General features: G+C 31.3%; 3 protein-coding genes across 7 annotated transcripts; all 3 read right to left on the bottom strand.

The window, feature by feature from the left end:
- Positions 1 to 6,257: 6,257 nt before the first annotated feature.
- LOC114188099 (FHA domain-containing protein DDL) lies at positions 6,258 to 12,266 on the bottom strand. The gene is made up of 10 exons (XM_028076621.1): positions 11,536 to 12,266; positions 10,243 to 10,271; positions 9,490 to 9,556; positions 8,871 to 8,928; positions 8,700 to 8,792; positions 7,902 to 8,016; positions 7,749 to 7,796; positions 7,618 to 7,663; positions 7,438 to 7,508; positions 6,258 to 6,534 (listed from the first exon to the last, which is right to left on the bottom strand). The coding sequence occupies exons 1-10, from the start codon at positions 12,046 to 12,048 to the stop codon at positions 6,495 to 6,497; spliced, it is 1,080 nt and encodes a 359-aa protein (XP_027932422.1). The 5' UTR covers positions 12,049 to 12,266; the 3' UTR covers positions 6,258 to 6,494.
- A 17,825-nt stretch (positions 12,267 to 30,091) lies between these two features.
- LOC114186781 lies at positions 30,092 to 36,530 on the bottom strand. Its single transcript, XM_028074794.1, has 6 exons — positions 36,436 to 36,530; positions 34,350 to 34,490; positions 33,224 to 33,352; positions 32,646 to 32,798; positions 30,614 to 30,658; positions 30,092 to 30,342 (listed from the first exon to the last, which is right to left on the bottom strand). The coding sequence occupies exons 1-6, from the start codon at positions 36,481 to 36,483 to the stop codon at positions 30,235 to 30,237; spliced, it is 624 nt and encodes a 207-aa protein (XP_027930595.1). The 5' UTR covers positions 36,484 to 36,530; the 3' UTR covers positions 30,092 to 30,234.
- Positions 36,531 to 43,024: 6,494 nt separating this feature from the next.
- LOC114188080 lies at positions 43,025 to 50,877 on the bottom strand. 5 transcript variants are annotated; one of them, XM_028076592.1, is made up of 10 exons: positions 50,443 to 50,877; positions 47,085 to 47,235; positions 46,784 to 46,896; positions 46,240 to 46,321; positions 45,933 to 45,961; positions 45,146 to 45,239; positions 44,825 to 44,914; positions 44,543 to 44,732; positions 43,795 to 43,833; positions 43,025 to 43,704 (listed from the first exon to the last, which is right to left on the bottom strand). In XM_028076592.1, the coding sequence occupies exons 2-10, from the start codon at positions 47,226 to 47,228 to the stop codon at positions 43,415 to 43,417; spliced, it is 1,071 nt and encodes a 356-aa protein (XP_027932393.1). In that variant the 5' UTR covers positions 47,229 to 47,235; positions 50,443 to 50,877; the 3' UTR covers positions 43,025 to 43,414. The 5 variants fall into 5 exon arrangements, with proteins under 5 accessions (XP_027932393.1, XP_027932392.1, XP_027932394.1 ...); XM_028076591.1 differs by lacking the exon at positions 50,443 to 50,877 and adding an exon at positions 48,518 to 49,029; XM_028076593.1 differs by lacking the exon at positions 50,443 to 50,877 and adding an exon at positions 48,518 to 49,028 and having other exon boundaries at positions 43,801 to 43,833.
- Between the last annotated feature and the right edge of the window lie 10,071 nt (positions 50,878 to 60,948).

Raw genomic sequence — 60,948 nt, 5'->3', positions numbered from 1 at the left:
AAAAAGAAATTGGATTATTATCAATACTTAAGTCATTTTCTGACTCTTGTAGATAAACCACATAATCATTCGAAATAGCAGACTTTCTATCTCTGTGAGATCTTCTTAATACTATTTCTTGTGGTTGTTCTACTATTGGTTCATTGTTAACCTCGGGATCATTAATTTGTTGTTCTTCTTGATTGTTGTGAGTTTCTACAACATGTGGAACAACAACTCTTGATAAAGAAGTACTAGTTATAGGAACTTGTACTCTAACTTCTTTAATCTCCACATTTCGTGAAGCTTCACTCCCACTGGTTTCGCCATTTTCAATGAACCGAGCATTTCCAGTTTCAACGATTCTAGTACTATGGGTAGGACAGTAAAACATGTACCCCTTTGATTTTTCTGGATAACCAATGAAAAATCTACTGATTGTTCTTTCATCCAGTTTCTTTTCTTGCGGATTGTATATTCTTACTTCTGCCTGATAACCCCAAACATGCAGGTGTCTCAAACTGGGTTTCCTATTCGTCCATAACTCAAAAGGAGTCTTTTGAACAACTTTACTAGGAACTCTGTTCAACAAATACATGGCAGTCTTTAAAGCATACATCCACAATGATACGGGTAAACATGAATTACTTAACATACTCCTAACCATATCCATTAAGGTTCGATTACGCCTTTCTGATACACCATTTTGTTGTGGTGTGCCTGGCATTGTGTATTGAGCACAAATACCACGTTTCTCAAGGAACTTAGCGAACGGACCAGGGTGTTGTCCACTTTCATCATATCTTCCATAATACTCACCACCTCTATCAGACCTTACGATTTTCACCTTTCTGTCTAATTGCCTTTCCACTTCATTTATATAAACTTCCAAGGCATTTACTGACTGAGATTTCTCATGCAGTAGATAGACATGTCCATAACGCGAAAAATCATCAATAAAGGTGATGAAATACTTCTCTTTATTGAAAGAATTTACATCAAACGGACCACATATATCGGTGTGTATGATTTCAAGAAGCTGAGTGCTTCTCGTGGCTCCTTTCTTTGTGTGTTTAGTTTGTTTGCCTTTAATACAATCCACACACACATTCAGATCAGTAAAATCTAAATCCGGAAGGATTTCATTCTTTACTAATCTTTGCATTCTTTCTTTGGAAATATGTCCCAAACGTTTATGCCACAAGTAAGCAGATTGTTCATCCACTAAACTACGTTTAGTGCCAACATTGTGATGCAAAGTCATAAGAGTTTCAGCATATAAATTATCCAAATTCAATTTATATAAACCATCATAAAGTGTACCAGATCCAATCATAAAAGTACGCTTAAACAAACTGAAACAACCATTCTCAAACTTAAAAGAATATCCAGCAATATCAAGCTTAGACAAAGAAATTAAATTCCTAGTGATACTAGGTACATAAAAAGTATCCATAAGGTCTAAGTGATATCCAGTGTCGAGGATTAGACGATAAGTCCCGACCGCTTCCACTGGAACTTTCTCTTTATTGCCCATGAAGACAAACTTCTCATTTGGGTTTATGGTTCGGGTTGTAAGAAATCCCTGCATCACATTAGAAACATGAGTCGTACATCCAGAATCAATCCACCACGTATTATGGGGAACTTCAGTTAAGTTTGATTCAAAACATACATAAGCATTATGCTCACCTTTCTTTTCGAACCAAGCCTTACGCTTTATGCAGTCCTTCTGGAAATGTCCAGACTTCCCGCAGAAATGACATTTGTCATTTTTCTTCTGGATTTTGGTTGAGGACTCGTCAATCTTCAGTGGTCCTTTACCCTTTCCATGTTTCTTAGCAACTTTCTTTCCAACAGCTCCTTGATTCTTCACATATTGAATAGAGTGGCTTCCTAAGTTCTTCAGTCGGGTCTCCTCCTGAACTAGCATACTGTGCAATTCATGCACATTCCACTTGTCTTTCATGGTAACATAAACCAATAAAATAATTAATATAAATAAAATAATTAATATTATTTATTTTATTGGTAACATAAACCAATAAAAATATTACACTTTAATCTTAATAAATAAATAAACATAATTTAACAAAACCACTAATTACACGGTTCACATATTATGAAATTTATGAAATTGGAAAACTTCCAATTTTCACACGTTCACTCACGTAACAATTTTCACTCCAAATTTGAAGGCTCGTGCATTCACACATTATTCACGTTCATGCAATAGTTTTTTCATCAGTTTTTTCAATGCCACGTAACTGTCCATTATATTTTCATTCCAAATTAAACAACTTTCAAACTTCACAATAACAATAACGGCACAGCTTGTTTGTGGCAGCAGCAGAATGGGGTGTCAGTGGCAGCGTTCATACATAATTTAAAAAAAAAACTCATAAAGCATTTAAATTATAAACCCTTGAGTAATAATTAGAGTTCATGATGATTTGGGATAAAATTAAATTAGGGTTTATAGCATTAGGGAAAAACATCATAAGGGAGAACCATCACATAATAGGAGAATCATAAATCTTACAATCTTGCTCTGATACCACATGTAAAACTTAATTAAGGATCTTTAAGATTTATGATTCTCACTCGATAAAACATAATAGAGCACTAACCTTGATCCATGAGAGATCCTGTGAATATGCGTTCTTCAAATTTATAATCTTGTGTGCTCTTCAACCACCGTTTCCCAATCTATCTCTTTGCCTTTCTTTCTCTTCTCACACGTACTTGATGGGTTACAGTGAAAAGAACCTTATGGCCAGAGACAGAACCCCAATTCCTTTTTATACCAACGTCCATCAAGTTGGGTTTTATTTTATCTTTATCTTTATTTTATTTTATTATCACTTCCCATAATAATAACTAATAAGTCTCTATATTTATTAAATCACAATTGGGCCCATCATAATATTTCAAATGAGTCACTAATAGAATTAATTCGTCAATTAATTCTAACAAGATTAAGTTTTTGAAAGAGGTTACCATAAAAACATATTTTTATTTGAGAATTTTAAGCGTGACTTTAAAGTATTTGGGAGAAATAAAAAAGTTGAGTGATATATAAAAAACCAAGACCTATAAACATAAAGTCTTAAAATTTTATGTTGAAAATAATGTTAAGTCTCCTATATTAGCAATTTATACCTAAGAGACAATCAATCTCCTCAATTTATTTGAGAAAGAAAAAAAATCAACATTTTATTTAATTCATGTTTCAAAATCTTTATCTAAATTTGAAATATTTGTTCAATGGATGAAGGTTTTTTCTGATATGACATAATTTTCTATGTTGGTAAGATGTAAATTGTTTAATTTTTCACCATTTATTTTATTTTATTGGTAAATAAATTATTCCAAACCAACCATGTGGTGTTGAATTTGACGTGTAAGTGAGAAAAAGGTTAATAATTAGTGAGGCATGGCAATGGCATTGTATTCACATTTCATATAAAATTGAAACTTACCATGTTATCTCCATAGTCAATAAATGCCGCTATGCTTATTTTACGTTCAAAACTCTCGTTTTACAGTGGGTTTTCTCAGCTGGTTACGTTTTCAAATACTTACTCATTAACAGAGTAATATTAAATTTAATTTGTTTAATCTATGTTTTGAATCTAAGTAATATTATATTTAAAATAGGTCATAATTAACCTTGGATTGATTAATTGAAAAAATCAATTTTTTTATAATGGTATATTTTATGAGGATTATTATATTTTGAGAAACTTTTTTTTACAAAGTTTATTTTTCAACAAACATTTCTCTTCTCTTTCTAAATCACATCAAACCTTTCATTAATCTATTGAAATGTTGTCACATATATTCTAAAAAAATATCAACAAAACTTTATTAAAAATAATTTCTTTATTAATATAGAATCATGCTAGTTAAATCGAGATACAAATTATTAAGGTTTAAATATATATTTGGTTCCTATGTTTGTTATTTTTATTGAATTTGATCCTCATTTTTGTGTTGTGTTCAATTATGTCCTCATTTTTGTCAAATTTTGTTTAATTTGGTCCTTTTTACAAAAGATGTTTTAATAGTTAACGTTTTTGAACAATATATACCACATGTCAGCTCCTGGATTTTTTGATTTAAAAAAAAATTATTTTTTTTATAATTTTTTTAAAAAAAATTATTTTTTTTATAATTTTTTAATTTTAAAAAAATTGTCCACGTGTTAAGTCATAATTGTTCCACGTGTCAATGCTAGTGCGACGTGTCACTTTGTGGTTGTGTTATTTTTTTTGTTTAATTTAGTCTTTGGATTCATTAATTTTGTTCAATTTAATCCCAAATTTTGTTAAAATAAATCAATTTTGTCCCTTTCAAATTGACATAAAATTTAATATCTTTTATAAAAATTATATTAATATTTTTTTCTAAAATTGACATTTTTATTAATTATTTTTTAAATTAAATTATAAATTATTAAATTTAATTATAAATTGAATAAAGATTTTATATTTAATTGCTAAATAGAATATAATTATTTAAAATATTACAAGAATATAATTATTAATTTCTTTTTATAATATTTATATTCTAAAATGCTTTTAAAATTGATGTTTAAAACTATTTTAAATATACAAAAAATTTTAGAAAAGTAAACTAATATTTATAAAATTAACATTTAAATATAAAATATTTTAGATTTTAATATCTAAAATTCAATAAAAATATTAAATATTTTAGATTTAAATGTCAATTTTGTTAATATATATTTTTAAATTTGTAATAATTATATTTCAATAATATTTTAAATAATTATATTCTATTTGACAATTAAATCTAAGAATTATATTCAATTTATAATTAAATATAATAATTTATAATTGAATTTCAAAAATAACTAAATAATAATATCAATTTTAAAAATTAAATTGTTCTATTTTAACAAAAAATTAGACTAAATCAAACAAAAATAACGAATATAAGACTGAATTGAACAAAAATAATGAATATAAGACTGAATTGAACAAAAATAACGAATATTGAGACTAAATTGAACAAAAAAATAATAATACAACCATAAACTGATACGTAATACTAGCATTTACACAATTATGAATTGACACGTGAACAATTTTTTTGAAATTAAAAAAAAATTTAAAAATTTTAATTTTTTTAAAAACTTAAAAGGAAATTAAAAAAATAATAAATAAATAAAAAAACCAGAAGTTGACACATGACATATACTCTAACAAATGCTAACTATTTAAACACTATTAGTTAAAAAGACCAAATTGATTAAAATTCGACAAAAATGTAAACTTAATTAAAAACAAAACAAAAATTAAATAAAATCAAATTAAATAAAAATAACGAAAATAAAAATCAAATGTATATTTAAGCTAGGTAGAACTTATTTTGTAAAGAGAACACCGAAGGAATTGAATCGTGATATTGGATATCAAATTATGTGTGTGAAGATTCCTCAAGGAGTTACGAATTTTGAGCTGATCACTGCCTCAGTTTCATGGAGTGGCCGGTGAAGATCTTCTTCTTGCCCCTCCATAACTTCATCCTCGACCCCTATACATTTTAAAATTTCATTTTTACTCCTGTATTCTGGATTATAAATTCCATATCATTTTCCGTGGGCACTACCACTACCTCTTTCTTTTTTTGCAAGGTTAGAATTATGTGTGGATAGGAGTTCGTGAGACCAACTATCAATTCGAACAAATAGGAACTACTATCATAATCAGTTTGTAACTTCCGTCTATTCTCTTCCATTATTCCTTCAATAAAGAATTGGAATCTATCTATTCCTTCAATAAAGGTTCCTTCATTTTATCTATGATTTTCGTGTTATTAAGGCACCTAAAATTACATTTATACCAGAATCGGATAAACAATAAATGATATACATCTCTTAATAAAACGAAGTAGATTAGGATTCTTTTAAACTGGGTCATGCAATTCTAATATCTTTCTCTTCCCAAGTATGAAATATATTCGACCTTTCAAAATTAATGTAAAACTCATTTATTTCTTGTCAGGTAAAACTCAGAAGAGCAAACATGGATGACAATTGTACTGGATCCTAAAACTACAGTACTTGATGAGATAGTAAATTTATCACATAATATAATTTTTTTTACAATTTTAAGCATAGAAATTAATCAATTTTGTTGAGACACTCGAATAAAAATTAGATTTTCTTATGACCTAGGAAGGAATGAGGGAGGAAGACAAATATTTGAACCTATCCTAAACTAACAAGCAAATGTTTCAATCAAGCAGAGTTGACAGGGCAAATTTATCAGCTTATAAAGGTCAATTTTGCTCAAGTAGGGAACTGAAGATTGAATTTAGCCAATGTGTCTTGCAGTATTAACAAGAAACTTGTACATAACCTGAACTAGAAACTTCTGAAAGGAGAGATACACAAAAGTTGAACTCTGATTACAAGAACTTCTGATGGAACGCTTTGATCAGTTCTGATGGGCAGACTGGAACCAAGCTAGAAAGTTTGAAGTTCATTACCCCATGGAATTTTCATGTAATAATACATATTCTCGACTGCAGTAGAAGAAAAAGTGTCAATAATAATCATTATATAGAATAGGTACAAAATCCATTACTAAGAAATTAAAGAGGTGAAGAGGCATGAGAACTACATAGACATACTTTGAGTGGTGGTCATAGACTTGGATTTAGACCAACAAAAAAGAAAACACAAAAATATTCACTGCATTAACATGCCTCCGAAAAACTAGTCCTCAACCCCTCAACCAGTACAATTTCCAGTCAAATACTTTAAATCATCCTGGAAAATATGTCCCAATATCCTAAAAAAAATTCCCCCTTCATGAAAAGTAAACAAATTGTTTTTCAGCCTCTTGTAAACTGGCGTCAGACTTGTGTCAGAACAGAAATGGCTGAACTTGGCACTACTAACAACAATTTAACACTACCTCGTAGCTCAACTGGAGGTCACAATACACAAGACTTAACTCCATATATTCAAATATTTGTCCCTCCCTTTCCAGTCAAAGGTCTCAATTTCCCTCTAATACATACATGAAATCTTTTTTCATTACAGATTCTTTCTTCAATTAAAAACCTTGTTACAAAAAACAATTTAGGTTCAAAGAAATTAATGATAAATATTACATATTAAATAAGCTACAAAATATAAAATATATGTCATCGGAAGGTGGGAAAGTTACTAAGTGTATGTTGGATTCCCGCTTTAGGGACTTAAAACGTCAGTCTGCACATTCCAATGCAAAAAATGGAGAAGCAAAAGCTGTAATGGATTGGGAAAAACATCCGTAACCTTTAACTGCAGTCACCCAAAACACTATACATATATTCACAGATGAAAGCAGAGATACAACTTTTGCCCAAAATTTCTCCACTCGGACAAAAGAAACATGTATTTTGATCATGACAAACAATGAATATCCACATCTCACTTACCTACTATTACCAAATTTAATGGTGTCCTTTTCTCTAAGTTCGTAATATCGTTGAGGTTCAATGGGACTATCCTGCAAAAGCAGAAAGTATCACACGTACTCATTATACATCTAACTTCAGCCCATTCATTTACCGGAACAAATAAACATAAAGAAACTATCAAAGGCATTCAACACTCACATTTATTAAAGTTTTGTTTGTGCTTCCCAGGTCCATAATGTAAGGCCTAGTGTGCAGAAAATAGCATATTAGGTTAACATATGCAGAAACTTTTAGCTATACATGAGTGCATAGTAAGAATCAGACATTACCTTATTTGTTTCAATAATGTACCATCAGGTTGCTCTTTTTCAACTTGCCTAATAAGATAAGGAATTTTAGAGAGTTCATAAAATCCAATCACCATAATTAAAATACTCATAACCAAAGGAACCCCTGCGGAGTTGCTTAAATTGATGAAATACCGGAATTGAATAACAGCATGTTGCTTGCTGCAAGAGGGATGATCTGTAGGGATGTCAGCAACCCTTCTTTCCCTTCCAAAAAGATAACAACTTTGGCGATGTATATAAAGGGGCTCTGTCAATCAATCATATACAGCTTTTTAAGCACAGATAGGTAGAAAGCAAAAAAAAAAAGTGATCTCTGGAAGTCCAGAAAATTACATTACAGAAGATTTATAATTAAACAACTAAACTGCAAAATTGATTTTTTTTAAAATTAACTGATGAAAATTTATGAGAAAAGGAAGGAAATTGCAGACACGAGCATAACATTAAACAGGAATATAACCAAATGTGGAAATAGAAAGGAATTCAGTCATAGAGCTCATCTAACTGTGGGAGGCTCACCCAAATGCATAAGGTCTCGGAAACTTATCAAATAAATTGCAAGGAAAAAATCAACGGCATTCATGATGAATAGAGTAAAACAAAATGAGAGCACCGAGCAACCGGAGCTTTCATTTATCGGTTAAGAACACTTCTTATGTACCCAACAGACAGAAGTGTCCAGGGCTCAGGGGGATGATTTTAACACAAGTAGCAAAAAAGAGAAGTGAACAATATAAGCCAGAAAAATTCACAGGCATAATGCATGGAAAAGGACAAAACAATTTGTAATTGAAAACACCAGAAAGTACAGAAAAAGACCTAAGGTCTATCATGTGTGAGAAAAGCTTTCATAAAATATTGGCATGGGGCATACACGTTTGCAGTTTGTTATTATAACATATTATATATGCAGAAGCCATAAAGACTAACCATTTAGCACTTCACCACCCTTGAAAACATAAAGCCGCCATTTAATATCTGGTTTTCGAGCCTCTGGTGGTTCATTGAATAACAAAGTAACACCTGAAAAGAAACACTGTTCAGCATACAATTAAAAGTGAATGATATAAAAACAATATGCTTAACAATAGTTAGTTCCACCTCTGACTCGATTTGTTTCAGCTGCGAGATTTCCAGATAGCTCAAATGAAGGTTTTTGCTGCAAAAGTGCAAATAACAGGATTTCAGAAAAGCCACGAGGAGTAAATCACTCAGAAATATCCTTATTTATACACAAAATATCAGCTTTTAATTTTTAAACCATATTATTTTCACTAATTTTCCATGGATTGCAACTAAATTTGAGTTAATAGATATAAATGAAGCACTGGATACACAACTAACTTCAAATTCAATTAACATAAACATAAATGCTGTCGCAGATATAAACAATACTTAAATATTTATTCTGTATGCCATAGAGCAGCAGTAACCTGGGTTAGATATGATTCTTTCACAAACATCTACTGAACAACACAAGTGGGCAATTAAACATTGCCGTTGCATGTACAGTATCCAACCCAACCAATTACCAATAGAAGCCTCCAAAAGATTAAAGCAAGATGGAACAAAATGAAGCTTAGCAATAAAGTATAAGGAGTAAACAAGTTAATTACTTGAAAGGGGAATCAACTCCTACCCTACCAGTATAAAAAGAACACGGACAACTACATAATATTCTGACACAAGATTCTAACGAAAAAACCCATTATTATTATACCTTCTGTTTTTCTTCCAAAGCCTCCTCAGCAGCCTTCATTTTCCTGATGGAATCATTCTCCTCATCCCTGCCAAAGCAGCAATCAGACTGTCATCACCAACAGCAATACCAACTACTTCTAATTATTCATAAACATATAATCCAAAAGTTCAAACATTTTTAAGGATAAAGGAGAAGGAAATACAAGAAACGAGCTAATAATCCAGTTACATTACCACTATTTTGACAATGCAACTTTATTAAAATGAGGATGCTGGGACCCTTATATTCCATAACTGAGGTTAGACCATTAATGTCCTCTTAAAATAGAGACATCATCTCTTTTCATGTATAGGCGTAAAATTGTAACCTACTACATTCAATTCATAGAAAATAATATGTAGCTCTATACAATATTCCAAATGTTCATATTCAACCTGATGTTCACCACAAAAATTCCATAATATGTTCAAGCTCAAGGCTGCCTAAAAACATTATTTTACAAAAAAATAATTTATCATTTTGATGATCACAAATCTAACCACAACTGAGATCACACCAAGGCCTAGTAATATTACATGCATGAGATCATGCCATTATTCATCCAATCAAGATGAACAAAGATGGGGGGAGAGAGTCAAAGAATGTTATAAATTGAACTGTATAAGAACAAAAAGATGCAGCATTCCTATTAATAGATATGGCTTAAATCAAACAAAAACCAACAAACAAACAATATGGTAAATAAAATTCAGAGTTCAAACAGAAACTTACATTTCTTCAGCTCCGCTTGAGTTTATCATCTTCAAAAGTTAAACAGCAATCCAGATAAGCATTAATTCTAGAAAATAGTTAAACCTTAAAATAGAAAGAAGTTCAAAACAGGAATAAAGAGAACACAGAGATGGGAGAAAACAAGGGAAAATGGAAATTAAATGCCAAAAATAAAGAATAAAGAATAATAAACAAATCAACATTTTGGAATCAAGAGATTACCATTACCAGTCCACAAATCACTAATCAGTCATGCATCATGCTTATAATGCTTATCATCCTCACACTCACTTATGACTTGTCAAATGAAACTGCTAATTAGTACTAAAACTAAAAGCGTGCCATGACAAAGGCACCATTTTAGTCTATAAAAACCTCCACAAGTTCCAAAGGTGATCTCACTCTTTCCCTAACTTATTCTTCAAAACCACAATATCTAAAAGAGCTTATGAGACAACATCAGTAAGCGACATGAAATAAACATGTACTCAAAAAGAAAAACCAATACAGGATGAGGCAATTTTCTTTAATTAAAGAAAAATATCAATGTCAAATACAAAGTACCAGTATAATTTCTGTCAACGCTTCCTTTTTCTTGATGTAAATTGTAAATAGAAAAAATACCCTTCAACTGGAAACTAACTTATAATAGGTTGTCAACCCACAAGCCAACAGAATCAGAGCTCTCAAAACTTCTACAGTTGGAGCCTCTATCTTAATCACATAACTAGAGTATAAACCATAATTCCAATAACAATCGCATGTTTGTCCTTTTTTGTTTCACATATTTCCATAGTACTTACTAACATTCAACTTAAATCCACCTTAAGAAAATCATCAGAGAGATCCTCAAAGCCAACCTAAGGAAAAATCCAACCTAAGCCTAACCTCATTCTTAAAATCTCCCAATCACACAAACATTTCTTTTGCCAAACTCTCTGATCCACTCGTATACACGAAGAAGCTTCACATTTTCTAAAATTACCTCCAGAAATCTACATTCCACAAATTCAATGGACATCCAGAAATGCCTAAATTCTCACACCCTACTCATGCAAGAATACCACAGTCCAGCAAAAAGTCACAACAAATGTTCAACAGGGTTCCAACCATACAACATTCTCCCAAACCACACCCTCAACCTTTCATTCCAACATCGGAATTAAAAAAATACTTCAGATTCTACCATTCAGCAAAACAACACACGTACCATGAGAAAAAACAACTTAAATTACAAAAGTAAAAAAGAACTCGAAGAATTGATATGAACAAGGGTTGGATATCACCGGACACCTCATCACGAGGCTTTGCATTCCCGGAGGAGGCGTGACGATGCGGCGGAGACTGAGACCTATGTCGGCTCCTTCCATTGCGCTCGCGCTCCGGCGACCTCTCGTGCCTCGACCGCGACGATTTGTTACTTCTTCCGCCAGTGTCTTCGTTCTCCGTCCTCTTCTCCGATTTGCTACTCCTTCCACTACCGCCGCCGCCTCCGTCGTTCTCCGTCCTCCTCTTCTCCCTCCGCTCAGCCGCTTCCCTCTCCGAACCTCTCCCTCTGCTACTACCACGGCTCCTCTCACTCTCACGAGGCTCACGCTCCGTCTGAGCTCTCTTCAACCGCTTCGTTCGCGGTGACGGAGAGCGCGAGCGAGCGGGAGAATCCGGCGAACCGGAATCGGACCGAACCGGCCTAGTCACGCCGCGGCCTGAACGCTCATGCTGTTCTCGCAGCGGCGGAGAGATGCTGCGGTGACTACGGTGACGGCGGGATGAGGGAGAGTGGTTGCCAGAAGAGTGACGGCCCATGGTTATTTCTGTTGCCGTGAGTGACACAAAATCCAAAGTTCTACAACAATGCTAAGAATTGTTGCATTGTTTGTTAGTTATTTCTGCGATGGCGATTCAGATTCTCTGTTGTGTGGTGAGTTCAGGGTTCCCTAGTTTAGGGTTTATCAAATTTCATTTCAGTGAGAGAACAATTTGATCTCGGTGAATTTTCTTTTCTCAATACTCATATTTTCATTTTGCCGGTACAAACTAACATTTTTACGTAGAATTAATATTTATCGGATAAATAAGTTCTAATAGATAATAAATTGCATATTACAATATAATTCCTTTTATATTATAAATAAATAAACTATAACACACATTTTCTCAATTACAAATTTAAAATATAGTTTATATTTAAGTGTACTTGTCTATTTTGAATTTAAAATGTATAATCAATAATTATCTTTGAACACTCGCATTATATTTTACTGGTGCGCATGTGTTTTATTTTTTTATATAATAAAATTATAATTATAAAAGAAAATATAAATTAAATTTTATTGTAATAATTTTATTTATTTTATGATTAATATTTTATTAAAAGTATTTAAGTTAAAAAAATTAAATTAAAAAAATAGTTAAATTAAAAAACAATAATTTAAAGAGTAAAATAAGTAAACAATTATTTATTAAATAATATATATATATAAACACACAAAAGATTAGAATCCTCTTCCATAGTATAGATAAAACATGTTAAGTTTTATGTTTTCTTCAAAGATTATTGAACAAAAATCTTATGTTTAGCTCAATTGGTAATTAAAGTTTGTAACATCCCATTTAAATAATAAGATAATAAAAGGAAATCTTACACAGGGTACTATAAAGAGTCAAGTTGCGGAGTATAAAGTCATTCCTTACAGTTATCCAAGGTACTTAAAAGGAAATACTAAAGCTCACTACAAAGCCTACAACCCAAAAGGAGTAAGAGATAGCCTGTATTCGAAATAAAGCCTTAGGGATAATACAACACACGAGCCTTAACCCTAAAGAAAAGCCCAAATAAAATATGAAGTCCAGCCCAGGTAGACTATGCAGCGGAATCATCTCTTCCCTGTTGATCTCGAGTACCTCTCGCATCTGCTCCCATCAATAAATTGATGATCATCGCAAAGGTAGAAGGACAACATACAAGGCAATCAAACAAGCAAGGGTAAGCTAGAGCCAAAATTAGTTTTATCATGCAATCAGATATACTTTCACAGTCCAATATACATATATCATCCAAGCATGTTATGACCTTCCAATCAATACACTAAGACTCGACTCGACTCATCCGGATACATATAATTTGGTCGGATTCAGCGGATGCTTGCACTTGTGGTGGATACCTCTGCTCACCCCCGAGCTGCTCACCCCCGAGCTATGTGTTACAAGTGTTACCATGAATCAATCCCCCACACACAAGGTTAGCCCTTAATGAGTTTCAGGCCTCCTGCTACTCTCACCACAAGAGTCAATCCGCTCTAAGTGAGACTAACTGACTCCTTAGAGTCTCAGGATGCAATCTTTATCTTGAATCCTTACCAAATTATATAGATGGGGCACTGGACACCCACTAACAGGGGCCATGGAATTACGTCCCGACCACTGAAGCACGACCCTGAAATCTCACCTAGAGATTCCAAGGAATTACGTACTGACCACATACTATACATATTCAAACAAACAGTAATATTTATCATGCTTATAAATCTCATGCCAACCTTTATAATCCATCCTCATACATGTTCCATGTTGAATCCATTCCAAATCATCCTTCCCAATTCATGAATATAGAAGTGTAATTCATACCGACACCATGCCACTTTGATTACCAACCATCTCATACAAGTCACATGCCAAGGTCATGTTAAACTTATCAATCACAGACCATAAACCATTCTACTCATACCCATTCGCCCAATTCATGTTTTTAAAAGTAATTGAATCAATCCACAAGTTCAAGTTAAAGTAAGGAATTAAAATTCTACAACAATTCTCACTTAAACTAGACTGATCTCGCTTAAGCTAGACTGGTCTCGCTTAAGCTAGACTGGTCTCGCTTAAGCTAGAAATTCTCGCTTAAGCTAGACTGATCTCGCTTAAGCTAGAAATTCTCGCTTAAGCGAGACTGATCTCGCTTAAGCTAAAATCCCTCGCTTAAGCTAAACTGACAGCTTTTTAATGGTTTCAACATGTAAAAACACGAAATCCCAAACAGCAAAAATTTAAGAAAACACAAGCACATTGTATAAAATGTTGGCATCATATTTCATGCTTTAAAAGGGTAAACAAATCAATCATGGGAGCATACAAGCATTTAACAACTGTCAATCTCGCTCAAGCTAAGGAGCTCTCGCTCAGGCAACAGTGTCTCTCGCTCAAGCGAAAAACTTTCGCTTAAGCGAGATTGAAAACAAAGAGTACTTCGAGTTCTCGCTCAAGCTAGCCCATTTCGCTCAAGCGAGAGGCCTTCGCTCAGGCGAGCACTCGAAACTAAAAAGGGCGAGTTACTGCCATTCTCGCTTAGGCGAGAGCTCCTCGCTTAGGCGAGAGCTTCCCGTTTGGGCGAGAAACAGCTCGCTTAGGCGAGCATAGCAGATCTCACCTGCTCTCACGCATGCAAAGCCAAAAACCCATCCAGAAACAATGCACCGATTATTTTCACACCATCAAAAGCACATCAAATAGCACCCAACAGAAACAAAAAGACACATTATTTATAAAAGCATGAAAAATCCTAGTTTCCCTCACCTGGACAGATGCTAGTGGAAAGCACAAGCACCTACGGCAACGAACCCAACAACTTCAGGAGCATAGAATGAGGTTGAGCTGACTTGAATCTGAATGAGCTTCGAGCCCTAACAGAGCACTGTTTGAGGGGAAAAGAGGAGTAAGATGGCTGATTTTGCAAAGTGGGCAGAACATGAGAGGGTTAGGCTGTTTTAAGGGTTTTGGGATGCCTTATGGGCCAGCCTTAGGCCCAACTGACTAAGAGAGGCCCTTAAATTTTAGGACAAAATTAAAGTGGGTCTTACAAAGTTAACTTATGTTAAGTTGGTATTTTTAGTTTATTATGTTATTATAACTTAACATGGACAATGTTGTGATAATTTTCTTGCACAAGATATTTAATCTGTAGTTAAAGTTATTTAAGCAATATCATCTCTATGAAAAGCAATGTGAATACTCTAAATTTAGAATTTTAAATAACTACTGATATTTATTAGAGAACAAGTTATATGTATATATAAATAAATAAATATGTAAATACTCGAAATTTAGAATTTTAAGTAACTACGGATAAATTGATGACAACAAGTTATATATATATATATATATATATATATATATATATATATATATATATATATATATATATATATATATATATATATATATATATATATATATATATATATATATATATATATATATATATATATATGATGCTTATGATGCTTATTATGTGTGTTTTATTTAGGGATGATAATATGGGTCTAGTCCATCGGGCCAGAAAAAACACGAGGCAAGCCAGGATAGTGAGCCCGCAGTGGCCCGATCCGCATAAGTCTGCGGCTCGCGTGGGTCGGCCGCAAGCCCGTATAAAAGAAAAGCTTGCACTTGTGTATATTATTAATTCCTTTTTTTATAGACTCTTGCATTAACGTTTCAAATTCTTCTATAATTGGAAAAGACAAGTATAATGTATTTTTTAATGTACTAAAATTTAAAGAATACATTGTGTATGTCAAAATATGAACATGAAAATGTTGAATTATCAATTTATCATTCAACTCCCCAAAGTCTTTACTTAATTTTATGAGTTTCTTAAAGTTTTCCAATTTTTAAATATTGAAAGTTTCATCATAAGAATTAAAAATAATAATAATAAAAAGCGGGCCAGCCCGCGAGCTCGCGATCCAAGTGATGTGTGGGGCGGACCAATGATTGCAACCCGCATAAATTGTGCAGGGCAGGACGGGCCAGCCCGCAATGTGCGAGCCTTATGTGGGTCGGGCCTAAACGAGTCAGGTTGGCCCGCATTGCCATCTCTAGTTTTATTGGGCCGAATTATATATTATTTTATTTATTTCTATTTAAAATATTTTCAATTGTTATATTATTTATCTTATTTATATATTTTCAATTATGTATTGATCCTTTATATTAATTAATATTTGTGTGGGCTGAATTATATAATATTTACGTGGGCTGAATTATAAATTATTTTATTTATTTCTATTTAAATTATTTTAAACTATTGTACTATTTATCTTATTTATTTCTAATTATGCATTGATCCTTTATATTAATTAATATTTGTGTACGCGTGTGCACGCGTGTGTGTTGTGGGTTATGGGTGGCTAGCAAACTCAATTGAGTGTGCCGGCAAACTGGAGGAGGCGATTGATCGGCTAAAGAAGGAGACCAACCAGAGGAAAGAGGTAGAAGTGAAAGAGAAAGCAACTACCAACGAGGCACGAAAGTTACAGCGTCGATTCGATGATATGTCTCTTGCTCGACTTGCGGACCAGAAGGCCTTAGAGGGATGTGCCACAAGGTGCAAGGAATTAGAAGACAAGCTTGCTAAGGCTGATGAACAAGTTTTCACTTAACACAAGCTCGATTTCTAGAAGGCGCTACAATGTATGATGAAGTCAACACCTATTGCATTTCCATCTTTAAAAACCATTATACCATCTTCATGAACACTGTCAACCTGCATAGATTAACAAACATAGCCTTCAGGTAACCATTCTAAAGAGCAATTGTGGTTATTCATAAGAAAGTAATCCCATTATCATCATAGAATGAAGCCACATGTTTTCATGGCCAAACACCTTTCCTAGCTCATCTTATTTAAGAGACCTAACTACAATGTGGAATTCTTTACACAAGGTAGCATATATGATCCACCTTGAGGAGAATTAGTTCAACAACATTGTGGAAAACAAGCTCAAACCTAAGGTTTCAACGACTCAACCCATTTCCATCACCTTGTCGAAGATTGAGAATTTGAACTCTCAAACTTGTTGGAACCAATAATTTCAAACCATACTTTTCTTCAATGCCTTGTGGCGCTCAACTCTAGTTCGCCACCGCTCAGCCTTGTGGCACTCAACTAGGGATATCAAAAATATCCGTATCCGTGGGTATCCGCGGATAAAATCCGCAATGGGTAGGAAATGAGTATTAAAAATGGATACCCGCTACCCGTGGGTACGGGTATTTTTATACCCGCATGTTAATGGGGCGGGTACTTGTATCATAGTATTCGTACCTGTGGATACTCGTACCTTCTAAACTTTAATTCACAAAAATACCCTTATATATATATATATATATATATATATTAGTAAAAAACATTTTATCCTAATTTTTTATAAGCTGCACATCTTGTCTTCTGTCTTCATTATTCCAATTTCAAGTATTGGTATGTTGTCTTTTTCCAAGTACATCCCTTGACATTCTTCTCTTTTCCTTCTTTGAAATTGGGCATGTACATCAAACCCTATATAGACAATGAAGTTTATGGTATGCTTGTCAAATGATGGAATCAAAAATAAGAATACTTGGCACGTGACAGTTGAGGTTTATTATTTGATTATTTTTCAGGAATCAGTCGGAGAAAGTAGGCTTGTTGATCAAAACACTAATTAAAGAATTTCCATTGTGTTGAACGTCATTTTATATTTATTTTTATAATTATTTGGACTTGTATAGACTTGAGTTAGTTTGAAATTTATTTAAAATTTATGACAGTGATGCATTTTATTTTATTTTATGATTAAATATTTATTTTTTAAATAATTTTGTAAATACCCGCGGGTACTCGTGGATATCCGCGGATATGAAAAAAATAGACGAGTACCCACATAACGGATACCCGACGGATATAGGTACGGGTACGGGGCAAATATTTATCCAGCGGGTAGGGTACAGGGGAGCTACTACTTGTACCCTACCCGCCCCGTTGACATCCCTACACTCAACCCTAGTTTTCCACCGTTCAGCCTTGGGTAGTTTGACAACATTTTGTATTTGAAGCACTGAGCATGATTTCAAAGGCGCCTAACGCGAGTATTTACTTCAAAATTAATCTTTTCTTGTTCAATCATGCTCCATTGAGTTCTTTCTTGTTTTCCTCCACCACAAATGCTTCATATTAACTTATTTAACACACTTAAAAGATATATTAGAGGAAAACAAGCATAAAACAACTAAAACACAAAACAATACAAAACACACTAAACTTGAAGATATAACAAAATAAAAGCTAGGAAAGAGTTGATTTATTCATGATAATAAACAAAAAAAAAAAGTAAAAATGGACACTATCACTATCTATACTTGCAAGTACCAGTTACCCGCAAAAAATTAAAATTAAAATTTAATTTATGTTTTTTAAGTTAAATTTAATCAAAATTAAAATTTCATTTATATTTTATTAGATTAAATTTAATTAAAACTAAAATTTAATTTATATTTAATTTAATTTATAATTTTTGTAATTTTATTTTAAAAATTTATAAAATATTTTCATTTTAAAATATTCACAGGTATCCATGAGTACTTGTAAGGGTGAATTTTTTGTTACGGGTTGGGTTGCGGATAGGCATTATTCGTGCCCGACCGGACATCCCTACTTGAGATATCATGATGAGTGGCTCTTCAGCATAGCCTTCCTTTTCTAGGTCAATCAAGATAAAATCTAGATTATTGTTCTTAATCTATTTAAGTACGTACTTTGAAACATGTGTAATCCATCATCCAAATATCTTCAATTACACCAAAGTACCTTGGCTTTTAGTTAGAGCTAAGAAACAACCAAATATGCAATCTAATTTGTGAACTTAACCATACCACTAAACCACAACACAAATAATTAATCACATGAAATTGATTGTTTACACCTCATTTCCAAATATTTAAATTGAAAGAAATAAAAGTGAGTGAGAGGAGGCTAAGTGTTGTGTTTACTATACAATCTTTTGAGGCCAAACAAGTTCTCCTATGTCCATTATCAATAGAGCTATCTATGTTGTTAACAAGTTAAAATCCATAAGACTTGAAAAGATGAATATCTCATTGGGCACTTCACAATGGTCACTACATTTTTTACTTTAGACCATACCGAACTAGCCCCATGTATAATGTAACATCATGGTCAGATATTACTAATTTAAATGAAATAAATAATAAAATAAATAAAATAAATATGCAATTAATAAAAATCACTTTTCCAAATATGCAGAAAATTTAAAACTTCATTAATGTGCATAGTTCCAAAATTCTAAATTTAAACTGAAATATTACAAGTTCCAAAGGTAAACATCCTTCATAAAGGAAATACAAGAAAACCATGCTTGATTAAAATCACCCCATGCTAGCTCTCACTTCGGCTCTATGTATCATTAGCTCCATCTGAAACATCATATGCTCCCATACAACAAGTTACACGATCATCGTCAAGCACACACAGAAAGAGTGAGCTGAAGATAATTAAACATGCATAAACAATATAAAACCCTCACCCAATGCATAATAATTTATCCCAAACCCTTTTCTGAGAAGCTTTCATTATGCACTAGAAATCATGGCCTTCCACCTTGTTCAACCAGCTTCTACACACTTTGACAATGACCTTGAGACAACACTTGCTGACACGAGCCACAACTCGTGGTTCCACCTCTACAAGCCACAACCCGTAGATACACGTGTGAGACTATCCTTTTACGAACCACCATCCTTAACACCAGGTGGAGTTCTCAATACGATTTACAATTCGTACTCTCGACACAAGATTAACTACGTCACTAGCTACAACCTGTGATTGCCTAATCAAGTGGAGAAAATTCATACGAGCCACAACTTGCATACTCACCCTAGTTACCAATATCACTAGGCCACAACCCGAGATCGCCACGTGTTTACCCTCCATTCTGAGTCACAACTCAAGGAATGTCATTTCGAGCCACAACTAAAGGAATGCCTCAACAAGTCTCATACTCAAAGTCATCATTCCAAGTCAGGTAAAACTCCCATTCTCATAAACCGGACCTATACAAGATCAATACCCACTCAACCTGCTCTTAGGGATTCCAATGTTTCCACGAACCTGCCCTCTTGTGGTCCAACTCTACAAACCTCCCCGCTCATAGTCCAACTCTATGGACCTTCCCGCCCGTAGTCCAACACGCGTGATCCAACCATCTATGAACCTCCCTACTCGTAACAACTCTCAAGTGTGAGCACGAAACATACGAACCTCTCCGATCGTATCCTTATGTAACATCCCGTCAGGATATTATGGATTTATAAATAAATAAAAGCAATAATTTAAGATACGCAACATTTAATAATACCTCATTTTCCCAAAACGCGGGAAAATTCGAAATTTATTAATTAATCAGCAAAAGTTTAAGTCCAAAATCACTAAATACATGTTTATAATAATCCCGTGAGGGTTTACATTTTATTTCAAAGCTAAAGGAAAATAAACAAAAGTTTTTCCGTAGTCTATCCCCTCTCTGCAGCTAAGCTTCACCTGAACCACCTACATCAACAACATTTGCTCCCGTGTACCGCGTACACGATCATCGCCAAACACAAGCAGATAAGGTGAGCTTAACAGATAAAACATATATAATTTTACATATATATATATATATATATATATATATATATATATATACACACACACACACATCACTAGGAATAACACAAACATCCCACATTGTTCCATCTTTTAATTCATGCCACCTGACCCCAAACAGATTATTCGTGTTCTACATCTTCTAGTGAATACTTCAAGATGACTTGCTGCCATACCTATCGGCCACAACCGATGGAGCACGTGCGGGAAACCATGTTACGGATCATACACCATAACGCCAGGTGGAGTTCCTAAATATGAACATAGTTCGCATCGTCCCAAGACTACCAAACTCGCCAGCTAACTACTGAGGAGGGCAATCTATCTGGACCCATTCGTACTGACAACAACCAGCACACTCACACCGGCAACACTCGCCAACCCGAGCCACAACTCAAGGGTTCCTCATGTTCATCCGCCATCCCGAGCCACAACTCAAGAGATGCTATTACGAGCCACAACTTAAGGAATTCCACGTGCTTAACCCTTATCCCGAGCCACAACTCAAGGGATACGTTCCGAGCCACAACTCAAGGAACACCAACAATCCCACCTTTAAAGCATCACTAGAAGCCTTGTAGATCACACATATGAAATCAAAGTTTCCAAGTTGCAGCAGTACAAATCGCTTGGCAGGGGACACGTGCCGCCAGGCGCTGCCAGCTCCCATACCGCCTGGCGGGTGTCGTGTACCGCCAGGCGCTAAGCGCCTCAAAACACGTAACCACAGTCACCACCGCCTGGCGGTTCAATCACCACCGCCCGACGCCACATTCCAGAACCCCACTGTTTCTGCTCCGTTCGCCTGACGGGATCTTCCTCTCCGCCAGGCGCCACTCGCTCCAGAGGCCCTCTGTATATTGGCTATCGCTTGGCGGTCTCAACTCTGCCGCCAGGCGCCATATCAGTAACCTGCACAGAATTGGCTTCCAAATGGTCCGACCAAATTACACTATGATTCAATTCACCAAACCTCTCCATATAATTTCTCCCCAATCCTCTTCCACACACTCCCAATAATTAAATTAAAATGCTACCAAGGTTAATATATCTCACCATTACAACTTACCACCTTTGCTCTCAAACTCCAATTTGACAGTACCAATTAACCTTAAGGTTTCACAATTCAACCTTTCTCACACAAAACAGAACTCTGGTTTATTTAACTTACCTAACTATAAAAGTTTATCCCGCTATCTTATATTCCTTTATCCACCAATCTCAAGTATTCATTACTGTATTCCTCATAGACCACTCAAAATCACGTATTACCCTCACACTATTTTATGACTCATACCAGAATCTCAATTACCTTTATTCCCTATTATTCTCATGTATTCATTTACACATAACCTATCTACCATTTTTGGTAGTTTCGTTTCATAGACTCACCATCCCATGACTCCAGGCTCCATCTTAGTGAATCCATTCTCATAAAACTTCCTCAGACCCTCAACTCCCTCTCAAACCAGAAAATGCCACCTCTGCACTGTCGCCTGGCGGCAAGCTCCGCACCGCTAGGCGGTGCATCAGTTATGGAAATTCCTAGGTTCTGTCACATCCTTTAACAACGTCCCTCATTCTCTTGCTACGTTTCCTACCCAATTTTCCCTTAGTTCATACTCTCACTCACTCGTATATAGCCCAATATGTAATTCTCTACTCAACCCTTACCATTTTCCCACTCAAAAGTTCAACATCATTTGGTCTAATAGCAAGGTCTCAATTCTTTCCAACCTTAACACTGTTCCATCAATTATATTGGTCATTCATATTGGAATTCAACAAAATACCACCTCAATTATCTCGTAACCACTAACCTTCGAATTCCCCCCGATTGGATTTCCCCCAGGATGCACAGAATCATGAAACATGAAATCGAGTCAATAGACTCGTGTCGCCTAGCGGAAATTCATCACCGCCAAGCAGTTCATTAAAGAAACCCAGAATTAGATTATCAACTTGCGTCGCCTGGCGGTACAGGGCTTCATCGCCAGGCGCTACCTCCAGAAACACCACAAATACGTAAAATTGGCATGAGCCACCTGGCGACTATATATAGCCCGCCAGGCGGTTTCTGGAAAATTTTCAGAAATCAAAATTTCGCAGATAAAATAGGAATCATGCATTCAAGTTATCATATTTTTCACGTAATTAATAAAATGACAAAGAAAACGGAGTCCAGGTCCCATAACCTGGTTTCCTTTGCTAAACTTGGAAATTTCAAGCTCTTCCTTTGATCACCAATGGCCACCATTGATTCTCCTCAACCCAGCCTCAATAATTCACTCACTACACTCCCCTCACTCTTAATTTTCGTCTCTGTTTTCTAGGTATATTTTCAGCCTTGCAAAACCTTTCCTAAACCCTCACTTTTGCCTTTTAAACTAGTGCTTTAAGCTAGTCCAAAGATAAAAACGAAAATGCACCTAATTATGTGTTAATGGCCATTCATTTCTCATTATGAATTGTGGTTACAGCCACTCTGTTGATTCAAGTTAGGGTTTCCTTTACCCTTCCAATTCCATCCAAAGTTAACATTACCAAAAGAAAAATAAAGTTTAATTTGGTGTTTTCCAAGACTTGAACCCCCAACTATGCAATTGCCAAATCAATGTCAAACCATCATACCAATTCATGTTTCATGCTAACAATTATAATCCCATTATCATATTATCTCACAGCATGATTAACATATATTAAAATAATAACGAATAATAACTCAAAATTGACATACATAGGACTTGAACCTAAGTCCTCTCACACAATCAAAGTGATCTCAACTATTTAAGCTAGTACTATTCCACATCATACCCATCATAATTTAATGTCATAAATGATTTTTCCCACCCGCATTTATTAATTAATTAATTATTTAATTAATTAAATTCCACGGGTCTTACACCTTACACGAGAGTATCATTAATATGAACCTCCTCTCATATTAATCACGCGTTCCAAAGAGGGACTCCAAAATCAACAACCCAAATACTACATACAACTGTAACATCTCTAATGAATATTACTAATATTTAATATATAAAAATAAGAAATAAAAATAAATGCCTCATTTCATATAATATCATTTCCCAAAAACATAGAAAATTTAAAACTTTAATACAATGTAATAAAAACAGGAGTCCATAATTATAAAACAGAAGTAATATTCAAATGGCTCCCAAAAGGGTTACAAAGTTATCTAAAAAACAAAATAATAAATATATATACAAAATTCCATGTTATCTCTCGCTCTGAGTCTATGCATCTCCTGACCCGCCTGTCACATCATTTGCTCCCGGATAACGAGTTATCCGATCATCGCCATAAATACACAAAAAGGGTGAGCTATGCACAATAGATAAAAACACACATGAAATAAATATGTCACCCATCCCAAAATAGCATAATTAAATATCTCATTGTTTTCAAATTACCCATCCATGATCTCATAGTCCTTCATGAGTCATATACATGAACTAGGTCTTAGGACTTCACTGTGCTTCCACGAAACTAACCCATTCGTGGTCCAACCCTATGAGTCTATCCCGCTCATAGTCCTGCCCTACAGACTCCTCGTCTGTAGTAAAACATCCAAGCCTTCTCAACTTGGACCCTGGCACGCACGCAATCACCATACTATGGACTCCTTGCCCAATAGTAGCCAATGGGAACATAACAGTTCCTTGCCCATCGTGCGCCCGACACATGTAATCACCATACCAAGGAATCCTTGCCCATTAGTAGCCGACGGGAACTCAACCAGTTCCATGCCCATCATGTGTCCAACCATCAAGCAAACACCACACTACATGCATATACTTCCTATACTTAGGAAAAAGTAGCCAAATCACACACACAAGCACACACAAACCTGGAAATTCGCATAAACTCGCTTAAGTTAGGGACTTTCGCCCAAGCTAAGCCCTCAACCTCGCTTAGGCTAGTTCACCTCGCCTGAGCGAGCTTAAAACACTCAGGTCACGTCGCGACCTCGCTTAGGCGAGTGGCTCTTGCCTGAGCGAGAGACCAAGTCGCTCAAAAACCAAGTCAGTCGCTTGGGCGAGATGCTCGACCCCTAAACCAGTAGTGAAACTCTGCAACTCTTGCTTAGGCGAGAACGATCTGCTTTGCTTGGGCGAGAATTACAGTATTCCTCATTCTCAGCCAATTCTTAACCAGCCTCAATTTCGTGCTCCTCTCTATAGGTGAACTAACCAAACTACAGAAACCCTATTCCCCTCTTCACATTCAAACCACAACTAATATTTAGCAAAAATAAAGCTTACTCTATGTCCATCAAGGTGTGAACCCGTGACCTTCCACTCATAAGAACAAAGCATAACCACTATGCCAAATCACATTTTGTGATAACCATTATAATCTTATGATTATACTATCACTCACCATTCACAATTACATTACCAAAACAAAATAATAATAAACCAAACAACACATAATTGGCATACATAGGACTCGAACCCAAGTCCTCTCATACAAATAAAGTACTCTCAACCATTTGAGCTAGTACTCCTCCACATCACATCAAACAATAATTAATGCCATAAAGGCTCTTTCTACTCGCATTAATTAATTAATTATTTAATTAATTAATTTCACGGGTCTTACAACAACCCTTGCACAATCATAACTTACCTCACCAACCCTTGCAATAGTCCCTTTTTAGTTCAATTATCACTTACCAAATCAAGTTAACATCATCGTATATCCATATCCCACACATTAGACTCGCAACAGAAACCATAGATTGCTTTTACATCAAAAAAATTATGCATTCAAAGGAAAATTTCAACCACAACCCAATTTGCACCAACATATCATAGAAATTATGCCCTACTGGACACTGGGCATCGACTGTCGGTGCATAACTACTGCCAGGCGATGCTTCAGGATTCATGGCAGAATCCAGATTTCTCCTTTAGGCGAACCCCAAAACCCCAAATCAAACCATACATTCAATTGCATGAGAATTACATTAATTCTTATCTCCAACATTCATACATGGTCCGTTAGATCAGGCAGCAGAAGAACACAAAAATTATAACATGGCCTTCATGCTTTCCATTCATGCCCAAACCCCAAATTTCCCCCGTATGGTAGTGCAATCATCAATTCATCAAGGTCATGTTATACATAACAATTATCATCTAGTTATAACATCATCCCACATTCAAACTTATATATATATATATATATATATATATATATATATATATATATATATATATATATATATATATATATTCACACAAAAACTCACAAGTGCACAAAATTCAACAGAAACACAGAAAATGAACAACTCAGTATGTGTCGCCTAGCGGACCATAATTGCCGCCAGGTGGTTTTTGGCAAAACCCAGAAATTAAACCTGCATTGTATGAGTTGCCTGGCAGGCCATGAACACCGCTAAGCGGTTCCTGAGCAGAAACCAAAAAAATGCAAAAACAGGAAAAAAATGACAGAGAAGAGGCACCACATGCATTCAACATACCACAAAAACATAATCAATGATATAAGCACATAAAGCAACTCCCCTTACCTGGATTTCCTGCTCTAATTGCGCTCATAAGCTCCTTCTTGATCCAAAATCGATCTCACCCTTGCCTATCACTAAGAACCCTCACTAACACTCTTTACACTCTTTGGGTTACAAAATTTTTGGTCTCTTAAAACCCTCTCTGCTTGCCACAACTATGCCCCTCCTTTTTCCTTTCACTAAACTCTTTCTTCACTCCTTTTTTTCAACCCAAATAAAATAAATAAAATAAAAAAGAACTACTTTAATGGTCATTAACTTGTATTTACATGAGTTCCTGCACCATAACTGCCATAAGCTACCCTTCTAGCTACTCTGAGACGACTAGGGTTTCTGAATTCTCTACCACGTAGCAAAATAATTCCAACGTAAAAGGAACTACTTAGCACTAGCCAAGGTTCAAACTCTCATCCCTTCAATCACGAAGCATATGCACAACCATCATGCCACTACATATTTCATGACATTTGATGTACATAAATAAATACAAAGTACATATCATATGTTCATGCATACCTAAAAAAACATAATAATTAAATGTCACACTAATGGCATACACAGGACTTGAACCAAGACACTTAGCATGCTTAACTACTTAGGCTACCGTTGCTTCTTGTTATAACTTTCCTCATTAACTAATTTATAAATTTCTTCAATCACATTTATTAAATAAATATTTATTTATTTATTTAATTTTTTCTGGGTCTTACATATAAAAGTGTTGCCTAAATATAGAAATGATCACAAATATATAAGTGTGGCTTAAAACTACTAAAGGCCATATTTTATAAATCGTTGATTATTTATACAACATTTTTTTAAAAGTTGCCCATAGAAAATGTGGGCAAAACAATAAAATTGTGGCCTCTTGTGTTTTTCCTTATACTATACATTATGAATCGTTTTCATACTTGTAGATTAGGAAACGCTAGCATGACAACAACTAGAAGACCATTGCGTAAAATATGAATAAGCCACAATATTTTTTACTGTTGCTTATATAGTGAGTTTTACTTGCCTTAAACCTAGAGAGTATACACAAAAATGTATATTTATTTTAAGCAATATAGTAGAAAATGTTGATAGTTATAGACAACAATTGTTAAAATGTGGATAGTTTAGACCACATTTTTAAAATTGTCATAATTTAACATTAAATATATTTAAATTACCATCATGTGACCTAATTAAATTATTGTAAGATGGCTCAATTGTCTTGTGGTGGAGGGTAACTAGGCTATGTCATAATCAAATCATGACACTTTGGTTGTTACAATCTTAAGAAGAAAGAGTTGCACTTTAACTATTAGTTATAGCTTTTGACTTAATGGTGAGTGCTCAATCTAACAATTGGTATTAGAACCACGTTTTTTTTTTACTTTAGGCAACATTTTAAGTTGTGTGTTTAAACTACAAAATGGTGCAGTGGGTTGAGAATCTAATATCTTTTAGAAATTCTCTAAGAAGATGAGGTTTTAGATTCCTAACATACGTTGTGGAATATTTATTCAATAAGTGTTGGAGTATGTGAAAATGGAATGAAAAAGACAATAAAATACAACCGTAACCTAATCTTTTGAGAATGAGATCACTCTCGCAAGAGTTAGAATATATCTTCTAAAGAGACTTAACAATACATATAATTTCTCAACAAAAATAAATTTTAAATAATTAGTAGAATTAGGATACTAATAGTGAATTGGAAAGCCAATTTTCCAAATCATAATAAAAGTGTATTGTAAACAATAAAATTCACTGTTATATAACACTACTGGCATAAAAATAATCACAATAACACTCTACTGGTCTAGAAATAAAAACGATAACACTCTACTACCTTTTCATGTTTAATGAAGTATTTTTTTTTCATTGTGTGGTTTTAATCATTCAGATAAAGTTAATTATAATTTTAATATATTATCATTAAATTTTTTTTATTTATTCACTTTAAACTTTTGTCTACTTGATGAAAAAGTCGCCTAAGATAATATTACTACCCAAGATCCATGAATGACAAGAGATATTGCATAAAAGATACCTTTAACTAGGCATACATTTTGTATTCAATTTATTGGTATAACGTTCATGTAAGTATTTTGAATTTTAGGATATTTTTTCTTTTCACATTTTAATCCATAATCATGTCTCTAAAATTGTTATTGAATATTTCTCATTAAAAAAGTGTTGTCAATTGTCGCGAGATAAAAAAGACTCATTGCTTGTAGATGAGAATAAAAAAGAGAGAAAATAGCATGAAAAATATATGATTAATACTTTGCAATGTCCTCCGAAGAGGTGATAAAGAATTAAGCGTGACAAACAGGTGAAGAAAAACATATTATGAGAATATAAATTAGGAGAATATTGAAATGATTTTTATGTTTGAAGAAAGACTAATTAGACCAATAACATAATACAAAATGAATCCAATATTTCACTTAAAGTTTAAACATAATTGTATTTGACAACATTTCATTTAAAAGTTTATTTGATATACTTTTTTTTTATCAGTAAACAATATTTTAATCTTTTATAAAACATTTTGGATGTTAAAATCCTATTACACTTATATACAATCTTTATTTCCTTAATGAACCCTAAATGAACTATACATACATAATTACTGTCTAAAAACTTTCCTACCTATCGCAGTGGCGTATCCCATTCCAAAAACAATTATTTGACATACATTTAAATTTATAAATTTAGTACAATTTAGTTTTGAATTTAATTTATTGTAATAGTATAAAATTAGTTAACCTAATTTTCATTGAGAAATAATTGTTTTTTTTTTCAACAAGATATGTCTATATATTTATAGAGATGCTAACAATGTTTCAATCCTTATACAAAATCTGAATGTCCTATTTTTGTACTTAACCATAGACAAAAGTCATCCCTTCTTGTAATGATAGTTATATTTTTAAATCTATTAGAAAATTATATTAATTAGATATATTTTTGAGAAAAGAAGTAAAAGTAAAAAGTGAGGGTTAAAAATGAAAAAAAATATATAAAAATTAGATTAATGTTTCTAAATAAGTTTCTCTTACATGATAAATATATAAAAACCGAAGTTAAGATATAAATGAAGTATCACACTAAAAGAAACCATATTTTTATAATAATGATCAAGATGTGTCCAAGTATCACACTAAAAGAAACCAATATAGAAATAGATGAAGTATATTCATGAGAAGAAAACAAATAACAATAAAAATAACTCATGTATAAATGCATTTAATTTTCAAGAATGTTTACAAATAAGGATAAAACAAGATCTTTACCTCCAAGAATGTTTTAAATAAGCGTTGTCTATAAAACGTTATCTATTGACTATTTTAGTGTAGTGCAAACAAATATTATATTTAAAACACTAGCTTGATTTGGCATAAATTACAATAAAATAATTTATATTTCATTCTGAATTTATTTGATAATTTCTATAAACAATAATTCATTTGAAAGTTCTAGATTTGACAGTAATTACAACTAGTATATACTCATATTGTTGCAGATAAAAACAGCAAGAAAATGCTAAGTTTAGGGCCAGTTAGAAAAATTATGGTTGAAATCCAAGAGCTAATTTTTTCCATATAAAGATTAAGACCATTTTTTTTTTCTGATTATTCTGTGCCTTCTTATGCAAAACTTTTGTTAGCATGAAACACAGTTACTATAAATATTTTAAAGCAGTTATTACCAAAATTAGGAATACAGAGGAAAAAGGGTTAGATGCCAAAAAAAAATTGGAAACATTGATAACATAACAAGGAAGAGGATTTGAAAGAAAATTGTTCACAGTTCATGCACATGTTATATCAAATAGAAGAAAGTTAAGACCTAACTTGAATGAAAGTTATCAACATAGCAAGTCAAGATAAAATGTATCAGAATCATGGAAATGATGATAATAAGTTATCATTTAGTTTGAAATTAAAGTCCTTTTTTTCCCACATGTGGATCAAGGGTTGAACATGTGAAGCTGATTGTAATGAGCTTCTGCAAGAAACTCTTCAACAATGTCTTTCATACTTTCTGCTTCTTCTCTTCTTCGAGCAATAATCGCTTCCTGGAAAATTCAAAGCAAAGCATGAAAATATGTTTAATTCCATTTTCTACCTTTTTTCTTTTCTGTTTCTGTCATGAGCAATAAACTTTGACAGTAAAAGTTAAATTTCCATGGTGAATGGATAAAGTACACTAAATTTGAAAAAAGAATTTAAATTCTGGTTCTTTGTTCTTTTCAACAGCAAATATGTCTCCTTGTTTCTGCAATATTTAAGAGGAAAAAAACATTTTGCAAAGATATGAAAAACCAAAATCAAAACGATCACACTCACCTCAGTTTCTGCTACTTGGTTGTTCTCGTTACCCAGGACCATTTCCTACATATTTTAGCAATATTTTAAAACAACACTTTTATCAAATATAGGAACCATTAAATATATGTGCTTACCTCATATTGTGCTTCCTTATTTTGAAAAACACTTTTAGCAGTAAAGGAACACCACTTTCTTCTTCATAGTTATCCATAATTTTTTTTTTTAATTTAAGCAATATTTTAAAATAGCATTAACTGAATATGAATCAAAAAGATAACAAACTCCCAAATAAGCACACTCAGTACTACAGTTACATATCAATTTCCAAAATGCCCTAAACTATGGCATATGAAAAACCTCAATGAGAAATATCATATAGAAAATGTAACACCCTATATCATTATTCCTTACCCATGTGTTTGGTATACTTCCATATATGTTAGAAAGAATAATGCGTTTGTGATTACGTTGTACCAATCATTCAATTAGTATTACGTATCTTGTTCAACATTTATTCATATATAATGTTTTAAGATATTTTATCAATAGTTATAAGTAAAATATCTAATTTATAATTTAAAATGTCCGTAATGTTTATGATTATAATAATTTATAATCTTTTTATTTAGATAATATTTAATATATGTGAATTTCCACTATAACAATTATATAATTATCATGATTTTAAGAAATGTGGTGTGCGCGATTGAGGAATCTAAGGACATGTCAACGCTCTCGGCCGAAGAGTTTGTCTGATCCTTGAGGCTCAGGGGCAACAAAAGAAGAAATGGAAGTCACTTGAAAAAGAATTACTCCAAATAAGAGAGGCTCAGAATACTCAAGGCACAAGGAGATGCCGAGGAGGTATAGGAATCAATTATGGTGGTAGAAGTTGAGGACAAAAAGAAGAAAAAGAACAACCGATCCAAAAATTGGCACGAAAGATGATAAGGTCCATGGAGAGGAGGTCGGTCAACCAACTCAAACATTGAGGGCTTCAAGTGTGGCAAGTTTGGCCACTGTGCAAAGGACTGTTACTCAAACAATGATTTAGTTGTGGTAAGGTCAGACATTTTGCAATAGAGTGTTGATTTAGAGTGGAAAGAAAGAAACGATCAACCTTGCAGAAGAAGCTATGTTGTTGATGATGGAACATAACTCAGGGGTGAGCACAGGAAATTGGAGAACTCGGCAAAACAATCGAGTAGTGTGGTGAACTCAGCAAAACAACTGAGAAACGTGGATAGGCCAACTAGACAACTGAGTAGCTCGGAGAGGGACAAGGAAAGCTCAGATAGTCCAATGAGGGGCATGGAAAGCTCAAATAGCCAAGAGAGTTTCCTTAACAACTTGTATAACTCAATAGAGCATGTGGATAACTCGGTGGAGCAAGTGGACAACTCAAAAGGAGATTGGTATATTGATATGAACTCAGGTAAGAACAAGTGAGATGATAAGATAACAAAGAACCTGGTTAAAAACAAAATTGTCGTTGAGAATGTGAAGTACAAGTTAGCTACAATGAGAGCGAATTACACATCAGTCAAAAAGAAGAATAAGTAGGCCAAAGAGAATAACAAGTCAACTACAAAAATAGTGAAGAATCCGACAATTCATGAAATGAGTAAGCCTGGTGCTGACTACACCTGGCAAAACCGGGATGAAGGATAGAAGACCTAACATAAAGAAGATTTTTAATTTAAGGAGAAGTTTTGTCAGATAAACTTAAATGGAATAAGATTAAATGAGTTGTTTTATGAATAGTTAATTTGTTTAAGAGTTTTTTTTTTTGTGTTTTAGAGTGGAAGGGTCATGGATTTATTGTATTGATTAATAGGTAATAATTATGTCTTGATGACAAAGTTTAAGGATCAGAGACGAAAAGCCGAAATAAATTCTATAAATTGTAATATTTTGTTTACATGAAAAATATAAGGAAGTAAATAAGTTTATTCAAGGTTTATTTGCTAAGATGTCATGCATCATGTCTGTGAGTGTGTTGCTATTATAGCTCATAGTATTTTGAAAATAAGCATATATATATACTTACTTCCGTTTCAGTTTTAGATTTGTTGCTACTTTCTTCTTTTTCTTTTTCTTGTTTTTTCACTCTGCGAGGCTGAGGACGAATACCATGCATCTCATATCTCTCACACTCTAGCAAAGATCGACACAGAAACCCTTTCTCCTTATGACGATAAGTCTGCAAAACCAAAATTTTGCAGTAAAATGAGTGATCACAACACAAAGCAAAGATGAAATAACGCCTTTGAAATAAACCATGTACAGAAACAAGACATAAATCTCTATGACTAAATATATATAGTACCAATCTATCATATCAAATATACATTTAAACAATTTAAACATGTATGTTAATGTTTTCTCTAGAATTTTTCTATAATATATAAAGATGTGGATTTAGAATTAGCCTTCCTATTTTGAGTCTGACAATGAAGGAAGTAAGTTATATATAATTAATTTTTCATATTAAAAATAAAGCTTTGAGATAGACATAACTAAAGGGGTTTCTTCTAATGTTTTGCCATGTCCATCAACAGTGTAAATTTTCTTTAATGTTGATATGTTATAACATAGAAAAAATTACTCGAAGAAGATTACATATACCTTATCAAATCTGTTACCATTTGGTCGCTTTTTGCTTTCAACATCCCAGTTTTCAATCCATTCAGGTGCTTGTTTAGGGCGTCTTCCTCTCCTTGAACTTGAATTTTGAGTTGAAGATGGAGTTTCAGGCTAATAATACGCAGCATATATAAGGTTATTGATGAAAAAAAAAAGATAAAAATAATATGCACTGTCCTTTTATAACTCTGCAAGTAACATATCATTGTTTCATCAGTGGGGACTTTTAGATTTTCTTTTTCCTGATTCAAAAAGTGTGTATATTTATCAGTAGCTGATAATAAGTCTTAGGTATATATGCTGGCAAATTTCTTTTTATCAGAAAAAAATAAATTATAAATATAAAAGTATTTAGAATACTCCAATTTGTTTACTACGGACAAATATTAAATCTGTAAATTATAAAAAGGACAAAGAAAGCTAATAGAAATACAATGAATATAGACTATAAAACAATTTACATTACTGTTGTTCGATAATAATCTGTATCTCAGTCCAGTCCAAACAAAACACTAGTACTTCCTAAGAAATGAGCAGAAAAATTCCTGACATATAACTGATTCATTCATGGTTAAGCTTATGAGAATACATATAATATATATGCATTTCCTGTTAGTTTTGTTTTAGATATCTTTTTCATAAAAAATACTTATAAATTTTATTACGAAAAATAATTTATAAGAAATCACTATCAATTTTTTTTACAAAATATTTGATATAAAATACTTTTCACTTGTAAGAAATAAATAGTTACAAATTTAGGAATTTGTAGAAAATAATTATTTATAAAAAAATTATCTATCAATTAAAATTATTAATAAAATGATATAAAAAATCTTTTCTAATTTTTTTTATAAGAAAAATATCATAAAATATGAAAAATTCAAACAGTGATTACTTAAAGAACACTCATATGTTTGAGATTATATAACTAACAGTTTTCTTTAATGAACTACATGATGTGTATGAAAGGAAAACGAACAAAAGTGCATCCTAATGCTCACAATTTTGACCTAAATATGTCCATAAGCTAGTAAAAATAAATTAAAGGTAAGATGATTTGACATATGTAAAATGCACATTTAACTCAAAGATTAAATATATATACCTTATTTGTTGGCATGCCAACCATATCATGGCAATGGATAAGAGAGTCCTCAGAAATGTAAAATGATATTGGGTTTGCAGCAATAGGTTCTTCATTTATTCTTGAATCAGAAACCTTTGATGGAGGTGTTTGGAATTCCTCCTATATTAAGTTCAAGGAGATAGTTAAAGTATACTTAGTCAATATTTAACATGTATTCAACAGCATTAAACAACAAAACAAAAGAACATGTATTTGTATTGTAAATTTTAAAATTACAACACAAGATTTTGGTCATTTTGAAACTTGAAATTCTATTACAGTTTTGTTGTATCAAAAAATTAAAGAAAGATATATTTAAATTCTCCTACTTTTTTTTTTCAAAATTCTATTTTCTTCTCTTTCTTTCTTACTTGCATGTTATATATCTTTCTCTCTCAATGTTCTCACTCTCTACTTTCCTTCTACATCCATTTCTCTAAAGCTTGTATCTTTTAAAATATTATTATACCTTGCTGACTTGAAAACTAAGAATTATTTATACCCGATTAGTTTTTTAATGACAAAAAAAAAAACTGTGTATTTGACTGATTCTCCTGCTTAGGTTAGAAAGTAGTTACTAAATTTTTGCATATTAAAAGTAAAGTAAATTTATTGATTATTTTGTAAGAAATAATGTTACAAATTGGAGTAAGAATGCTATTTTAAGTTAAAAATTGTGAAATTATGAGTTATGAAGTTATAGATTACTACTATATATTTTTGGAATGTTGGTATGGTAAAAAATTATGCATGTTAGTATATGGAGTTGAGGCATGCGTTAAATTGACTTTGAATTGCATAAGCAAAGCTAGTTTTTTCCAAAGTAAAATATGTATTGATTTAAGAACTCAATGTCAATGAATGTTGTATTGAGCAATAATGATTCAAATTGAGTTGGAATAAGTGAAGTATAATAATGGCACAATTCATAGTTGTATTTGGCTATTTTAAGTTTCTTTAAAATGGTGCATATGTTAGTTTTTCATTTGCTGCATGATATTTTCATTCAAGCAAAATTTTCCTTACTCAAGAGAAATTTTATAACCAAAATAAAGCAAAAAATGACCTTTGCTCTCAATTTGATTTTTGTTTAAGTGAACAAATTCTTGCTCTGGTTAAAATTCCTAAATCATATTGTATAGAAAATGTACTTGAGAATGATAAGGATGTATTCCAAATTTCTGAGACCTAAACTTATCAGAATTGAAGTATACATAAATGGTAAATGTATTAATGTGTCTCTCACTCTATTTCTTTGTATACATGAACTACAATTCACATTATTATTGTTGTGTCTTTGAATCTAGAAATGAAAAACTAGGCAAATTGAAACAAATGAAATTTGACTTCACAATCATATAATCCCTGTAATAATTTTATCCCAAAATGTTAGTGCCACCAAAATTTAACTAAATATTATTAATAGCCTCTCTCTTGTTTCGTGCAAAAATTGTCATTCTGGAATTCTTTATATTTGATTTTTTTAAAAAATATTTCGTATGTATAAATCAATTCACATTCCTAGTTTAAACTGAACCATTTAAGTTAGTCCATATTGAAAATTCACTTTTAGATAATTATTCAAAAATTTAAATTTAACATTTAACCTTTTCAAAATAACTCTCTTGGTAAGATAGGGTGAGTGAAGAGAGTTCAGAAACACTGAGAAAAAGAGAGATAAGTATTCATTTTTCTTAAAGAACTTTTATATATCCAAATAATATATTTTATTGTAAAATATTTAATTTCTACTAAAAACAATCATCCTTTCATTCATCATTCAAACATATTTCTAGGGTTTTTCATACAAATAGATTTGAATCATACATAAATCACATCCAAGCAAACAATGTTATAACAAAAATCCACATACAACACAGAAATTAGAGTACCTTCAAGAAAAAAAAATTATAAATCACGAAACATTTGAAGTGTTCCGACCAACATATACAAGAATCTAAAACATATACAAAAAAAAAGTACGTATAAAAAATATTTCATAATCTTTTCTCCTACCAAAACATATAACTTAAGAGAAAAAAAAGGGAATATTTGAAGTTGTTACCTCCTTTGGGGAAATGAGAAGATTTGAATTGTTGTTGGTGGCATCCATGGAATTGTGGTGCTACACAAAGTTGAAACGATGATGAATGAGAGGTTTTTGAGTAAAAGCAAGACACTTCACAGAGTGGGTTGGTGCCTTTTAACAAGGGTTGAAGTAACTCTCTTAAATTAAACATATTAATTACATAACATAGTTTATTGTATATACATTTAATATGGATAATTATCTTATTAAATGGTTTCAAAAATAAAGTATTAATTGTAATAAATGTGTTGACTTTTAAATACATTGTAAAGGATTAAATATTTAAATAACCATTTTAAGTGACTATATTGTAATATATTGTGAAAATATGTTACCTTTAAGATCTTAAAATAAATGTTATTTATTTATCTCGAAATGAATATTGTGAACTAAAAAATGGATTCAAATTTGAAGAAATGAAAATAAAATAACATATTTTATAATTCATAATTTTACAATAATAAAACGATGAAAAACAAATAAATTCTTTTATGTTGGCTGTAGAAACTAATAACATATTTAAGAAAAATGCATGGTAAACCTTTTGTCAATACAAATAAAGTAATTAATGTCTCTATACTTTATAAAATAATAATAATAATAATAATAATAATAATAATAATAATAATTAAACATTTAGACATTAACATTGAAGAACATTTCCTTAACTGATATTACTGACAGCACATATATTGTCTGTTGTCATGACCTTCTCTCTTTTTTCTTTAATGCATTAAATATTTTCTTTAATATATGCATTTAATTGGTATTCCGTTACTTCTAAGTGTTATTTAATATTTTTTTGATAATTCAATGTAATTAGTTTTTTAACTTCAATAAAATATATGTAAAACTTTCTATTTTACTCTTTTCATTTAAACCTCATAATATATATAAATTAATTTAAGATTATGTGAAAAATAAATATATAAATAATAAAATGATAATTTATATTATATTAACCTTTATCAAAAACAATTCAATATAATTTTATTTTTCAAAAATGCGACAAGTATAACAATTACGATAAATGCGTAACAATTTATAAATACAGAAAAGTTTATTTATAAAAAGGGTCTCATATTAAATATGGTTAATTATTTAAACCATTTAATTTTTAACAAATTATTTAAATGTATTTATTACAACAATATATATCCCTCTGAATTTTTGTAATAAATCTTACCAAGTCTTTTAATATATTTTGTGAAAAGTAAAGCATAATATTAATAATTGTTTTAACAATTTCTTTTATATATAAGGTCATAGTGATCAATTAATACAAATAATGTTATGAAATGTATAGAGGTTGGAATTAGCCAACTTGGCCACAGAGTATATGATTGCATATAGAAAAGTAACCTATATAATTAATTAAATTAAATATGTATACATATGAATTTTATTAACTATGCATTTGATAAATTCGTTTTTCTCTATAACTATTAAAACTTGAATGCGTTTTTTTTTTTTTTTTTTTTTTTGCTTATCTGAAACAACACAATGGTTGAAAAGAAGTTGTAAAGTTCATTTAGGAAAGATTATGGGGGAGAAATCCAAGTGGTAGATCTAATAAATTATTATTTGTTAGCCTTTTTTTTTTGGGAGAAAATGCTTTAAATGTTTATTAGTTCTTTGTATATGGACAATGTAATTATTTAGATGTAAATTAATAAATGTGTTTTTTTTACGAAATAGTGGTAAAATGTTTTTAAAAATTTATAACAATTTTTTTTAAATAGGATATATGATGAAAAAAGAAGAAGACTATTTTGATATTTATTTTGGGCATCGATTAATATTCAATAAATATTTTAGGAGTTATAAATCTCTATAAAAATATAAAAGTTTTTAGAATGTGAAATATATAAAATATACTAAAACTAAAAAATTAAGTTATATATTAATCTATATATAAAAGAAATTTGAGAAACCAATGTCGTCCTCATTTCTAAATGAGGCTCACCGTGTCAAAATAGATGAGACTAATACTCAGAGACAATAGGGGGTGAATTAATTGTGATAAAAATTTACTTCTTTTGGTTCAAGTACGTCTAGTCTTCTTCTAGCAATCCGAGTAACGTTTCTACTATATCAAAGAGTTTTACAAGAATTATAGGTACTCCTCAATAATTCTAAACCCTAAGATATCAAGATCTTGATAACCCTATCAATAATTACTTCCTAATGCAATGCTACACACAATTGCATCAAGAACATCATCACCTACATAGTGATACAGAAATGTAAATCAATAACAGAATCTAAGGAATGAATACACTTGTAAATCAAGCCGAATTTACATGATCATCCTAAGCCAAGCAAGAACACCATCACACCAATCAATCTTTGAACAAATCTTGATGAAGTAGTTGGAATTGATTAGTGCTCACTCAAGAACGCTCCAAGAACTCTCTGATCTCTCTTTTCTGTCATAATTAATTGATTACACCATTTTAATAAAATTGATTAATTCAATACTGAATTTAATGTCCATTGAACAGACTTATACAATTGATTACATTAGTAGCTCTAATTGATTAATATAATACTTTTATCGGAGTTTAACATTACTTCTAATCAATTTTGTTGTGATTAATATGGTATTAAGATATCTAGCTTGGCTCACAAGAGCTTGATTACTTACTCTTTTTATTTGCTTTATCGTTCATTTTATCTCTATATCTATGAAATTATTTGAATGAAAAAAAAAATAGTTACTAAAATTAGTAAAATGATAAAAGTTACAAATAATTTTATTTACTGGATCTTATTTCAATTACTTGTCTTTATTTGTTTTGTTGTTGATGTACATCTTTATATATATAATTCTAAATTATTATCGTTAACATTAGTCTTAGTATTAATATTGACATTAATATTTATGGCATAAACATTATTATTATTATCATTAGTTTTTCTATTATTGGTATCACTATTATTTTTACTATTATTATTATCATTAGTTTTTTTATTATTAGTATCATTATTATTTTTACTATTCAAAGTGGTGTTATTATTAGAAGTATTTTTTTAATTATAAAAAACGTTATTATACTAAATACTTTTGCTAAATATATTTTAATCTTTTAAAAATTTATAATTTATATTAATATTATTAGTAGTATTTTTAATAGTTAAATAAATATAATAATAATTATATTATTATTCTAAAAATATTTGGAAAAAAAATTGTGCACGTATGGGTCACATATTATTATAATTATGTTAGAAAATCAATTAATTGCATAATATTGTGATATCAATTTTATTTATTATATCTAAAACTGTAATTATCATCATATCACTTAGATTTACTAAGTCATTACTTTAATGATAACATTTACAACAATATAACATAATTTTCATGATATCATTATTTTATTTTTATATTATTATTATTATTCAAATCTAACTAGGGATGACAAAAATACTCACATCCGTGGGTATCCACGAATAAAATCCGTTGCGGTAGTTACTACCAATAAATATCCACGTGTAGAAGGTAGCAGGTATTTTGATGTCAGTATATAAACAGGTCGAGTGTGGGTATCATACTAGGTATCCATTATCCGCAAAAAATTAAAATTAAAATTTAATTTAAATTTTATTAAGTTAAATTTAATTAAAATTGAAATTGAAATTATATTTTATTAGCTTAAATTTAATTAAAATTAAAATTTAATTTAATTAATATTTTATTTTATTTTATTTTTTATAATTTTTATGAAATATATATATTTTTTAAATATTCTTGGGTATGTGGGTATTCATAGGTACTTAGGGTTTTAAGAAATTTTGGGATACTTTTTAAGTGAGTACCTAACGAGTAGATTTTCTTTTGCGGGGTGAGATTGTGAGTAAGTACTACTTATACACGATCCGGTCCGTTGTCATCCCTAACTCTAAGTAAAATTATTATTATTATTAACTATAATTATTATTATCATTATTTTTATCAACTATAATTATTATGATCATTATTACTATCAACTATAAGTATTATTATCGTTATTATTAAGTATAATTATTTCTATTATTATATTATTATTATTATTATTATTATTATTAAGAACTATATTATAATAGCTATTATTATTATTTTATTATTATGGTTACATCTTAATTTGTACGATCATGTTTCAATTTTGCCCTTCTTATTTATTTTGTTGTTCATTTGTCTTTACATTTGAACAATTATTTTAATTCAAAAATATAGTTATTAAAATTAGTAATATAATAAAACTAAATAATTTTTTTATTATAAATAATTATTTAAATTTAAAATATAATAATTAAGAGGATAAAATTGAAAAAACAAAAAAGGACACAAAAGATGTCTATATCTTTATATATGTAGTTGTATTATTATTATTATTAGTATTTTTATTACTACGCTATATTATAGTGATATTATTATTATTATTATTATTGTTATTATTATTATAGTTTGACACACATTTTACTTTTATTTACTACGGGATCATATATTCATTCCTTATACTTTTATTTGTTTTGTTGTTCATTTTATCCATATAACTGTGTAATTATTTGAATTAAAAAAATAGTTACTAAAATTAGTAAAATGATAAAATTGGCAAATGATTTGTTATTATGAAGAATTATTTTAATTTAACAAATAATAATTAAGATTATAAAATTAAAAAAAAAAGATGAAACAAAAAATGTGTATCTCTTTAAATGTTAATTGTTTTATTATTATTATTATTATTTTTATGACTACGATTATTATTATTATTATGATATTATTACTATTATAGTTAGATACACATTTTAATGTTATTTACTACAGGTCATATTTCAAGTATTTGTCATTTTTATTCGTTTTGTTGTTGATGTATATCTTTGTATATAATTATAGATTATTATCGTTAACATTAGTCTTATTATTAACATTGACATCAATATTTATGACATAAATATTATTGTTATTATTATCATTAGTTTGTTATTATTGGTATCATTATTATTTTTATTGTTATTATTACTATTCATAGTGGATTTATTATTTCAAGTTTTTTTTTAAAATATAAAAAATGTTATTATACTAAATATTTTTGTTAAATAGATTTTTAATCTTTTAAAATTTATATTATTATTATTATTATTAGTATTTTTAAAGGTTAAATAAATATAATAACAATTATATTATTGTTTTAAAAAGATTTAAAATAAAAACAAAACCAAAAAAAAATCATGCTTACTTTTGTAAAATTAATTAACTACACTATATTCTAATAATAGACATGTCAAAGTGAGCCAACTCGGCTTACACAGGTTGACTCACTACGAACCGGGTTGAAAATAAGTGAACCCAACCTGACTCACTTTATTGTGAGCCAGAAATTTTGCAACCCGGTCAACCCATCACGGGTTGGTGGGTTAAGTGGGTTGGCGGGTTAAGTGGGTTGGCTCACCAACCTACATAAAAAAATTATTTATGTATATATTTTTTAGTATTCAAATATTTAAATAATTTTTTAAGCAACCCATGAGATGACAATCACAGTAAAATCAAGAACCAATGTTTTCGTCATGCTCACCACCAATATATGATGAATTATTTTCAAGAAAGTGTCCATATATTACACATTTTTCGTCATGCTATTCAACAAAAATATAAATAAAAAAACTACACATTTTTGTCATGCTAATTTAGAAAAAATTGTTTATAAAACGGTTGCTTGAGTAAATTACTATAAAGATTATAGTTAAAGATTAAAGTATCAACGTATATAACTTAACAGTCAAATTAATTAAACATTCAAAGTATTCAAATATTATTGAGCAACATTCTAGTATTTAAAAATACGAAATTGTGAACATATATAATTAGTAGTAGTAAATAATTATTAATAAAAATTGTAAAAAAATGTTGGTGGGTTAAGTGGGTCAACCCACCCTCAACCCGGCTCGAACCAGTTTAACCTGTGGATTAAGTGAGCCGGGTTAAATTCAGCCCACTTTTAAAAAAAACTAAATTTTTCTCAACCCAACCCGACTCAAACCTATGGTGAGCCAAGTTGGCTCACGGGTTGAAACCTATTTTGACATCTCTATCTAATATCAATTTTATTTATTATATTTACAACTAAAATTATTATCGATTCACTATAATTTACTACTTCATTACTTTAATAATAACATTTACAACAATATAATCTAATTTTCATAATATTTCATTACATAATATTTTCATTACTTTATTATTTTAATATATAAAATTAAAAAAAATACAACCCGTCTTATGAACTGGTCTGGTGTACTATTTTACATTTTAAAAAAAAAAAATTCTTATTGTGTTTTAACACATACAGGGACCTTAATTAACATTCACTTTTTTCGAAATTTTATTTCATTTCCCGTAGTCTTTAACAATATCATAGTAATAGAGTCAATTCTTAGTTTTCTTCTTAAAATGTAAGGTGTAGGTACTTTTAAATAGAAAGGTACTTCAAGAAAATCGTGTGTTAAATAATAAATTAGTAAACTAATTTAGTTAAATATAAAATATACTTAAGTAAAAAGTGAAACCAAACCCAAGTTTTCCCTAATCCATCAAATGACAATTCGTTTTAAAATATGATTAATGCTTCTCGACCCAAAAAAATATGATTCCTACCTACCAAGGAGTGTTCAAAAGCTAAGAAATCAAAAGAATAAAACTACCCTGTTATGTTTAAAATTAGTCTTTGCATTTACATCAGTAAATAAAGATCATTAGTCATGACCCTATCTCCCATGCATCATCCCTTGTTTGGCCACCGCAATCTCCCATGAAGTTGAAAAATATCTTAACATCAATAGCTCATGACTCACTTTTGGCCAAATTTTCACGCCATCCAGCAAAAAATATTATGCAGAAGCCATGAATTGTTGCTTCAGCCGAAACATGGTCTAAGTGCTGTAACGTGCAACAACAACCAAACAGACACTAAGATGTGGATCGAGTTGACGTAAGATTCTTGACGGAGACAAATGCCACCTTCTTTGGCATAGAGTGGAGTTTATCATTCGTAGAAGACCTTGAAGATGTATGCAAACCAGCTTGCTGTGAAGATTCATTGATGGAGGCTTTTGTGGTGTCTTGATTTTCTCCCTCCTCATGGTACATGGTTATCTTAGAGTCAAATTGTGATGAGTCAGTCGACAAATCAGTATTCATATTGTCTACATGACAGAGATCTTTGGCAGCAACAGCTTCCACTCCCTCAAGCTGATCATCTACACAACAAAATTTACTAAACCTTGGTTAAAACAAAGGCACCAACCATAAACAACCTCTTTGCGTATATGCAAAGATAAGTTTCGTACAATGACCTTCCCTCATACCTTCACATAGAGAACGGCTTTCTGAAACAAGGGAACATTAAATTTTTTGGATATAAAATGGAAATACCACAAAGAAAGAAGAGAGAAAAGTAATTATATTATTTATGTGATTTGTATACAATTTCATGCATGTAACCACTTGCAGAAACTATCAACAAATGAGATGCCATTTAGTAAGCCCAATAGAAAGAAATCTACAAAGTATACGAAAACAAGCAAAGATGACAAGATCAATTCAACAGCAATAGTACGTTTGGTCACATTGACCAGGCAATGTAAATGTGTTTGGCTAAAACCTAAATTCTAAATTATATTATTCATCATGAGATCCCTTTTAATAATTTCTGCCAATATTCTTCTATGGTGACATGATCAATTCAATCAAACTACTTAGTATTATGTGTAATAGCACTCGCATGATTGAGACCTAGCCATGACAACAATAACTAAATAAACAGAACATTGGCTCACAATTATTCTGAACAGAAAAAGAGAAGCTACAGAAATAAGTCATATTAACAAGATACAACAAATTCCGTGCTTTCTTGTATAAAATGCTTGACTAACGTAATATAGTAATATGAAAGGGACAACATTGTTTCAAACACCAGAAAGACGTTCAATATAAAACAGTTAAACTGCCATGAACTGAACTAACACAATTAAATAGTAAAATAGAGAAGACTTCGAGAATATGCAACAGCAGAAACAAGCACATCATGCTTCTTACCCCCGAGAAAAGATTCAATACTATTATAATTCACATTTGAAGTTTGGACAGAGGCATGTTCATTATAGTCCTCGGCTTGAGTTTCATTTTTCCTTTTATGCGTCCTCTCGTGTAATATAAACTTGTCTGATTCCCAAACACAATCTAATGTAACAAAATCATCATTAACAGGATAGAAATCTCTAAAAACCTGCGTCATAGGATATATCAATAAGGGAGAAGAAAACATATCAGCCTATCATTTCACATTCATATGTGGAAAACTTAGAGGAACAAACTAACCTCAATTCCATTAAGAGTTATTTTCGTTGACTGTTTGGTTATAGAGAGAGAAGAAACCATGTTGAACAATGAAACAACATCAAGTAATATCTGTGCAAGGAGGATAAAAGAGTTCAAGTCAATTCGATCAATAATGCTATACAATAAATGCATGATCACAGTGAAGTATAATTTACGTTTTACAGTATCTATAATCAATCTGATAATGTCTTTTACTTTCCAGCTAATTTGAAAAGTACCTCTGAATTAGCTTACATTATCTAAATTGAAACTTAATAAATGATATAGTCAAGATTCAATATATAAACTTGGAAATCTTACTTGTTGAACCAAGACTCGAAGACGTGCAAGCAAAGCCATGATTGTCAGAGAAAATCCCGTAAAAAAGGATTGTGCAAACAATACAGATATCTCACTATGAAATTGTCAAGGAAAGAGCTTTTATTTTGCAATTTTAACAGATTCTCATAAAATGATAAAAAAGAATATTAAAGGGCTTCTAGTGCTACTGACATTAATGGTGATAAAAACTTTCAAGGGTGTGTGTATTCTACTTCTCCAAAGTATAGAGCAGAATGATGATTCATGGATAAAATAAAATACCAAAATATCACATTAGATAACCATAACCAAACAAAATCAGAAATGTAAAACTTCAAAAACAACATAATATGGGACTGTTGAAGGGAAGTGGAGATGAAATCAACATGGCAAGTACGAATAGAGAAGTCCATGTTTCAATGAAAATCTAGATCAATCAACAAACACAGTGGGAAAAATATCAGCATAAAAAAAGAAACAAAAAAGACAGAACACAAAAGATAAAATCCAGCATTAAGTTGGTGTATAGAATCAGTATATGCAAGTAAGCTTCTTATGTTTACAGATAGGATTGTAGTTAAATGGGGGAAAAGATAATGAAAAAAGAATACCACAATCCTATTGTGGAGCATGTTAATCACATCTATCATTTGGTAACACCAAGAACCAACTAACTAGTACCCGTAATAAGAAATAAGAAAAAATATTAGCATCATGTCGTGATCATAGTATGGCCAATTTATAAAATTGTAGAATAAATGAGCCAAGCATTAAAATATATGGATACGAAGCAGCCTTCAATATTGGTTCAACCATCTGCATAAGAAAACAAAACATAAATTGAAATAAGAGAGCAGATTTCATAAATATAAACAACCCCAGGTTAACTCTATTAAGATGAATTGACAAAATTATTTCAATTAGAATCATACAATTTGTACCAAATCCTCATTATAATTATACTGCATTGCATTGTATACATGGGAAGAGGACAGCTAATGACCTACCACAGTATATATACGTTGATCTTAGAGTACTAAATAAGGAAAATATTTAGAATTTAGAGCAACAATATTATTGATCAGCAATTTCACCTCAGCTAATAAGCGTGCAGCTCCTACCAATCGCTCCATAAAATTGTGCTTTTTTTCACCATCACATTTTCTTCTTTTTAAGCTGTTAAAGAACAGTATGTCAAAAACTATCATCATCAACAAGACAGGAGTTATAAATTATAATATCATCATATGTAAGAAGAATACCGCTGCATGATCCACATTCACACATTTAACCATATGTGTACAGCAAGCAGGTCTATATAACGGTTTAAAAATAGTCATTTTCTATTTTTATGAGATCATGTAAATGAGAATTTCAAAGTTTTCCATTTCCTTTTTCTTTGCCTTGCACATAAGGAAAAGGCAAACAAAATTCAACATCTTATAAACAAAGAATCCTCATGACAAAGTGCTAAGCACCAGAGACTAATTTCCTGAAATATCATCACAATAAAAATATAAATACAACATATTTTAAACATCCAATCATACTTCCTTGCCATTATCACAATTGTATAGCTAAATTAATTCTTTGAACATGATTTGGAAAGCAAAATAATTGTTAATAATATAGAGCTACCTCTCTAAAAGAATAATTTTCTGTCTAGGTTTATCTCCTTTGATAACATGGAGGCATGATGTTACAAGCTCCTCCAAGTTTGCTGATTGCAGAAGTCTTAAATCCCTTCTCACCTACAAATTTCAATACAAAACAAACAAAACCCCAAGAGATGTAAATACAATTTTCCCCACAGATGCAATCATTTTTTAAAAAAAGTATATTACAAAGAAAAAAAAACTTTCATGATATTTGTGAAACATTATGCAATTACATATTGAATGTTGACTGGAAAAACTGTAAAACATAACATGCAGTGAACCTTCAAAAGACGCTGGAAATAGGAAGAGCGTCGGTGCTGGTTCTTATTTTTGTACACTATTCTCTGTAGAATGCCACACTCAGATTGGAGTTGCGGAAGCATAGATGTTATTCTCGCCTCAATTGTTTCAAATTCGGTATCCATTGACTCCCTGCCAAAGCAGCCATCAGACAGACATCTTCAAAACGAAAGACATTAAATACTAGACCGAAGCAGACGATCAATCGAGTACTCATGCTTTTTTAAAAACCATTTTGATTATTGACTAAAAAGAAATACATTAAGTACTAAGTTGATGGCTCAAGTACTCATACCTTTTAAAAAGGTATTTTAATTATTTATAAAAAAATGAAAGGAATTAAATGCTAGACCGGTTGCAGATGATCGCTTGAGTACTCATACCTTTTAAAAGAGTACTCATACTTTTTAAAAACATATTTTAATTATTTATGAAAAAAAACGGAAGGCATTGAAAGTACAAGGCTGATGCGGTTGAGTACTCATGCTTTTGTTTTAAAACCTATAGATATCCAAAATTTATTTAAGAAAACATGTGAAACTAGCTTTGTTTTCATTTTTATTTATTAATAAAGGAAATTGGGTCATGTTAATGTAATTATGCTTATAGATTGAAATGGGCCTGAATTGGCTTTGCGAATAAAAAGAGAAAACCTACTGATGGCCTAAACCTAAATTGATTTTAAAGTAAACCCAAATGATATAAAGATATAACAAAACAAAACCTTGTGCAAAGCCCTTTATCACAAAAAAAACAGCTCTAAATCCAAACAAAATCAAACTAAGCATTAAAATCCAATCTGAATATTATATGATTTCAAATCATTACAGTCCAAGATCCACGGATAATCAGCTTACACTATCATAACACCAGGAGAATTCATAACTTCATTCATAGATTTTTTCTAAAACATTCATCAATAAAGAAATCAAACCCATACAAAATCACATTTAATCGTGAACTAAAACACAAACACTCGGTGCATTTGAACCAGCAACTTAAATCAATCCCAACCCAAGAATATGCTAAAACGAACACATAAATTACCATTCGTTCAACACCAGAAATTCAGATTCAAATCACAACTATAAACTGAAAACAATTAATGAAAACAGCAAAAAGCATTGGCCCAAATTACCAATTAACGAAACTGCTCAAACAAATCAATTATGGAATTAAATCTATACCAATGCAATTCATCCAGCACTTTTTCACGGCCCTTTCCTCAATACATCCCATAGGCAGTACTGACTCTAACTCATCAATCCAAATCCAAATCCAGAAACATTATAACCCCACAATCCCAACTCGCTTACTTGCCCAAGTAACTTTTCAAGCATCAAATAATGAATCAAAGTAAGAACAAAGCAATCCAAAAATATTACATTCATCCAGCCCAAACCAAATGCATTACCATGAAATTAATTATTCAACAATGGACGTCGGTGACCGTGGTGATTGAAGCTTGCCAGATAGAAAGTTCAGCGCCTCCAATCGATGAGTGTGACCTCGACAATGGATTGCAATGTTTGAAGATTGGGGGTGAATGGAGGCCTCTCCCTATGTTTGTGAGGGTTTCGTGGAGAAGAAGCAGATGTGTTGTGTTGGTGAGAACCGTCGTGTGCGTGATGCGTTCCTCCCTCAAAGATGAGGCATGGGTCCTGAATTTGTGGTGAGTGCTGGTGAGTCAAACCAAAATCCCCAAATTGGTGTGTGCATTAGGTGCGTAAGTGATGTGGTGACTGAGTGGTTCGTGTCTTCGATGTTTAGGTGCGTGAGGTGTGTGATTGAGTGAATAGTGTTTGACTGGCGTGAGTGGTGTGCGTGAGGATTTTGGAGAGTGAGATGCCTCGTGTGTGTGCGTGAGTGAGATGTATGTGTGAGTTTAGTGGATGTTAGGTGAGTGGGTGCTGCGTTGTGGTGTGTGAGGTTTGTACGAGGCTGAGGGTTTTTTTGAAGTGCCACGTGGCATTTCAAGAGTGGATGAGGGTTTATGAATATGAGTAATAGAAAAAAGGGTGTGGGATTAGTAGATAGGAGTTAGATTCTTTGAAAGAAAATGGGTAAGAATAGGAAAAAAGTAGTGTACAATTAGAATAGATTGAGTTTTTATTATTAATTTTTTTATTAATAAAAAATGGATCAAGAATATGGACTCTAAATGATTATCTTTTTGTTATTATTGTTTTTAATTATTAATTAACTTATAAATTAATTTTCTTTTAAATTTTCTTTTTATAAACTTTATTTCAACCATTTTTTTATCTATTATTACTTTTTTCTATTTTTAATTTTTAAAAATACATTTTATTTGTCTTTATTTGTCTGGATCAAATCGAGTGTTTCGGGTCATAGACTAGGATGTTCCAAACAAATCCTGTTCATCTTCAAATAAGTATTAAACAGTTCCAAACAAATTAAATAAGACGTCAAAGAATTCACTAAAAAAAAAGGTTAACACTAATAAATTCAAAAACCCCAATGCTTCAGATTCTACTTTTCCTGTTTCTGCTTCAACTTTACACCAAAGCATTTTGTCAACTTTAAACACACTCAACCATGAATTCCGAAATCCACAAATAAACCCATAAAACTCATCGTGCAAAATAAGAAAACCAAATACTATGCAATAGTATATATGACGGAACAATAGTAGCAACTACTTTCTCCACTCCAGTAAAAATAGCATTAATATTTGTAAAGTAAACCCATAAATTCAATGCTTCCCACAACAATCAATCAATCCAAGACAAAAATACTCTCACACGTTTTTTTTCCTTTTCAAATTCACCACGACAAAGTGATTCAGGAATTCCCACTTCCAATACTAAAGGGTTTGCGTCAAAACTCAAGCCCAAAATTTCATTAACAACAAACCAATTACAATCAGTAAATTCTTACTCAATCACAAACCAATTAATCAACATCAAATTGAAACCCGACCGTACACATATACTCGACCATAAAAAGTTTACCCCAACAACCCATTCTCTTATATTTATCAAAGCCAAAATGCACCAATCCTAATTTAGAAACCCAGGTTTCCGCATACCAGAAACTTGGAAACTACATCCATCAAAATTCATGTTCAAACCAAATACAAAAAATCCAACGCGATGCTCAATGCATTTAAACCATAAACAACATCAAATTAAATCAAAACAGAGGTTAGGTTATACAATTTCTTCAACGTCAGAATTTCAATCATTAATCCCAAACTAAACCATAGCCTCATCAATTCAATTTGGTTCCAACAGCTTACGACCCGAAACAAACCCCAATTAGCATTTAATGTGAAATCCAAATCGGAAAAATAGAGGAAGGAGGAAAGTGAAATACCTCAGAGATACCGATATAGAGAATAGAGAGGAACGGGGATGCAAGTGGAGTTAAGCGCACAATCTCGTGGCGGCTCACAATGTCAAGTCGGTTCAGTGAGCGTGGTGAACGACAGAGTCTGTGGTGGACGAAGGCGAGGGGTTTGGCCGTGGGCTTCAACGGTGGTGACTCTCTGAGCGAAATTGGACGCTCTGTTCGACGAAGTCCAGAACAAATGCTGGTGGGAGAAGAAGAAGACCGTGAAAAGCTAAAAGAGAATCCAGAAGCCTCTTGGTGGTAATTTTTTTGTTATGGTGTGTGAATCTTTTTTTTTTTTCGCGTGAGTCGTGAGTGTGTGTGAGGGTTGTGTGATGTATGCGTCCGGTGTGATTGAGCGTGGGTTGAGCGAGCGCGAGGGTTGTGTGATGTGTGCGTCAGGTGTGAGTGTGAGTGAATTTGAGTATTAGGTGAAAGAAAAGAGATTGCCACATCTCACTGGTGAAAATATCGGAGGGTGTGAAAATAAGAATGAGAGTGTGAAAATGAAACGCGACATTGGACCGCTAATAAAAAAAAAGTTTCGTAAGAAGAAAAATAGGATGTAATTAGAATAAATTGGGTTTTATTATTATTATTATTATTATTATTTTAAACTAGTGTAAATATGCACTATTGTGTTTGTGTGTACATATTTTTTTATACACGTGATATTATATTAGTAGGTGATAATATTATAATGTTATTAAATTAATATATAAAATAAAATTATATTTATTAAAAATTAAGTAAAATATATAAGAAAAGATGAAAGACTAATCGTTTACAAATAAAGAAAAGAGAAGAAACCGAAGTAGACAATTTTATAAAAAATTTATAAAAGTAACAGTTAATTTTAAAAAAATTAATAAATAAATATATTTTAAAGGATAAAATCAATATTTTAAAATGTGGACATAAAAAAGAAAATTCTCTTTATATATATTATTATAGATTATGTAAAGAAAAGTAGAGTAGTAACCCCAAAGAACCGAGTAATGTGTAATATGAATGGTTAAACTTAATTAGTAGGTTAAAATATTTTTTTATCTTCATTTTTTACAAAACTCATAAATAATTTTCCAAATTTTTATTAATTTTTATTGGGTTCATAAATTTTAAAATGTGTCAGCTCTTATTTCTTTTTTAATTTTTAATTTTTTTGAATTTTTTTATTATATGTCACATCAATATTGTAACATATATTACATTAATAATAAATTATACAATTATAAAATTACAAAATTATAAAATATAAAATTTTAAACTTTAAAATAGAAAATAAGAAAACATAAAATAATATATGACAACAATTAACTAACATGACAAAGATAAAAATCATGTAAACTATTTAGCTTCTATATTACTCGGTTTAACAAAAAGGTTAACTACGAAAATTAAATTAAAAAAAATTAATTTATTAAGTACTCAATAAAAGAATTAAATAAAATTTTAATTAAAAATTCTCAAATTTATCGCAGACTTAAATTATACTAAAAATGAAATGTAATTAACCGGTCTGCATATAAGACTAGTAACATTACATATCCAAGTATTTAAAAAATGATTATATTACTGGCCAAATCACATATGATAGGAGCATTTACGTTAATTTTTATATAATAATAAAAAAATTATAATTCTAAAAGAAATATAAATATTTTTATAATTTTACTTTATAAGTAATTTTTTATTATAAATAATTATATCAGTTTATAAAATAATTAATTTTTTGAAAAAACAGTAGAATAGAAAAGGTAAAATTTTAAAAAATTAAATAAAAATAATTAAATTTTTAAAAATATCGCTTAAAAAGTAAAGATTCTAAGATAATTATTTAATTTAATTCTTTTTATTAAAAGATATGATTGAAAAAGAAATCTAAATATTGAAATGATGAACCTTCGTATAATGCTATAAATATAACTCATAAAAATAAATATTTTCTTCAGTATATGCTGAAAATTTATTTTATAATAATAATTTTTATTTGCTTAGGAGACATCTATCATAAATACTATATATTGAAACTTAAAACAAATTTTAAAAATAAAATAAAATAAGATTAAGGAAGAGGAGAAAGAAGAAGTTATTCTTAGTTTTCGTACAGTCTTCTTGATCTCTCTTCTCTTTTTCGTACGATCTGATATATTTTTTATTTTTTATTTGTTTAAGTTTTTTAAGTTGTTTTTCTGTTACCCTAGCACACACTCGACACACCATGATTTTCTTCTTCTTCTTCATTCTCTTCTCGCAACTAAGTTTGTACTTCAAGATTTTTATTTTTATTTTTATTCAGTGCATTGACTGAACATGCACAAGCAAGACTTCGTTTTCGTATAACTGTTTCTCAGAGTGTTCTGGACCAAGCATTAGCATTCTAAGAAAAACAGTATCATCCTTATCTGATGTCTTCGAAGAACTATAGAACACCATAAACTCTAGCTAATACATGTTGCAAAAATTACTTGTCTTCGGTTAATCAAATACGACAACACATATTTAGAAAGGGCAGCGATCAAGCCAATAAAAGATTCCGATAGACAGACTCTAGAGACACAGTTTTTTTGCACCTCTCAAAATAAAAATATTTTCTTAGGTTTTGATCTACTTTCATTTCATTGTATTAGGTTATCCATCTGACATTCTTGTCACATGACCAAATCACTGCAAACAAATCTTGTCATCTTCTCTATAATGCTGTACTTCAAACTTTTGTCGCAATATATTCATTCATATTATCATTATCTTTTATTGTATGTGTAATCATTTAGCATCTCCATATTTTCTACTAAATCATTTACTTTAGTTCGACACTTCATTACCCAACCCTCACTTCTATTTAGCATCATTTACTGTCTTTAGAAGTTGTTTGCAAAATTTTCTTTAGGTCTGATGGCACAAATCATGCTAGAATAGTTTATCAAATCACTCTCTACAATTTTTCTTTATCAAAATCATGCTAGAAGTTGTCTCTAGGAGTGGTTTGCAATTTGACCCTTTTTTTTTATCAAGTTACACCCAATTGTTCCTGCAGAGAACAAATGAGATAAGTTAGGCACAAGCGTCACCTTACCATGTAGTCCGCTATCTCTTCAGTTGGCCTCTTCCTGGTCGATACATGTCAGCTTGGACCCGGGAGGGGTTACCTGCAGAAGAATCTCCGAAGCTCAAGTAAGTCAAAGCTCTCAGAGAGTCAAATCAATGATTAATGAATGCGTACCTTTAAATGATGGGGTCCACGCGTATTTATAGAACGTTAATGACGTTTGACCATTACATGGACTGGGTCTTGACCTGGGCCCTAGTTTGGGCCATGAGTGGGCCTGGGCCCCCACCCAGGCCTTAGAGGCCTATTGAATGCGGGGGTCTCCTTAGCTTTTTGGAGAACTTAGCAGGTGTGTTCGGGTAGTCGGTCTCGACCGACTACTTGGCTAGGTGACTTATATTGGTGATGTCTGAATATTAGGTGGTCTCGATATTTAAGCTTTTACCAAATTTTTAATTTCTTACACCCCACATTATTTGCATTTTGTTTACTACTTCACACCTATATTTCACTACTTACACCTCACTATTTTTTTTATTTAATTGCTCCTTACACCTCTCACGTTTAACTGCTTTTTGCACCTCTTCCGAATTTAAGTTACAACAATGAAAAATAACACCAAATAGTCTAAATTAATGTATCATAAAAATACTTGCAACCATATCAACTTCTCTACATTGAATCTAAAAGACAATATTCTCTCCAAAAGCTTGATACCGGATGAATGATGCTTTATTAAAATTTTGTTTACTTTTTATAATTCTGATGTTATATTTTATGTTAGTTTTATTAGTTGTTTGAACTTTGCTTTTTAGGTACATTGTTATCTCTCGATCTGAGGGCACCGACGATCCCTTTGAAATTTACTAGGAGTTAAAGATTTACAAATTTCACTTTGGCCGTAGTTAATGACAGGATGATGATAAGAAAAAGATATTTTTCATATTTTTATTATTTTTTTAATTTTAAGTTTATGTTATATGTATAATCTATTTAAAAGTTAGTTTTATCGTATTTTATGATAATTATTTAAAAAATTAGGAGATTTTGTACAGAAGAAGAATAATTTGTTTTGATATTATTTAGTCTATTATTTATTTATGTGTTGATTTTTCAAAATGGGAATACGAATTTAGTTATGATCAACCTTTTTCGGTTTCGATTCTTTTACCGGTTTCAGAATTATATCCTAATGATTGAAGCAGGTTTTTTGTCATTAAGTATGGGTAACCCTATCGGCCTCTACTCAACGTTGATGATTACCTTCCCGTTGACGTAATAATCTTTTTTTCCATAATATATTTTTAACATCATTTTAGGAATGAATCCAGATTTTGTTTCATCTTTAGGATCTGCATATTTACTGTTTGTAAGTCAAGTAAAGACGAGTGACAAGTATAGTGAAATGACATTCTCAGCTTTGGGTCGTCTTCTTAATTATTTAAAGACTAAACAAGTCGAAGATATGAATGATAAAATTTGGAATCATTTGGAATAAGTTTGTACGTAATTATGTTTTTGTACATGATACAATTTTTTGTATATACTATAAGTTTTTGTACGTATTATACATTTTTGTATGTATGTGATATATGTTTGTGTACGTGATATAATATTTATATGCACTATAAGTTTTTGTACGTATTGTACGTAATATATGTAATATATGTTAGTTTAGTGTACGTAATATAATCTCTTTTGTATTTTGTACCAAATTTTTTGCATCAAATTTTAAATTTCCTACCCCTCGTTATTTGCATTTTGTTTAGTACTTCTTTTTCACAATCTGAACCTCACAATTCTTTTTAATTCGTGTTTAATTACTTTTTACACCTCTTTCAAATTGAAGTTACTATAATGGAAAGTAAAAATCATTGGCCTATAGATTGATGTATCATAGAAATACTTGTAAGCATATCAAGTTCTCTACATTGAATCTCAAAGATAAAATTATCTCCCGCATTTAATTACTTTTTACACCTCTCTCAAATTGAAGCTATACAATGGAAAATAACAACCATTGGCCTAAATTGATGTATCATAGAAATACTTCTAAGTATATCAACTTCTCTACATTGAATCTCAAATATAAGATTATCTCCAAAAGTTTCGTAGGGGATGATCTCGAATGATGTTTTATTAAAATTTTGTTTACTGTTTGTGGTTCTGATGTTGTGTATTATGTTAGTTTTATTAATTGTTTGAACTTTGCTTTTTAGGTACATTGTTTTCTCCTGAACTGGGGCACTGAGAATCCCATCAGAATTTATCTTGGAGCAGAGAAAGATAGTATAAATTTACCTCAAGACTGGAAAAGATTTGCAAAATTCACTTTGGCTTTAGTTAACATCTTCATGACAAAAAGGACGATAAGAAAGGATATTTTCATATTTTTTTTTAATTTTAAGTTTATGTTATATGTATAATCTATTTAAAAATCAGTTTTATCGTATTTCATGATAATAATTTAAACAATTAGGAGATTTTGCATAAAAGAATAATTTGTTTTGATGTTATTGAGTCTATTACTTTTAATCCGTGTGTTGATTTTTTAGGATGGGAATATGAGTTTAGTTATGATCAATATTTTTTCGATTTCGATTCTTTTACTGTTTTTAAGTCAACTCAATGAAAGAAATGAGTTTGTTTTGAATGATACTCTAATGATTGAAGCTGATTTTTTGTCATTAAGTATGTGTACAGTGAACCCTATCGACCTCTAATCAACATTGATGATTACCTTCTCACTGACGTCAATAATATTTTTTTCCATAATATGTTTTTAACATCATTTCCAAGAATGAATCTAGATTTTGTTCCATTTTTAGGAGATGTATGTTTAGAACATCCCTTATTGCTTGTAAGTCAAGAAAAGAGAGGTGGCAAGTATAGGTAAATGACATTCTCAACTTTGGGTCACCTTCTTAATTATTTGAAGACTAAACAGATCGAAGATATGAATGATGAAATGTGGAATCATTTGGAACAATTATGGGAAGAAGCTAACTCTTTTGGATTTAATTTGGGTTGGGTAGAAGGTAATGTTAAATGTGCTTTAGATATGAAAAATTAGATGCAGAATATGGTAAATGTTATGGTATCATAGTATGCGGAAGCACAGGATCGTGACAATTGGAAATTAAAGAGAAGCAAATAAAAGAGCAAGAGAAATAACACACAAGGATTTACGTGGAAAACCTCTTTTGAATGTAAGAGGAAAAACCACGGGACGATAATGAACAAAGTTCCACTATGAAAAGAAGAGTACAAAGCTCTTAAATGGGAACAAGAATCCTCACCAAAAAACACTCAGATGTCTTTACAAAGTGTGTCTCTGTAAATGTTTTTTTATATTTTTTTCAAGTCATGGAGATGTTATTTATAGGCTTCAAAACTGCTAGGCCATATGAAGAGTCTTCAAAACTGAAGCAGTAAATAGGCCATATGAAAAGTCTTCAAAACTGAACCAGTAAATAGGCCATATGAAGAGTCTTCAAAACTTAAGCAGTAAATAATTAATAATTAGTGCTTAAGTAACGTGTGGTATTAGGAATTGAATGAGAACCACATATTCTAACAATCTCCACCTTGATTCGAATTCTACAAGTGTTCATTGTCCGATAAAGCCCCAAAGGGCATTCAAATGCTGTATAGACCAACCAAGTCCAAACAATGTTCAAACTTGGTAACTGGAAGTAGCTTGGTAAGCATGTCTGCTGGATTCTCAGAAGTATGAATCTTTACAACCATAATTTCTCCAACAACAACATCTCTAATAAAGTGATGTTTTATATTGATGTGTTTGGTCTTGTCGTGATAACGATTATTCTTGGTTAAATGAATAACACTTTGGCTATCACAAAACACAGTAAGAACTTTCTGTGTTAGACCAAGTTCATTTACCAAACCTCGGAGCCAAATAGCCTCCTTCACTCCCTCTGTGGCTGAAATATACTCTACTTCAGTTGTAGATAATGCAACAATAGATTGAAGTGTTGCTTTCCAACTGATAGCACTATTACAAAGGGTAAAGATGTAACCTGAGAGAGATCTTCTTCTATCAAGATCACCAGCATAATCTGAGTCAACATATCCTATAACATTATCAGTTGCAACCAATTTTTTGTCAAATACCAATCCAACATGAGAAGTACCTTTTAGATACCGAAAAATCCATTTTACAATACTCCAGTGTTTCTTGCCGGGATTATGCATATACCGGCTTACCATGCTAACAGCATATGCAAGGTCTGGCCTGATGCATATCATGACATACATAAGACTGCCAATAGCATTAACATAAGGAACATGTGACATGTACTCCATATCTTCCTTTGTATCTGGGCAAAGATTTGAGGATAACTTGAAATGTGCAGCAAGTGGAGTAGAAACAGGTTTACAATCATTCATATTAAACCTATCAAGTACTTTCTCAATATACCTTTGTTGAGATAAAAACAATTTACCAGTTTAACAGTCCCTGCGAATCTCCATACCAAGAATTTTCTTTGCTGCACCTAATTCTTTCATTTCAAACTCATTGCTTAGTTGAGTTTTTAATTTCCTGATAGAAAACTTGTCACGTGATGCAATTAACATATCATCAACATATAGTAACAAGTATATGAAAGATCCATCTTGGAATGTTTGAAAATAAATACAGTCATCAAATTGACTCCTGCAGTAACCTTGCCCAATCATGAAAGAATCAAACCTCTTGTACCATTACCTAGGTGCTTGCTTGAGGCCATATAAAGATTTCTTCAAACGACAAACAAAATGCTCCTTTCTAGGAACAATAAATCGCTCTGATTGTTCCATGTAAATTTCTTCTTCCAGCTCTCCATGTAAAAAAGCTGTCTTTACATCTAGCTGCTCTAACTCCAAATCAAACAGAGTAACAAAAGCAAGCAAAACACGAATGGAAGTATGACAAACAACAGGTGAGAATATCTCATTAAAATTAATACCTTCCTTTTGATTAAAGCCTTTAACGACTAGTCGTGCTTTGCATCTTGCATTTTCAACCCCGGGAATGCCATCTTTCTTCTTGCAATTGGAAATTAAAGAGAAGCAAATAAAAGAGAAAGAGAAATAACACACAAGGATTTACGTGGAAAACCTCTTTTGAATGTAAGAGGAAAAATCACGGGACGATAATGAACAAAGTTCTACTATGAAAAGAAGAGTACAAAGCTCTTAAATGGGAACAAGAATCCTCACCAAAAAATACTCAGATGTCTATTACAAAGTGTGTCTCTGTAAATGTTTTTCTATATTTTTTTTCAAGTCATGGAGATGTTATTTATAGGCTTCAAAACTGCACTAGTAAATAGGCCATATGAAGAGTCTTCAAAACTGAAGCAGTAAATAGGCCATATGAAGAGTCTTCAAAACTGAACCAGTAAATAGGCCATATGAAGAGTCTTCAAAACTTAAGCAGTAAATAATTAATAATTAGTGCTTAAGTAACGTGTGGTATTAGGAATTGAATGAGAACCACATATTCTAACAGTAAATGTGACAAGGGCCAAGGATAACGTGGATAGGTTACAAAATGAAACAAAGAGGTTGATGGCGGAACTTGAAATGGCAAGAAAGACATTGATGGAAGCAAAAAAAAGACTTGTAGAGACTGCTTGGGATTTAAAATTTGAACATGGAATGGACACCTTTTTAAATAAATTGTAGACATAAACTAACCTGAAATAAATCATTATACTTTGACCTAAAATTTCCAATGTAGTTAATGTTAGAATTTCAATTTCACCATTCTCAAGGAATTTAGCTTATATTTGAAAAATCATTTGTTCTAGTTTTTTCCAAACTATATTTCATAATGTTTTATAGTGACGCGTGTTGTCCATGGTATGTCATTATTTTGGTTACTCCATGATGTGTAGTTTTGCAAGGAAACTTTGGTGAGTAATAGCAGCTGCTTATTAGTTTGTTAACTAACATATTTGTCTTTTTTCATACATGTGGGTTATTTTCTTCGATAGGTCTTCCTAATCTCTCTTTGTGCTCTTTTCTTATTACGTAATATATTTTATATCTTGTACGCAACTATGTTTTTGTACGTGATACAATTTTTGGTATGTATTATAAGTTTTTGTACGTATTATAATTTTTTTTACGTAATATATGTTTGTGTACGTGATATAATTTTTTGTATGCACTATAAGTTTTGTACGTAATATATGTTAGTGTACGTGATATAATCTTTTGTATTTTGTACCAAATTTTTTGCACCAAATTTTCAATTTCCTACCCTCATATTATTTGCATTTTGTTTACTACTTCACACCTCTTTTTCACTATTTGCACCTCACAATTTTTTTTTAATTTAATTGCTCCTTGCACCTCCCGCGTTTAATTGTTTTTTACACCTCTTTCAGGTTGAAGTTACTACAATGGAAAATAACAACCATTGGCCTAAATTGATGTATCATAGAAATACTTGTAAGCATATCAACTTCCATACATTGAATCTCAAAGATAAGATTATCTCCAAAAGTTTCATAGTGAATGATCTCAATTGGTGTTTTATTAAAATTTTGTTTACTGTTTGTGGTTCTGATGTTGTGTATTATGTTAGTTTTATTAATTGTTTGAACTTTGCTGTTTAGGTACATTGTTTTCTCCTGAACTGGGGGCACAGATGATCCCATCAGAATTTATCTTGGAGTGGAGAAGGATAGTGTAAATGTATCTCAAGATTGGAAAAGATTTGCAAAATTCACTCTGGTTGTAGTTAATCATCTTAATGACAAGAGGACGATAAGAAAGGATATTTTCATATTTTTAATCTTTTTTAATTTTAAGTTTATGTTATATGTATAATCTATTTAAAAATCAATTTTATCGTATTTCATGATAATAATTTAAACAATTAGGAGATTTTGCTCAAAAGAATAATTTGTTTTGATGTTATTGAGTCTATTACTTTTAATTTGTGCGTTGATTTCTCAAGATGAGAATATGAGTTTAGTTATGATCAGCCTTCTTTCGATTTCGATTCTTGTATTGTTTTAAGTCAACTCAATGAAAGAAATGAGTCCATGTTGTTGAGATGCAGGTACTTAAAAGTTTTTGGTGAGAAAGAAGAAGACATTACCACTACATCATATTCCTATAATAGCCTTGGAAAGTAACTACCACGGTCTGCAGCTCCATTCTCAAGCAGGTTCAAAAATTTCCCATTGACAAAAAGAGAATATCTATAATGCAACTACATGCTAGGTTGTGAAGTTATGTTTATGAAAGAATTAAAACACATGAGGATCAACCAAACTCCAAAATGCATCCAAAGAACCGTTATAATTGTTAGAAAAAGCATGTGAAAGTGTCAAAGGACAAAGGGAGAGTTGAATTACCTCAAAGTAAGGAAAGGTTTTTCGTCAACATGCGATGAATGTAAGGCTCATTGAGACTCTTGCACA

The sequence above is a fragment of the Vigna unguiculata genome, chromosome 6 (assembly GCF_004118075.2).
Source record: "Vigna unguiculata cultivar IT97K-499-35 chromosome 6, ASM411807v1, whole genome shotgun sequence".
Classification (NCBI taxonomy): domain Eukaryota; kingdom Viridiplantae; phylum Streptophyta; class Magnoliopsida; order Fabales; family Fabaceae; genus Vigna; species Vigna unguiculata.
Note: the sequence above shows the minus strand (reverse complement) of the source record. Positions and strands in the feature narration are given on the sequence as shown.

Excerpts from the sequence above, each read along its gene's own strand:
- LOC114186781 (XM_028074794.1), bottom strand. The coding sequence starts at position 36,483 with ATGGATGCCACCAACAACAATTCAAATCTTCTCATTTCCCCAAAGGAG. Across the intron at positions 32,799-33,223 it reads ATGGTAACAGATTTGATAAG|ACTTATCGTCATAAGGAGAA; the intron begins GTATATGTAATC and ends TTGGTTTTGCAG. Across the intron at positions 30,343-30,613 it reads ACCAAGTAGCAGAAACTGAG|GAAGCGATTATTGCTCGAAG; the intron begins GTGAGTGTGATC and ends TGAATTTTCCAG.
- LOC114188080 (XM_028076592.1), bottom strand. The coding sequence starts at position 47,228 with ATGGATACCGAATTTGAAACAATTGAGGCGAGAATAACATCTATGCTT. Across the intron at positions 44,915-45,145 it reads TTCGAGTCTTGGTTCAACAA|ATATTACTTGATGTTGTTTC; the intron begins GTAAGATTTCCA and ends CTCCTTGCACAG. Across the intron at positions 44,733-44,824 it reads TAACTCTTAATGGAATTGAG|GTTTTTAGAGATTTCTATCC; the intron begins GTTAGTTTGTTC and ends CCTATGACGCAG.
- LOC114188099 (XM_028076621.1), bottom strand. The coding sequence starts at position 12,048 with ATGGGCCGTCACTCTTCTGGCAACCACTCTCCCTCATCCCGCCGTCAC. Across the intron at positions 10,272-11,535 it reads ATGCAAAGCCTCGTGATGAG|ATGATAAACTCAAGCGGAGC; the intron begins GTGTCCGGTGAT and ends TAACTTTTGAAG. Across the intron at positions 7,797-7,901 it reads CATGCTGTTATTCAATTCCG|GCAAGTTGAAAAAGAGCAAC; the intron begins GTATTTCATCAA and ends TTATCTTATTAG.